We start from the raw sequence: 72,089 nt of genomic DNA on the forward strand, positions 1-72,089 counted from the left end.
CGTTAAAATGATTTCCCCCCTCTCTCCATCTCTCCCTCTCTTCCTCTCGCACAACCTTCCAATCTCATTATTTTTAATTCACTCATCTACAGCATAAAAAGACACCAAAAGAAGTAAATACTTTTACATACATCAGAATTCATAATGGATGCTTACCACAAAATCAAAATATATATGACGTGATTAAGACACATCACATATAACTTACCACAGGTTAAGGAGGAAGTACTGTACTGGAGGAATTCTAAAAGTGCATAATATTATATTTCAACTATACTTTGCCCCATCTGCAGCACCCCATCAAGGGCAATGCCTCATAATTCAGATCAGTTTCTGAATGCCCAGTTTATATACATTGGGAAATCATGCTTTCACATATTTGTGCATTCCCACCAGTAAATGCACATCATCCAAGTGACCAGTAGTCCAGCTTTGTGGTATTAACATGTACAAGCCATTAAATATTGTTATTTTCAATGTATAACATGTTTTACTTGTCAACAAGCATATTCTTCTTAACTGCATGTTAGGTGCCTGTATATAAATTGAAAGGCAAAAAATAAAGTGGCAAGACTCCACTTAGATAAGTGCAGTATTATGCATGTGGGCAGGGCAAATGCTCAATATTCATACACCCTTCAGGGAAAAGCATTAAAGAAGGTGGAGATAGAAAGAGATTTGGGCATTCTAGTGCGTACTTCTCTAAAGGTACATGAGCAATGCCGTGACGTGATAGCCAAAGCAAATAGGGTGTTGGGATGTATCCATAGGACAATCGAGTACAAGACGAGGCATACTATTTTGTCCTTGCACAAAACCTTAGTCAGGCCTCACTTGGAATACTGTGTCCCGTTTTGGTCTCCACACATGGTGGGTGATATTGAGGCCTTGGAAAGGGTGCAGAGGAGGTGCCACTAGACTAATTCCCAGTTTAAAGCATCTTAGTTATCAAGATAGGCTAAAAGAATTGGGACTCTACACTTTAGAGAAGCATAGACTTAGAGGTGATCTGATTGAGGTTTATAAGATAATGCAGGGAATAGATTGTGTTCCAGTTGACAGTTTGTTCCAATTAAATAGGTTAGGGAGGACCAGGGGGTCACAAATTTAAGTTGTATAAGGCCAGATCTAGGTTAGATGTCAGGAGGTGGTTCTTTTCCCAGAGAATATTGAACCTCTGGAATAGGCTGCCGTCTCGTGCAGTGGATGCTGTTTTGCGGAATTCCTTCAAGCGAGAGCTGGGCCTGTTTCTGGCTGGGATGGAGATCACCTCTTACAGAAGGTAGGTACTGCAGGGAATTCAGGGCCAGAGTGAGCTCCTGGACTAGTTTTGACCGCCTAGATGGGTCGGAGAGGAATTTCCCAGATTTATTTCCCCAAATTGGTCTGGGTTTTTAATCTTTTTTTGCCTCTCCCAGGAGACCACATGGTTTCAGGAGGGGTGGAGTGTATATATTGTGAGACACAAGGTATCGCAATTGTGTGGGACAGGTTCAATGGGCCACAGGGTCTTTACCTGTCCATCATTGTTCGTTTGTTGTGTGACAAGATGTCTTTTGTTTAATTATACTATACTGTTTTCCAAACTCATCTTGCTTACATGATCAGTAAAACAAGTGTCAAACTTATAATTGTATGGCAATGATTTAAAAGCAAAACTATCTTTCAGTATGTATAATGCACATGCATTCACATACATGTGCATATATATACACAGATATATATGAAGGCACATATACAACCACATATATACTTTTGAACTCCATATTACATTTTCAGGAACTCACCTTCTACTGTTGCCAAGGTAATTGTTATACTACAAGTACAAAATGAGACTGGCTGTAGCTGAGAAGCACTTGTGGCCAGCAGACCCGAGTTATACCACCATGTTGCTAAGGAAAACAGAGCTACATGCATGAGTGCTTATGAACATAAATGTAGAGATCTTCTTACTGTCATCCAAATGTCAGTTTAATTTTAGTGTTAGAGAACTGCCAGGCTTTGTTAATTGAAAAGATAAAAATAAAGTGAAAAAATGTAAATTTCTCTTTGCACTGATTGCAATTATACTGCGGTGTTCTGAAGTTGACATGATGTGGAACATCTATGGAATGGGCCTAACACCGCCTCCCTAAATGCGATTTGGGTGACTTCACATCCAAAGTACATTACATAGTTTGCATCAATGCAAAGCTAAAACCACTTTGCATCAACATAAACTGTGTAGTATAACTAGTCTATGTTGACTAAAAGCTGAATCTACAGTAGCAAATCTCTCTTAGTTCACTTTTAAAGAGTGTAATCTATAAATTGCCATACAGTAACTCCATATTATGATAGCTTATAGGAAGAAAATCCTAGGTTTAAAACTATGTGCCACAGAAGAAGATATACCATTTAACCATTATTATACGCCCAGTGCTATGATCTAGGCTCAGAATATTGAACCCAACAGAGCAGGTTGAAAAGAGGTGATTCATATAAACTGGTTGCTCTCATTAGTTTGCTCCATGGCTAAAATCTTTATCTTTCTTTGAGTGTGTGAGTGACTAAGTGAGTTCCCAATTATATTGTATTTTGGACCTGGAATTGTTCCAAACTCCTCTATAATATGGTTCCCAGAGTACAGAATAATCACTTAAATTTACTTACCAACTGACAAAGATAAACAAAATAAGAAAAAAAGCATGATTTACCTTGGTTTGATCAGGAATGACTAGGATCTTGCCATGTATAAATGCCAAATCAATGATGATGCACATGATGTCATTGTGCGGTATGATGAATTCTGGTAGATCCATACATAAAAAATCCACTTTTATAGATTTGAACCTAATGCGCCATGCATAGTGGAAGACTCTTACTGATGCAAGTGCTGCAGTTAGCACCAAAATTTTATTTAAAAAGTTGCAGTGTAGTACAAGTCAGAGGGGGTGGTTTCAAGTTATACATCTGAAGTGGTATTAATAGATTATTATGGCTGAGTAGTGTAAATGAGCTATAAATCTGACAGTGGTAGCACTCTCGCATTTGAATCAGACCCCCTCTCCAGAGACTTGAATACATAATCCAGGCTGACACTTCAGTGCTGCACTGTTGGAGGTGCCATCTTTGAGACCCTGAGGCCCCATCCGTCCTTTCAGGTGGACATAAAAGATGCCATAGCACTATTTGAAGGTGAGCAGGGGAGTCCTCCCCAGTGTCCATCACAAAAATAGATTATCTGCTCATTTATATCATTGCTGTTTATGGGACCACCCTGTGTGGAAATTGGTTGCTGCGTTTCTCTAGTGTAAAGAATGACTACACTTCTAAATTCCTTCATTGGTTGTAAAGCACTGTGGGACATCCTAAGGTTATGAAAGGCGTTATTTAAATGCAAGTTCATCCTTCTATTTTTTCCTTCCTTTCTTTTTTTCTTTTTCTTTCTGTCTTTCTTTCTGTCTTTCAACATTTTAATGGTATTTTTCCAATTTAAAAAGGAAATTCAAGATTGGCAACAAGTGTTGGCAGATGGGAAGAGAATAGAACCTATGGTGAACCCTGGTGAAATTTGAAAAGTGCAATACAGATAATTTAGCAACAAGTCTGCTCTATGTCAATTCTGTGACAGACCAGATAGTCTTCGACCAGAAGTAGGCATGCCTAAAATACCCCAAGGCACTGTGGATGATTGACTAGCCAGTTTGGCTCACTAAGGAGACATGGAGAGATAGACCTGTCACGGAGACCTGAGATTCGTCCACTTGGATCTAGATAACCCTGCACACCAATATCCTAAAGGATAGAGTGATCCTAGAGGACAAGAGTGGGAAGCTTACCACTACTCTGTAGGTACATTCCAGCAGTTCCCCACAGCACATTTAGGGAGGTTCTAAGCCTTGGCTCCAAGCTCTCTGGGCTTAATTTGTGGCATGTGTCCCTAAAGGGAAAGAGTGTACTTCATATTGGGCACCTGTCTTGATTTCTCAGTAGCTAAATTTGGATGGTGCTAAGTATTTTTTGCATGCCACCCTGACAGAAAACATGAGTTATACTTTTATGTATCTATATCTCTTGTCAATGTGAAACCAACCACTGAACTAAGTGGCACTGAGTACATAGGTCCCCCTGCAAAATATTATGCATTAGTGAGCAGATTTTGGTCAGTTCTACATCTAATGCAATTTCCAAAACAAAGTATAACCATGGCATTACACTCATCACATTGTGTGGCTTTTGCTCTGTGACTTTGGGTTATTAACCGGCGATTAATGATGCAGACTAACAGAAGGGTGAAAGGCCACTTCAGATCACTGAAGTGCACTGCAAATTAAAACAAATGTTTAGAAGCAAGCAGCTTGTTTTTTTTTGACTGGCATTTAATGACACAGAAATATATTGGAAAAGTCCTTCCATAGAAAATAATGTGATTAAGTAAAACTTTCTCTTTGCTGATCCAGGTATGGCTTAAATGTAATAGCCTCCATATGCCATTGGTCTGAATGGCCCAAAAGTTATTCATATTATAACTGGACTTGCGTGGACTAGATTACACCAGTACTAAAATAAGAATAAACTAAGATTTGCTAAATATTTGCTTATGTCAAGAATTTGTTCAAAGACGATTTGCACACAAATGAATTTAGACACTCTTGGTGTTCAGTATATGTATACTGACACAGTATATGTGTGTGTGAGTATATATCTATATATATATGTGTATGCATACTTGGAGCTACGAGTTAAGGAACTGAATCATTTTTGTAATCCTGAATGTTGTAACCTTGCTTTTGGCTTTGCATGAAAGCTGTCTTAGAACTATTTTTTTTTTAAACACACAAATATAATCATTTTAAAACAGAAAATTCATGTGCGCAATTGACTCATTTTCATGGTGAGCTAGCCATCTTTTTCGTTTCATTGTTCTTGTGAAGGCTCCATGTTGACGTGGTGCAATACATAAATCTTCCAGCATGTTAGTATTGCCTGGACCAAATTACTTTTTTATATAAAATGTGTATTGTTATTTTATTTTAACTGTAACTATGTCTGTAACATAGATATTTGAAAAAAATTAAATGCGGGTGTCATAAATCATAAATATTCTCATGTGTCAATGATTTTTAAAGCTTAATTGGTTGATTTTCAAATATCGTTTAAGACTGCCTTTTACAAATGAGAAGGTGTTGTGTCAGAGTCTATTACCTCGACTGGACATCTTTCTCTAAGTTAAAAAATAGAACCATCAGCAAGGGTTTGAGAGGTCGATAAAGCTTTTAGATTTTGAGATGTTTTCAGGGAGCCCATTTCCTGCGGCTAAGAGTTGTTAATGGAGCTTAAGGAATTATCTTATGACTCTCTGTTTGAGAGCAGTTATTTCCTCGCTTATGTTCCCTTGTCGAGGCTGAATATGCTGCTGTCAAACTCGGTTAATGAAAAGTAACGCGTCGGTGATTACAGTTTTATTTGGGCTCTATGTAAAAAGCGCTGTTAATTTAGCATCCCCTCCTCTGTGTGTTTGAATTTGCCACGGCTGAATGATTTAGAGTACCCAGCGAAAACTGATTCTTCTCTTTTTTTCACCCTCAGCACAATCTACCTTTCCATTCCAATTTCAGCACAATTGCATCTCCCCACCTCCACCGTCTAATGGCTACATTACCCAGACTTTGTCAGTTGCATTATTTTTGAAAATTATTTATTTGTCTAAGGTTTCGGTTAAAGGCTCTGGCTGGCCCAGGCTACATTAAAATTCATCATACTCCTGCCTCTAGCTGTACACTTTCCCCTGGAGAATAGACTTTCGCTATTACTGTCAAGTACCCTTGACTCTTTTTTTGCCCTTTTATCTATTACAACTAATTCAAGTTCTTTTGCCCTTTTCAGCGAAGACGTGGCTCATCGTAAAGCCTAGCCTGCCTTGGAGATCATAGGGTGCAGAGCCTCGAGAAATTGAGGGGTTAGTGTCAAAATGAAAATTTCACTTCAAATTATCTTGGCTGTTGCACATTTTGGCGACCAGGGTTCTTGTCAGAGTCTTTGACAAGTGGGTCTAGCAAATAGCAACATTTGTGATCTCGACAATATCATCAGAGAGCAGAGAAGTTTAATACAGTGACAACAAATGTGACTGCATAAATCCTTACTGTAGTAGATCTGGCTCATGATATATGTAGAAGACTGTATTCGCCCACCATAACTATAGGATGATAAATTGGATTTTCTTCTTTAGTGCATAATTTGTGCCAAAGATGATATAATAGATCGTGTTTACAGACACGGTTAAACAGATTTGCAATATGTTTCACATGGTTCCTCTCTTGTATTTTAATGAACAACAATTAAAAATACAGTCGTCAAATTCAATTTATTTTCTTATTAAGGCTGATATGCATAATGTCCGGATTCTTTTTATACCAGATGTACCACGTATACAATCGGCAGAAGTAGAATTTAGGAGAGAAAGTAAAAGACCGTTTCTTATATCGTGATTTCAAAACAAGCCATTTAGCAGTTTGATACATTACAGTTCGCAGCCGTAATTAAAATTGCAAGCTGCTTATAAAATGTTTACAGACACTATATCCAATTTTACTGAGAATTGCAGAGGGGTTGTGAAGGTGATTTAAGGATTGCTACTAAGCATTCAGACCAACACGTGTCGTAGGCTGGTACACAGAGGCTGCAAATATTTTATTTTGTTAATTTCTTCCGGAAGTTAAAAAAAGTTATAGAAAATGGGGACTGAGCTTTTTTTAAATAAAAAAAACCCAACCTTATATTGTGTGAAGCATACTGGTAATAAGTACCGATTGCGCAACTATTCTCTAGGATCAAAGAACTGGAAATGGAGACAAAAATAAATGGAGTATTATTCGCAAACTTTGCCTTTTAACCATTAACTGAATAATTAAACACTGCAGCTTTTGTTTTTGCTCAGTAAACGCGAAGTAGCTCTTGAAAGTGTATTGAATTATGTGTGATAAATTTGTGCATTGTTTAATGCTTTGAAGACAATAAAATATATATATTTTTAACCAATTCAGACTTCTTCCATTCTGTTAGATATTAGGCATAAAGCTGCATTATCTGTGTTAAATTCCTTTCCCAATTAGACATAAATGTGTAGACACGCACAGCCCAGCAATAAGAATGAACAAGTACCCTGGCACCATAATCCTTAGCCCATGTTTCCGAACACAGAGGCTCAAGCCTTCACATTTCCCGCAGATAGAACTATGACGAAAAGTACTGTTGGTTTTTAATTTTACAGAAATACCGACTTGAATTTTTGATTTAATTCAAGTTTGCAGAGACGATGAAGATAAACTTCATAGTTTTAGGAATAAAAATAATTGAACTACTTGTTCAATCTAATAATGGTAACATTGCACCAATGAGTTCAAGTGTCTAACGAAACAGCATTTAGGAAAAAAAAGTAAGGGAACGTTAAGTAGTGTTGGCTGGGGAAGTAACTGATATTAATATTTCTGAAATACACTTGTTAATGTGTTGTAAGTGCATGGCACTCTGTTATATCCTATACCGGGTATAAGTTACAGGTTATTTTCACAGTATCTAAAACAGGCAAAGCGAATAATATGGTTTGTCGAAAGGTTCATCTAATGTGATATAACTTTAAAATGGGAAATTGAAGCAATATCGCTTGAACTCAACCGTAAATCATTCTATCAATCCATAATGTAACCAGACAACACTCGTTAGTTACCTCTAAAAGAGCACATTTATTTCAGTGCACATATGTTTAACATATATCCTCGTATCTTTTAAAGCCAAAGAATTGTGCAATGGTGTAAACTTTTAACAAGTGTTGCTTGTGATCCATTGGCAGAGCTCGATGGTAGCATAAATATTTTTTTCAAAACTGGATTTTCGGGGAATTATATTTGCATGCTTTCAAGCAGACTGCGAATTCCAACCTAAGATACCCACTTCTGTAAACTCTGGGATTGTAAATGTTACCGTTATGTCTACACTATAGTTTAGACGTGCTTTCCAACATGGACTTGAATAAATTACACAGCACTACTCAGTTAAAGAGCTCTTGAAATAACTTCAGTTGTTTTGTGAAAAGCTTAAAACAGTGATGAAATATATAAAGTCTATTAAAAGATGGGCTGGGTTTGTGAATAGAACGTCCCAAGTTAAAGTTTGCCTCTTCGTAGTGCATCACAAGGCTCCAGAAAAAGAGTCCATACCATTTGGTTTGTTATGAACAAAACATTTTGTTTCCTGTTTTAGGAAATGCTGGGAGGTCCTTATTAGTTTCTTGTTGGGGTAAGCCTGGGATCTGTCCTTTAATCATATTTGTAGGAGTTCCCAAAGAGCGCCCCATTGCCTCTGTATCTAAGATAGCACCTTTGGTGTTAGCCCAGGAAACGGCAGTGTTGGTTAGTGCCTGGTTCAAAGTGCTGTGTCTGAATAGAGGGTCGTGGAAAACCCCATCCACCCAATTCCTTAGCGTGGTCACTGGGGAATCTTGCCTGTCCACCACGCTGGTAGGCATAGAGGTCAAGGGAGGCGAAGAGGAGATGGCCTGCTGATGCCGTTTCAACATGCAAGATGGATACTCAGTTTGGCTCAAAGAAGTAGCCGTCTGAGCTAGGGACCAGATCCGAGGCTTGTTGTCGAGCATTTGCTGACTATGTTGTTGCTGCTGGAAGCAAAGCTTGGACTCACATCCTCTCTGTCCTCCTGCCATTAGGTCTTGCTCGGAGTTAGTCATCACTCGCTTGAGACAGTCCTTGACCTTTTCCGAATGGCGATCTCCCGCTGTTGGCAGGGATATCTTTAAAGAGACCTTCTCGCACTGGTCAGCCGGGCATTCTGAGACCCTGATCTGATTGCTGTCCATCTGCTGAAATGGGCCTTTCAATTCACACTCATCACTTTCTGTCTCGATCGCATCAAAGTCATCGAGGTCACTCAGCTGCAGCTCTTTGTCTTCTTTGCATGTGGTATCTGTCAAAAATACAGTTTTAGAAATGAGAAGATAATGCAACCCTAGCGTTTAGAAGTGTGTGCTAATTAATTGAAATCCGTTTATCATATACTTGCATTAAACAACAATAACAGACTAAAAGTTGTGACGCTTTATATTCCTTATTTTGTCAATTTTATAATTCTTAAATTAATGTGTACTTTCTTGAATGGTGTTTTTCCAGCGATTTTTTTTAGTATGCGAAGCACATCATTTATCTATAAAGTATTCAGTACAGCAGTTTAGTGTTAGATCTACCGTTATGCAAGGTTTAGCATTTTGTCTACCGAAGAGAGTACAGTGAAAGCGAACCATCATTATGCTTATCTTCCGGGCTTTTATCGTTTGGACTTTCATCTTCTTCATCATCGTAAGGTTTCTTGTCATCGGTACATTTATTCCTGGGCGACCAGGTCATTTTATTCTCCTTCTTGAGTCTCCTCCTGGCGTTGGCGAACCAGGTGGAGACCTGGGTCAGGGTCATCTTGGTGATGATGGCCAGCATGATCTTCTCTCCTTTGGTCGGGTAAGGGTTCTTCCTGTGCTCCTGCAGCCAAGCTTTCAGTGTACTGGTCGTTTCCCGGGTTGCATTTTTACGCCTGGCTCCTGGATCCACCGCACCATATCTAAGTTTGTTGAAAATAATTTAAAATTAAAAAGGAAAGGTATCATTATGTAGACCATATTGAATTATCCATTTCTAATTTGTAACAAGGATTCTGAATGCCATAGTGCGTTTGCATTAGAGTATGTTATTTTATAAGCTCAGTATTTGGTCGGTAATTCGTTGTTAAACACAAATGGACTAAAATGTAGTCAAGATACTAAAAACAATAAAACATATCAACTTAATATATTTCTGGGAAGTGCAGTCTCTCTGAAAACATAAGCATTTCGCTTAACTGTCCTTCCTGTGGTGCAGTATTATCGCTGCCATGGCATTCTCCATACATTTTTTTCTGTATTAAAAAATAAGATGTTTCACTTGCTATAATCAATGGGTGGAATATAAAACATATGTAACCCACCCTTGTGTGCCATGTGTAAGGATCATGTGCAGTGCACATTTACTTTCACTTCACTGGGCCAATTTATTTAGCTTTGATGCCTGACAGTGGCGTGCAGGCTTTTGAAATATAATATTGATCCCCGATGTGATAAAATATACGATTGAACGGGCGCCAGCTAAATTAAATGGAAGGATAAAATGCTAAGGCTACTGAGAAATTGCTCGATGAACGGGTGTTATAGAGTGAGTGCAAAATGGCAAAAGGGAGTTGGGGAGGAAATGTGGTTGTAGTGAGCCCATCACATTGATTTCTAAACCTGTCCAATGGCTCTTGTTCATTCTACCCACTACTACAACAGTATATTCGCCCAAATACAGTTCACTGTACAATCATATCCCTTCCCGCTAGGATAAAACAGTAAAATGCGTTTAAATAAGACTCTCAGCTCCACTTCAATATTTAATGCAACTCAGCCGGGAAAGGTCACACACAACCAATGGGCTTGAAGCGTTACAGTGACTTAAGTGGTTTTTGACAGTCTTGAAACTAATAACTATATAGAGACACACACTATTAAAATTTTCTATATATAAGGTACATGCATCGCTCTGCACAAAACGCGCGCGTGTGTGAGAGAGTTTCGAAAGTGACCATAACGTTTCATCAAATGAATAAATAATAGTCACGAGCAAGTCAAGTTCACCTAATTTCATGGTAATTGGATTTCGTATTTTGATGTACTTTCCATCTAACTGCACTGAAAAGTCAATGTCTTCTTGGCATCTCCAAGAAAACTGGATGTTGTTTTTTAATGTTGCAAAGTTATAAGAGTTTAAAAGTTATACACATTTACACAGAAGTACATCTCTCAGAAATAACTCATTGGTGTATGTTTTCAGCAATGATTTTTAAATTACGATTACTATGAAACATCAGTGCAAATATTTCGACTGGACTAGGAAGCTCAATGACTATTTGCGTACCTGTCATACTGATACTGTCCCAAGCTGGGATCATATGGGTAATAGGCAGCTGCCTGGGCGATTCCCGCATGCGCAGATCCTGCTGCATCCTTGGTGTCAAAAGGACTCTGAAAGAGACATGTTGGTACATCTTGACTTCATTAGCAGCACTTTTATTTAATTGAAATCTCTGTACTGATCGTTTTGATCAGCAAAACGCAGCGTCTGAAGAACACTTAGCATCAAAACTACAAACAATGGCAGACTACAACCAGATAAGTAACAATAACACTGTGATCACCTGGCATTTATGCATAGGTCAAGTAGTTTTTTTTTAAATGTTTTACGTCGAGGTGTTTATTTTGTTCAAGCCTAAGATCAACCTGAGAAAAGGCGTAAACGGTGGAAAAAAAACAAAAGACTGTTTCAGGTTCTGATACTTCACTTTTGTGGGATTTCAATTTCTGTAATGCTTTTATTTGCATGTTCTTAAATTGCTAAACGTTACATGGAAACTCCCCTATTTGGGAATTGATCCATAACGCCACGTCCAGTTATAAATGAGCTTTTTCTAGCATCTGTATACATAACATAATTGAACTATGTTTTTCAGTACGTAAATAGGCTTGTGGGACCGCAGATGCCATTTGCCAAAATACATAATTAAACAAAATGCACTGACCACAAATGCTTCCAAATTGCATATCCGTGTTTTAGTTCTATATTATATATGTTCACTGCTATGATTATTTCACAGACACATACATGTGACAGTGAAGTATAGGCCCTTCAGTTGAGAACTGCGAAATCTAAATGAACATTTACACATATGAACACTTATGAGCTTAAGGCAGGTTTCACATTAACATTCAGTGTTAGGGGACAATAATAACAATAATGATAATACTACTACTAATAATAAAACATTTTGAGCGCTTTGCTCGCGGAGAATATATTGCATAACAGTGATGGAATGTTGCCTAACAATGAATAGTGCAAGTTGACTCTCAGGAATTCTCAATTTTATTTTAAGATCAACTTATTTGAGTATGTCACAGTGCAGCATACGGTTATCGCGATTTAATATGACGCTCTTACTTGCAATTTACTAATGTTGATTTAAATACTTGTTCTAAATCAAAGGAAAGACAATTATCAACCTAAATCCATGGGCTGACCTGATATTAAAGCCTTCAATGTTGAAACGTGGGCTGTTTGTTTTGTCCAGCCCTAATTGACAATGATAATCATATAGATCAGAGGATTACTTACCAGTGAATAGAAAGCAGAGGGATCTGTCCCATAGGTGACATAGTTGCCATATCCCTGGCTGGTGGCATACGGACTCCCATACATTCCGAGGGCAGCCGCTGAGTTGAGCTCATGCCTGGCTGTGGCCAGCAGCCGGCTCTCATAAACGGGACAATAGACAGGGGCTTGAGCGGAGGCGGCAGCCCCTGAATCCGCCAGCGTCCTGCCGCTTGACTCACAGCACGTAGTCAGGGGATTGGTGGTCATCAGAAACTATATATAACAAAGACAAATAATAAAAAAATGTATAAATTGGGCTCGTTGCTGCTGAACATCTGCACTGGGACTCCTTCATATCCCTCCTATGCGAATGTTCTCCCTTTTCCCAATACAGAAAGCACGTCTCTGTAGAGCAACTTCGCTCCTTACAATTACGCATGCATTTATTATTATAGACAGTAAAGTTAAGACACGTCATATTTTTCCGTATTGAAGTGGGTTAAAGATCTGCCTGTGAGCGAACCAGTGCTGAAAAGCCGAAACGGTCGCTAGCAATCAATTAGCCCCTTGAATGCGATCAAAGCAGTTGAAGGATCGATATGACATACCTGAGGTGCAGATGTGTAGGGATATCCGAACTGTGGGTACGACATTGTCCAGGGCTCCCAACATTCAGAAAAGAGAGAGAGAGAGACGCCTGATCTCCACGCTATTGCAGCCTTGCTCTGTTTCACTGTACCAATTGATTGGCAAGCGCACAGGCTCCTAGATGCTTGATAGGGCGAAGCAGAACGGCACATTTAATTTATTTACATAAAACTTAAAACTTTTTTCTTCCCTGCACTATCCTACGCAAGTTTATGTATCTCGTTTTGCAAGCCGACTGAACGTTACAATTCGTTTCGAAAAGTGAATCGGTTTGCAGCGGGGGAAAAACACGAAGATAGAGAGATGGATACAGAGAAAGTGTTCTGCGAGTGAACTTAGTTAATATCAAGGTATGACGTCAGATTAAACCAGCTTTAAAAAGTCTCCAGTCTATCTTCAAGATATCTTCACGGTGGGAAAATGAACACAGATGCTTCAAATATAAATGCATCAGAACAGCCCTGAGTTAAGTATAGCCGGAATATGAATCCCAATAATTATATAAGGCAATTAAGCACAATATGGTATTTATACTGTTTTAGCCACGACCATTGTTACAGTCGTGTTACACTGTGTGGAAATGGCAACTCAGAGTGCGGTCCATATTACTGGGTTAATGGTTGTTCTCTGACCGCTAGGGAAGGAGCCGAATTTAATTAGAAATATATTAATGAACAGCTGCAACTTGTGCCCCACCCTATTGTAATGCAGTAGTAGAGGACAGGAAAGTCGGCAGTCAAAGCAACAGTGAGCTCCACAATGTTTCAATGCGCCTATACTCGGTACTGTACCAGCAAACCAGCAGTTAGTCAGTTAAACTAATACTCTGGCCGCAAAGGGAAGAGATCAATTCTTGATATATTAGGTAACATATATGTGTTTATATGTAAAGTATTAGGTTTCACACATGTATCAAACCATTATAGGTAGGAGCTGTCTTGTCCACTAACAGAACGAATCGCCCAGAAAGTACACGATTTATGGGAAACAATAAATAGCCGGGCATATTTATACATTTTTACAAAACACTGTCGTGTCAGTGATTTATGAAACATTGAACGTCCCCGTTTCCTTTATCTGAATTGAAGGTAGAAGTTTTCCCCTGTGTGTGTGTGAATGGTGTGTCACAGAGACTTGACAGTGTCACTGAATAAACACGGGAACTTCAGGACATTATTCACTAGATTCCTGTTTATGTATGTTGACACACACACTATGAGCAAACTAATGTTTTAGTCCTGGTTTCATACTGTGACTCGTTTTTCTCTCTCTTTAGCTTCGGATTTTATCTATCCGAACCTATCTATAGACATAGATAGATAGACAGAGACATGTCTGACTTCCTGCAACAGATAAACGTGATGAAGGTCTCCTCCACCTTAAATCATGTCTTGCTTTGGAGGTACTGTAGTAGATTTCTGTACAAACCCATGGTGTGTAGACTTGCTCGAATGTTCATGGGTTCAGACATGTGAATAGCCGCGGGGTCACACTCTAATTAATGATGATGTTCTACTATTCTCCCCAGCTGGAAGACTGCCTCCAAGAAACGAATCTGCCCGCTTTGACAGCTCGATAGTGGGTGATTGATGACTATCCAGAGACCACAGTCTACATAATATAATATCTTCTGCATAATTGCTTCAATTTACAGATGAAAGTACGTGTTCTCAAATTGAGTTAGTCTTTGTAAAACAGTATTCTGACATATTAACGTTTTTTTAAATAATGAAAATTACCTGCATTTAAAATATCCAGACAGATCCGTGACCGTAGCGTTGTACAATATGAAGAAACATGTAGTTGAACGGTTGAACCAATATAGATCGCTATCTTCCAATTAGATTTATAGGTGATCTGAGAGAAACTGAAAAGGTCATTCAAAAGTTTTAAAATAACGCTCTCCTTTTCGCAAATTAACTAGCAAATGGCAGTTTCTCAAGGTATCCACTTACAGACGTAGCAAGTCTGAGTAGGAAAAGTTAAAAAAAAATCAATCTGGGAGCAATAAATCCAGCCTGACTTTAGTACACTAGCACAGTATCAGATCTTCATCAGATTGCATTTCTATAGGTGCACATTGTTTTACCATTTGCACGCCCATCGCTGCAGTAGTTTATTTACAAGCAAATTTACCTTCTCCACTGAGTGCTGATGTCACTGCAGCTACCTACCTACCTACCTACCAGCGACTTAGTTCACTCGAGAATTGTAAATATAGGCAAGTGTTGGAATATATATACTCTTTAATTCTTTAATGAATTTCGCTATTTAAAGTCTAGTCCGGATCTTGTTGCCCAAAGTTCAGGTCTTTTAAATATAACAGTGGACTTGGAACAATATTATCAATGACTATCAGTATTACACAAATATCAGTAAGACAGTAATGTGACTTTATTACATTAATGAGACACCCGAACGCAAAATAAATAATAATTGAAATGCAAAATCAGATTATTTGTAAAACTGGTGACGGGAATGGTTTCCTTCCAACTTAAAAAGAAAGCCAATCTTTAAGGCTCTGAAATTGGCAGAGAGAGAGAGGCGAGACAGCATGAGACCGCAGCGAGAGCTCAGCGTTTGTACATATCTCTTGATGCCTCTCAAATGTGATGGTCCAGGAGAAGATTCCAAGATACTATCGGCTACTAAACTTCGCACAAACCTATTAAAAATCTATTATCAATGCACGAATGAGCACACGAGATCCTGGTAATGGAACACGTACGCGTTTCAGAGCGCAGGTCACCCGTGTCAAGTGGTTTCATATCAAACTGTTTTAGTGAGGTGGCGAGATTTAATGACACCTCCAAACACAAAAAGAGATAATAATTGAAATACAACACCAGAATGTTTGTAAACTGTTGACTGAAATCGGGTTGGAAGATATTTTATGAGCTCGAATCGGTGTATTATCAGCAACATCCATCAAATACTATTTTTAACTTCTTGTTGACTTTAAAGTCTCATGTTTTGAAATTGCCAAAATAAAATTAAAACAATACTGAAAATTGCCTCCCCATTCTTGTAACATTAGTAACATGAATGTACGGGAAACTGTACAAGACAGCGTGTTTTTTTAAAAGAGCACACGCAGATTAAATTTTTGATCGTTTTAGGTATAACTGATACACCTACAACTTAATTTCAAGCAAATTAATCGTATTAGAAAGTTAAATTAAAAACAATAATTCTGTAAAAGTTTAGGTGCAACTCGATGGGAGTCCTAACACAGTGCCGTCCAAGACTCCTTTAAGAGGAGATCCTTTCTGTACACTTTCTGGATCTCCTTGCTTTGTGGTGTTCTTGGGGAGTTCTATGAAATATTTAGGCACTTCAGCATATGCTTTTACGCTAAAACAGCACCAAGGGCTCCCTGAAACCGAGTCAGGGTTGTTCATGTTAAAGATTTAAAGCAAACGTGACACTTGCTGACAAATAAAGTGAGCTGTACATGTTGTCCATTTAGGGCTGTGACACGGAGCTGAACACCAAAGCGAACCGTCAGCGTCCATTCCCTCACTCTCACTCTTCACTCCAGGATACCACATTCATCCTTCTGTACCTAACACCACCTCTCCTATTGCGCAAATCCATTCCAAAAGGGCAGGAAAAGGGAGCTTAAAGATAAAACATGTTAAAAGTAGACAACACTGGGCAAAGAAAAAGTGCCATTAGAGTAAACTTGCCACTTAAAATCAACCGCTGCAAGTTATCTGGATATTTAGACGGTGAGAAGTCTTTTTGAGACACGAACTTGCACCATTTAAGCGCAGACTTTGCCAGACCAGATTTTTTTCTCTCCAAAAAAACGGTTGGATGATGTAGTTAATGCACATTGTGGCGGGACAGCACAATAAATAACTATCGCTGAACATCATGTGGTGTAATCTCAGTTTTAATCCATGTCCCGCCAAGATGCGCCTCATTCACTCCAGATATGACTGTAGTGGACGCCTCTCACTGTACAGCTGATTTACCATCTGAACTCAAAACTTAAGCTCTTGTTACTCGTAACGCGATCCTTGTTTAAATAGATGATCTTCCTGAAACACAGAGATGGGGTTGATGGACACTGATTGTAACACAGAGTTTACCTGCTGCAATGGGACTGAGAGAAGGATATCCTACCTTGACAAAGAACAGCCCAGGTCAATTATTCAGTATTACTACATAGGAAAAACACTGAGAAATAAATGAAAAAATAAATAATACCACCACTCCGGAACTTGCATTGATTTTATTGCACTAAATCTCAAGTTCTAATTAATAGCGGCTCTAACCATTTTAAGCATTCTTTCCCAGTATTGTATTTGCACCATAGAGCGTCCTTGTTTTTTCCCTGAAATATGTACACTATTTTGTGACTGATCAATAAATATATTTTCCACGGCGAGTTCAAAAGTTTAAAAAGAATTTAATGGCAAACAATCCGTATTTACACAAGCAACAGTGAACATTTACACATGGCCACGAGATAAATGGATGCCTGTTTTTTTTGGTTACCTGGTCTGGGTTTAGCGATCGCACATTTCCATTGGCATTCCGGTACCATCAGGAGGCAAAGTTGAAATGTCGCTGCGGCCCATGCGAGAGGTCTGCAGATCTTATCGGTGATGTTTGCGGAGAGAGAAAGCTGATGCAGGCATTTCTCACTCTCTCTCTCTTTCCCAGTTGGGGGAATGTTTTCAGCCCCTGAGCTCCACAAACACTTCAGTTAAACAGTGACGTACTGGAGCGGCACAGCTCCTTGCCTCACTCTCCTTAAAGACACAGTATTCCCTTTGGAGGAGCTGCCGTGATCCGAATAAGGGGCACACTACCCCTTTTAACAAAGTTCATCCATCTCAAACATTTCCACATACTGGATTAAAAAAAATGTTCCCGATATGACCTGTTCATCAAATGAGATGTAGAATCATGAGGGAGGTTCTCTTTTTCTTGATGCAAGCATCAAAACTAGGTGAAAACTTCTGTCCTCCTTTTCAGACTCCCGTGCGCTCGAACACCAAGTGCATCTCGCACTTGTTAAACAGGAATGCGGCTATGGCTCCTTTCTTGATATTCATGACAGAAACTACGACATTAAGGCAAGGCAGATCAATACAATATAGTCAAGCTATTAATCCATGATTCAAACAGCGCTGAGGTTTACCTTCGCACCGATCCTGTCAATATTGTTTCTCATAATTGTCAGGACCGTCAACAGTCTGATCATTAAAACGAGTTTATGGTGTATGCATCTAAAAAAAACTCTTAAAAAAATGTCAACCCGAAGATAACTTTGCACTGAACTTTTGAATTATTTTTAGATAATTATCATTAATCAGTAAAATGATTGGACTCTCTTTGGCCGACGACTTTGTTTATTCTGATGGTTTTCCTTTATTATCAGTTCTTGCTAAACTTATTTCTCAAGATAATTAATAAGATGCTACTGTTAGATATACACGCCCACCTCTTGTGAATATGATGGGCAATACTTTTTAAAAATATAAATAAATCTATATGACTTATATTTAATGGTCACAATAATATTACACATGGTTGGTTTGCAATCACTGTTTTTGCTACCAGATTGTGACAGGTTGCATATGCTCACTGTAAGCAGCATAATGCAGCGAGTAGCAGTGTGGATATATGCAAAGGAGTCATATTGTGGCTGTGCTGCCACTCAGCAATGGTCAATGTCAATTCTTTTATTCCCATTTAAATTACGATTAGACTGCGTGAATCGCCCCCTCGTCCTGTTACACTCATTGTCGCTGGCACACTCTGCAACTAATGGCAGAAAAGTCATGTTCATGGAGCTCAGGGTCAATTTCTTTGCTGTAGTGGGACTCATTCATTTCTATTAAATATATTTCTCCACAATGCTTAAATACCCTGGAACCGAAATGCATTTAGCTCAGTTTAATACAGACTTGGGAAATCTTAAGTGATTTAAAAGAAAACTGCTCCCTACTCAATCTAATACATTTTTGACTCATGTCATCTGGAATAAATCTTCATGAAATGAGATTTCATTATTTTAAAATCAGAATACATAAATTACATCTTCGGACGTACAAATTGACACCTTTCTCTTTCGCACTTAACTTTGTTGAATATCTAGAAGAATATAGTTCTGCAAATATTTAACCAAAAATAGACCTTTAATAGCAGAATAACTCCTGTTGTTTTTACACCTTGCCCAGTATACAGTCACATATACGTTAATGTGTGTATATGTGTGTTTGTTTTAAATATCCTGTAGCTTAAGTCTCCATAGCCAGAAAAGTTTGAGTTTACTCAGAGCAGATTATACTGTATGGATATAAAATTCGGGTCACTCCAACTTCATGGCGAACGATTTCTGGGAACAGCTACGACTACAAAAAAACCCAAATCTCTCAAGTCTCTTTAGCAACTGTTCCGGATTATATGAATTGACTAGTATTATATGGGAAGTAATTTGGGAAAACAAGTTAGTAGTTTAGTTGATGGGTACAAATTTCGGATTACAAGATTAAACGGGCAAAGCAAAAAAAGTGTACTTTTAAAGGAAGCGTGTGCCGCCTAAGATATATGCACCAATCGCACATACAACAGAAGAACGCACGATTTATACAATGCTGAGATTTTGTCCAAAAAGTTACTCTAGTCTACAGCTGTTCAAATTGCATTGAATAGTTATAGTTAATGCAGAGAAACAAGTTCCCAAACTCACAATAACAATAGGGTATATACTGTAAAATATTCTGGCAGCGTCCCTTATATTAGGCCTGTCCAGGGTAAGTTACTCTGTGCACTAAAATAGCAACCTGTTCAAATAAATAAGAAGATATTTATTGGCTGCTGCTAAGAAAAAAATATACTGTACTACTCTAAATAGTAAATTGTATACTACACTGTACTGCCAGCACATGCACAACTTTCAAATATTTATTGTAATAAATCTTGCAAAAAAAGAAAGCTTTTGACAAAAGCTGTCAGTTCTCTGGAAAATTCTCACTAATTAAACAAATTATTAGATAATAATGATCATAAAAAACCCCAGAAACATCCTGGTTATACACGTGCAGTTTGGGACTGGCGAATCTTCCAGTGTTTAATTTGACATGTGTTTTACAGAGCATCAAAACCCCAGAGTGACACAAAACAACTCCGCACAATGTCACATATGGTCACTTGCAGACACACATGGTAATTGTCAAGGCGTATACAGTCACTTTCAATGCACATACATGAGAAGGGGTTGTGTTTCTCATTGCTAACATCCACACTGTGCTGAATGGTTGTGCAGGGAGTTGGGCTTGTATGTCAGGCTCCATATCAATTCAAATGATTGGGCCTAGTTTGACATGTTTCAATGTTTTTTTACCCTGATAGAGTGATCCCAAATGTAATTACAATCATAGCAAATGAACCAACTGTCACATGCATGCTGTGCAGCCAGCTCCTGGGTTCACTAACTCTGCAACATTTGCATGATGGTTAGTTTAATTACAAGCACATGCCCCATAAATTCTACGCAGGAGTTTATACTACGGATGTGGGTAGTGGAGCGTTGGTATAACATCCGTGGAGTAACATCTCAATCAGGATGTTCCCACCACGATACTCCTATGGGTACAGCACATGACAATCAGCCACACAGTGCACCCACTGCTTTACAGACTACTTTTACCCTATAGTCAGTTGACACTGTAGCCTTCAATACCCCTAGGCCAGTCCTCACAAACTAACCCCCCTTCATATCCCCCAGTCAGTTGACACCATAGGGCCTATTCATGCTCCCTCAGTGTCAAGCCTCACAAACCACTTTCCTTCCACACTGTCCAGTCAGTTGATGCTGTCCTCCCTTAGGGCCAGTCCTCACAAACTGATTTCCCTATCACCAGTGGCCCTGGGATTAATCATCATAAATCAAATGGCTGTTGGAGAGAAAAACACACTTCAAACAGTAAGCACGTACAGTGGCCGTTCAATCATGTCCGCAGTAGTGTGCAGCACCCCAAGATTAACTGCACTTGGAAACATGACTGAGGCTTCACAGTAAAATGCCCACCATCCTCAAAGCAAACAAAATACAAAGCGAAATGTTAATATTTTATTTTTTGCAAAATAAAACTGTGATAAAAATAAAGCAGATATTAAGTTCCAGTGGTATTTAATTTTTCTACAGGCTTTGATTCAGAACAATAACCAAATTACAACTAATTGATCACTTGTTATGCAGTTTTAGTCACTTATGACATAAAATGTCAAAGATCACTGGAGCCCTTTTTGTATCATCTTTTGTTACAGCTCCCATTCACTGTTGTCCCATTAACAGTAACAGTAACAGTAAATAAGACAATAAGGAAAACTGTTCAGGTATGTCTTATGTACAAAAAAATGGGATAAATCTAGCCTGGCATCAGTAAAGCGATGGATGGAGTCATCAATACTGCCATCACAACGGTAGCTACTCACCAAAAATCTGCTCACTGATGCTCAGCTTGGGTTGCTCAAGAACCACTTGGCTTTAGACCCCATCATAGCTATGACTCAGACATTGCTGCAAGAGCTAAATGGCAGAGGACAGGGGGTGGTGGCAGCCTTTGACATCAGGGCAGCATTTGACCAAATACAGCATCAAGAAGCCCAAGCAGAATTGAGTTCAATGGGGGTCCAGGGGATAACCCTTCACTACTGATCAGGGGTTTAACTGGATCAGCCATATCAACACCAGCAGGGCAGAGGCAGGGTACACTGTGACAAGTGGATCACCTCTTGACTCCTCAATACTTCTTCACCATGTACAGAGCTCAAGTCAGTAGTGTGATGGGATACTCACCATGTGCCTGCAAACACAACACTCCAGAAGTTCAACACCATCCAGGACAAAGTAATTTGTTCAATTGTCATTCCTGCCACTGGACTTAATATCCACCCCCTCCATTATCAGCATAATGTGGCTTCAGTATGTACGATCTACAGGATTTAAAAAAATTCATTCACAGAATGTGGGCGTCGCTGGAAAGGCCAGCATTTATTGCCCATCCTAGTTGCCCTTGAGAAGGTGGTGGTGAGCTGCAGTCTTGAATCGCTGTAGTCCGTGTGGTGAAGGTACACCTAAAGTGCTGTTAGGGAGGGAGTTCCAGGACCTTGACCCAGCAACGATGAAGGAACGGTGATATATTTCCAAGTCAGGATGGTGTGTGACTTGGAGGGGAACTTGCAAGAGGTGATGTTCCCATGCGCCTGCTGCCCTTGTCCTTCTAAGTGGTAGAGGTCGTGGGTTTGGGAGGTGCTGCCGAAGAAGCCTTGGCAAGTTGCTGCAGTACAGCTGGTACATACTGCAGCTACTCACCAAAAATCTGCTCACTGATGCTCAGCTTGGGTTGCTCAAGAACCACTTTGCTTTAGACCCTATAGCTATGATTCAGACATTGCTGCAAGAGCTAAATGGCAGAGGACAGGGGGGTGGTGGCAGCCTTTGACATCAGGGCAGCATTTGACCAAATACAGCATCAAGAAGCCCAAGCAGAATTGAGCTCAATGGGGGTCCAGGGGATAAACCTTCACTACTGACCAGGGGTTTAACTGGATCAGTCATATCAACACCAGCCGTGGTGCGCCGGTGGTGGAGGGAGTGAATGTTTAAGGTGGTGGATGGGGTGCCAATCAAGCGGGCTGCTTTGTCCTGGATGGTGTCGTGCTTCTTGAGTGTTATTGGAGCTGCACTCATCCAAGCAAGTGGAGAGTTTTCCATCACACTCCTGACTTGTGCTTTGTAGATGGTGGAAAGGCTTTGGGGAGTCAGGAGGTGAGACACTCGCTGCAGAACACCCAGCCCCTGACCTGCTCTTGTAGCTGCAGTATTTATGTGGATGGTCCAGTTAAGTTTCTGGTTAATGGTGACACCCAGGATGTTGATGGTCGGTGATTCAGCGATGGTAATGCTGTTGAATATCAAAAGGATGTGGTTAGACTCTCTCTTGTTGGAGATGGTCATTGCCTGGCACTTCTGTGGCATGAATGTTACTTGCCACATATCAGCCAAAGCCTGAATGTCGTCCAGGTCTTGCTGCATGCGGGCATGGACTGCTTCATTATCTGAGGAGTTGGGAATGGAACTGAACACTGTGCAATCATCAGCAAACATCTCCACTTCTAACCCTATGATAGAGGGAAGGTCATTGATGAAGCAGCTGAAGATGGTTAGGCCTAGGATACTACCATGAGGAACTCCTGCAGCAATGTCCTGGGGCTGAGATGATTGGCCTCCAACAATCACAACCATCTTCCTTTGAGCTAGGTATGACTCCAGCCAGTAGAGAGTTTTCCCCCTGATTCCCATTAACTTCAGTTTTACTAGGACTGCTTGATGCCACGCTCGGTCAAATGCTGCCATGATGTCAAGGGCAGTCACTCTCACCTCATCAAGCAACTCACCAAGCTTGCTTCAATAGCACCTTCCAGTTCATGACTTTTACCACCAAGAAGGACAAAAGCAGAAATTTCATGGGAACAGCATTACCTCCAAATTTCTCTCCAAGTCACACATCATCCTGACTTGGATGTATATTGTTTCTTCATCATTGCTACATTAAAATTCTGAAATTCACCTTCTGAATGTCATTGTGGGGCACCATCTGTACAAAGACTACAGCAGCTCATGAAGGCCCAGCATCACTTTATCAGGGCAGCCAAGGACAGGCAATAAATGCAGCCTTACAGCATTACCCACATCCCAAGAAGAAATTAAAAAAAACATTTAGGGTTTCTGGGTCTGATTTGGAATCAGATTTTCTCATAATGTCCAATTGGTTTATACAGGTATATACAAAAGTTTCATAGAAGAGTGGTAGTGCCAGAGGACTGGTGGCAGCTAATTATGTTCTTATAAAGAAAACATGAGATAGAACAAAACCTGGGAATGATAGACCAGTTAGCTTAACGTCAATGATAGTAAAGATACTGGAATCTATACTAAAATAGGTGATAGAAGAGCAGCTAGAGACAGAAAATATAATAAAAAATAGTCAGCATGGATTCTGGAAAGGCTAAGTCATGCTTAACTAACCTGATAACCTGTGTACAGTTTTGGTCTCCTTAACTAAGGAAGGATATACCTGCCATAGATGGAGTGCAATGAAGGTTCACCAGACTGGCTCCTGGGATGGGGGGATTGTCCTATGAGGAGAGATTGAGTAGACTAGGCCTATATTCTCTAGAGTTTAGAAGAATGAGAGGTGATCTCATTGAAACATATAAAATTCTTACAGGGCTTGACAGGGTAGATGCAGGGAGGATGTTTCCCCTGGCGGGGGAGTCCAGAACCAAAGGTCACAGTCTCAGAATAAGGGGTTGATGAGGAGAAATTTCTTCACTCAGAGGGTGGTGGATCTTTGGAATTCTCTACCCCAGAGGGCTGTGGAGGCTCAGTCATTGAGTATATTCAAGACAGAGAATGATAGATTTTTGAATATTAAGGGAATCAAGGGATATGGGGGAAGTGGACATGAGGTAGAACTTACTGAATGGCGGAGCAGGCTTGAAGGGCCAAATGGCCCACTACTGCTCCTATTTCTTATGTTCTTATAGAATTCTTTGAACAGGTAACGAAAGAGTAGACATAGGTAATGCAGTAGCGTAATGCAGTAGATGTCATATACATGGATTTCTAAAAGGCCTTTGATAAGGTACCACATGGTAGGCTGACGACAAAGGGTAGGGCATGTGGAGTCAGGGGACAAATAGCTCAATGGATAGCAAATTAGCTAAAAAATAGAAAGCAGAGAGTAAAGGGTAGTTATTCAGATTGGAGGAAGGTAGAAAGCAGTGTTCCACAAGGATCATTGCTGGGACCACTGTTATTCATAATTTACATTAAAGATTTGGACTTAGGAACAAGTAACTCACTATCAAAATTTGCAGATGATACCAAACTGGGGGGTATAGCTAACTCTAAGGAAGAATGCAACATAATACAAGAAGACATTAGTAAATTTGCAGGCTGGGCTGTTAAGTGGCAGATGAATTTTAACATATATAAATGTGAGGTGATACACTTTGGTAGGAAAAATAGAAACGTCACCTACACCTTACAAAATAAGAAAGTGAATGGGGTAGAAGAGCAAAGGAATCTAGGAATACAGGTGAACAAATCATTAAAAGCAGCATCGCAGGTCAGCAAAACAATTAAAAATGCTAACAAAGCACTGGGATTTATTTCTAGGGGTATAGAATTCAAAAGTAGTGAAGTTATGTTAAACTTGTGTAGAACCCTGGTCAGGCGACACTTAGAGAACTGTGCAGTGTCCTGGTCTCCATATAGAGAACATAGAGGCACTGGAGAAAGTGCAAAAATGATTTACAAAGATGGTAGCAGAACTGAGAGATTAGAGATTACAGTTATCAGGAAAGATTGAACAGGTTGGGGCTTTTTACTTTAGAAAAAGGAAGATTTAGAGGTGACCTGAAATAAGTTTTTAAGATGATGAATGGGTTGGACAGGGTAGATGTGGAGAGAATGTTTTCACTTGTAGGAGAATCCAAAATTCAGGGCCATAAATACAAGATAGTTACTAATAAATTCAATAGGGAAATAAGGAGGAGTTTCTTTACTCAAAGAATGGTTAGAATATGGAACTTACTACCACAGGAAATGATTGAGGTAAATAGCTTAGATGTTTTCAAAAGGAAACCAGATGAGTGTAATGATATCAGCAAATAGTGATGATATTTGTCTGTGTTTGATTACTTATGCCTTACAGCATATTTGTCTGTGTTTTTGATTGCTTGTGCCTGAGCAGCAGAGGTCATGTGACACAGACAAACAGGCTGACAAACTTTTACTTTCAGTTTGATTCTAGATGCATCACAGCATAGTGTGTTCTGTAAAGGCTGTTAAAAAGAGTTGAATAGACTTTAGATTAAAACAACTTTCTCTTTCATAAATGAGTCATTATTGAACCCACAAAGAAATCAATACATGATGTCAGAAGTGGCTGAAAGAGAAAACATCTGAAGTTAGCAACTCGATGGGACAGTGAAAGGAGTTGTGGCAAGTAAGCGAAATCAGCTCTCCACAGATTAGCAAGCCAGAAGAGAACATCGTTGCTTACCATTAGAGAATAGCTAACGAAGTGAAAAATGGAAGGTTTACTCCCACCGGCGATGCTTCAATTGACAGGTAATGTGGCTCAAAATTGGAGGAGATTCAAACAACGTGTAGGGTTGTATTTATCAGCAATCGGAGCTGACGATAAAAGTAATAAACAGAAATCGTCACTGTTCTTACATGTCGTGGGTGATGCAGCGCTAGAGGTATATAATAATTTCATATTTGCTGCTGATGGAGACAAAATGAAGCTAGATAAAATAATGGAACAGTTTGAGGCCTACTGCATACCTAAATGCAACGTGACCTTTGAGAGGCACAAATTTTTCACATGTGTACAGAAAATCGGCGAGACTATTGATCAGTATGTGACTGAACTGAGAAACCAAAGCAAATCGTGTGAATTTGGGGGAGTCACAGACTCGCTGATAAAAGACAGACTGGTGTGTGGTATTCCAGATAATGGTCTAAGGGAAAGACTGCTAAGAGAGCAAGATCTAGACCTGGGAAAAGCCATAGCACTGTGTAGGGCTACAGAGACTGTGAAGTTGCAGGCAAAGGAGCTGTTCAGTGACAGTAGCTGCAACGTGGATGCAGTGAGAAAGAACGGATACAAACCGTTTAACAAAGAGAGCGCCAATGTGAAAAAAGAGACGTGGCCAGCAAACGAAAATGAAAGGGACAATCGATGCGGTACACAGCATCCACCAAGAAAGTGTCCAGTATATGGTAAAACATGCAATAGATGCAACAAAAACAACCATTATGCCCGTTGCTGTAAGAACCAAGCGCAACAAAGCAAGGTCCATACAGTAGATGAAAGCGAGATAGAGGAATTCAATGTAAATGTTGTGTCTGAAAACAAAAAAGAAGAAAGAGACTGGATGTTGACACTAAAAGTGAACGACATACACATTCCATTTAAATTGGATACTGGAGCACAAGTTAATGTGATATCAGAGACCGCTTTTAAGAGAATTAGACCCAGACCAAAGTTACATGGAATACAAGTGAAAGTGACCGGATACTCAGGTACTGATATACCAGTGAAAGGAAAATGCATTGTCAAAGTAACACACAAGGACAGAGAGCACATGCTAGCATTAATCGTGGTGCCAAAGGATGTGCAAGCCATACTAGGTTTAAAAGCCTGTGAGAGACTGAACCTGGTAAAGAGAGTCCTCGTTGTGGAAAGCGAAGGAGAGACAGTCTATGATGAACTCATGAAAGAGTACAAAGACCTATTTAAGGGTCTAGGCTGCATTCTAGTAGAACACACGATCAGAGTAGATAAAAGCATGACACCGGTCATACATCCATGCAGAAAAGTTCTGTTTGCTCTTCAAAAGCAACTGAAGGCAGAGTTGGACAGGATGGAAAGCCTGAACGTGATTCAGAAGATAGATGAGCCAACTGAGTGGGTGAGTTCCCTCGTCGTAGGGGACAAAAAGAATGGAAAGCTCAGAATTTGCCTGGATCCAAGAGATCTAAACAGAGCAATAAAGAGAGAGCACTTCAAGCTTCCTACACGTGAGGAAATCATGGCACAGTTTGCAAATGCAAAATATTTCAGCAAGTTAGATGCGTCCTCAGGATTTTGGCAGATGAAGCTGGACGAAGCAAGTTCAAGACTGTGCACGTTCAACACTCTATTTGGCAGATACAGATTCCTAAGGTTACCATTTGGCATTGCCTCAGCTCCTGAAGTGTATCACAAGACTATCCATATGATCTATGAGCACCTGGAGGGAGTTGATACATCAATGGATGACATCATAGTATGGGGAACCACGAGAACTGAGCATGACGAGAGACTGAAAAAAGTGCTGGAAGCAACAAGGAAAACAAACCTGAAGCTGAATAGAGAGAAATGCCAGCTCGGGGTGACAGAACTGACATTCGTGGGAGATATCCTTAGCAGTGAGGGCATCAAACCAGATCCCAGAAAGGTGTCCGCCATTGAGAATATGCCAAGGCCACAATGCAAAAAGGATGTGCAGAGGTTTAATGGAATGATCAACGACATGGGTAAATTCATATCCAACCTCTCAGAAAAAATAGCGCCACTGAGAAGACTAACTGAAAAGAACATAGAATGGGAATGGAATCATGAGCATGAGAAGTCATGGAGCGATCTAAAGAAACTGCTCACAGAGGAACCAGTTCTGAGGTTTTATGACCCAGCGAGACCCATCAAGATATCATCAGATGCATCACAGAGTGGGCTCGGTGCCGTTCTTCTGCAACAATATGACTACTGGCAACCTATTGCATATGCATCACGCTCAATGACAGACGCGGAGACGCGATATGCTCAAATAGAAAAGGAGCTGCTCAGCATCACATACGCCTGTGAAAGATTTCACCAGTTTGTGGCAGGACAAGCAATCAGTGTAGAGACTGACCATAAGCCCTTGATTGCATTGTTCCAAAAGCCATTAAATAGCTGTCCGCTTAGAATACAAAGAATGATGATCAGGCTGCAACGCTATACACTGAATGTTGCGTACACACCGGGTAAGCTGATGTATACAGCAGACACGTTGTCCAGAGCTGTTGACCCAAGTGAGCCCGCAAACACCACAATGGATGAAAAAGTGAACGCCTACGTGGACATGATCACAAGTGCACTGCCCATAGCAGATGCAAAAATGGAGCTCATAAAGACTGAGACAAACAAAGATGAAACAATGAGACGACTGAGAAAAAGCATCTTGGATGGATGGCCCAACATGAAGCAAGACTGCTCACCTGATATAGCAGAGTACTGGAACTGCAGGGCGGAACTATCAGTGGTCGAAGACATCATCTACAAAGGAAGTAAAATAGTTATCCCAAAGAGTCTGAGAAGAGAGATGCTAAAAAAGATCCATGGAGGACATCTGGGAATCGAAAAGTGTAAGAAAAGAGCACGAGAGGTGATGTACTGGCCACGAATCAACCAAGATGTGACAAATGAGGTGTCAAACTGCACAATATGCCTGAAATATCGAGCAAGCAATCCGATAGAACCACTAAAGCCACACCCAGCACCAGACAGACCTTACCAGAAGGTAGGCGCTGACCTATTCGTATGTCAAGGGAAGGACTATCTTGTCATCACAGACTATTACTCCCTGTATCCAGAGGTTGGTAGACTGTACACCACCACTGCAGAAGCTGTGATAAGAAGTATGAAAGCCATATTCTCCAGACATGGCGTGGCAAGCGAGGTCTTCACAGACAACGGACCCCAGTTTAACAATGCAAATTTCCGACACTTTGCCAAAGAGTGGGACTTTGTCCACACAACGTCAAGTCCTCACTATCCACAGTCCAATGGACTAGTGGAAAAATCGGTCCAGACAGTGAAAAGACTGATGTACAAGGCAAAAGACAGTGGAACCGACTTCTACCAAAGCATGCTTGTATACCGCACAACGCCGCTCGAGTGTGGTATGTCACCAGCCCAACTCCTGATGGGACGTCGGCTAAGGTCAAACCTACCCATCCCGGAGAACCTCCTGAAAACAAAAGAGGGGGAGAAAGTGAGGAAGTTCAAAGAACAACAGAAAGAAAAGCAAAAGTACTATTATGACAGAGGAACATAAAACCTACCTGAACTCCACACTGGTGACCAAGTAAGGTTCAAAGACAAAACAAACACATGGACTCAGAAGGGAACTGTCCTGAGTGAAGTTCAACCAAGATCATACACCATTCAGACAGATGAGGGTGCTGTTCTGAGAAGAAATCATCGAGATCTTCTCATGGGACCAGCCACAGCAGGTCAAGAGACTGATACTGTTGAACAACCTGATCACATAGCTGAGAACCAATCATCTGAGGCAACAACTCAGATTCAAGGACAATCAATCAGAAAATCCTCAACACACATGAAGCCTCCTGAGAGACTCATTGAGCAAATTTAAGGACTATTGTTATAGAAGGAAGTAATGTTATCTTATTCTTTCTTCAAGTTCTAGTGTATTGACATATTTCATGTGAACACACAAAGCAAGGGTAAAAAACCTTGATCATGATAATGATAATGTAAGTTCATTAAATGTTGTTAGTTAAAAGTAAAATACTTTTGTTTTAAGAAAGGGAGATTTAATGATATCAGCAAATAGTGATGATATTTGTCTGTGTTTGATTACTTATGCCTTACAGCATATTTGTCTGTGTCTTTGATTGCTTGTGCCTGAGCAGCAGAGGTCATGTGACACAGACAAACAGGCTGACAAGCTTTTACTTTCAGTTTGATTCTAGATGCATCACAGCATAGTGTGTTCTGTAAAGGCTGTTAAAAAGAGTTGAATAGACTTTAGATTAAAACAACTTTCTCTTTCATAAATGAGTCATTATTGAACCCACAAAGAAATCAATACAATGAGTACATGAGATAAAAGGGAATAGAAAGATATGTTGAAAGGCTGAGATGAAGTAGATGGAATGGGAGAAGGCTTGTGTGGAGTATAAGCTCCATCATGGCTAGCTGGGCCGAATGGCCTGTTTCTGTTCTGTATATTCTTTATAATTTTATGTAAAATATATCTAATTTAAAATTATGGCCTAGAAATTCAGTTGCCTTAGTGCCGCTTTTGAGGCGCTAGAGGGACTAGCGCCAGAGTTATGGCCAGTTTAAAAATTCCCTGGGGCCCTAAATCGGCGCTGCACCGGTAGCGCTGCGCCGGCACCGATGACGTCATCGGTGTGCGCAGCGTCCCGGTTGCCGTGGTAACCCGCCCGAACTCCGAAATTGAGTTGCGGCCGCCTCGCCCGTGGCAGCCGCAAGCAACGTTCTGTCAGAGGTGCCTTACTCCAGTTTGCGCCGGCGCATTAAAGGCCCCGTGGCGGCCGGCCACTTTCCCGCCGACCGCCTGCCCGCAGCTCCCTCCCCGGACTTCTCCCCACTCCCCCCCGGAACAGATGCAAGCCCGGCACTTGTCCGAGGTGCCGGGCTCATTTTTAAGCTGATTTGCGCGGGCCGCGGCCGGGTGCAGGCAGCTCCTCCTTAACGGGAGGAGGAGGCCTGCACGTCCCCAGCCTGCCGCACCGCATCGGGTGCCGCAGCGCCGGAAATGCGGCGCGAAACGGCAGTTAGCGCCGATGTACCGCCGCAAAGACCCTTCAGTAGCGCCGGCAGCCGTTTGGGCGCGGCACTACTGAATTTTTGGCACGCGCAGGGGGACTTAGCGCCGGCACTAACTTCCGGCGCTAAAGCCCTGCCTACGCCAGAACCCAATTTCTAGGCCTATATGTATAAATATATAACATTGCACACTTAAATGTATCCATTTCCTCCCTTCTCACTTCCAGTGTACAAGTGTAGCATTTTATTGATGCTGTAACAGCATTAGTGAGCTTGCAGAGTGGTGCAGGTGGTGCAAAGTAACCACCTAAACACACAATGTTATATTATAAGAGTTAAAATAGTTCACAAGTGTGGAGTAAGCAGCTAATATTCCCTTAATTTTGTCCCTCAGTCAGTTGTCCATTAAAAAACATCACACAAGCAAAGTTAATTTGAGTAGGTGATCACTAACGTAGTGACTGCTAGGGCCACCAGGAAGCACTAACAAAGGAGTCAGCATCCAAGATTTTGATTCCAATATGATTTGAACCTTAGAGCTGGGAAAAGAGGAGGATGAAAGAATGTGTAAGTGTACAGGCGATATGCACCTTCTCAAAAACTAACTATGAAAAGCGAGCACAATCAATTAATTTCTTTAGACTGTTTCCCTTTCTTGCTCCTAAAAAGCTCTTCATTTTAAGGAATTTGTTTTTCAGCTTTCTATGATTAAACCAGACAGAACTTGACTAATCCCACCATTCTGGAACTGTACTGTATAAACCAGCAATGTTGTAAAACAAGTTTGTTAGTAGGCCCCAATTGAAATCCAATCTCGCCTGTAAAATTAGATTGAGTAAGTCTACCTAAGTTGATATCCTGTTAAGAGTATAACCAGTTTAAATGTAGTTAACTAATGAGATCCACAAAGGGTAGACATGTTCAAATGACAGCCAAAGCTGAATTTAAAAAAAATTCCTTTATGGGATGTGTGCATCACTGGCGAGGCCAGCATTTATTGCCCATCCCTAATTGCCCTTGAGAAGGTGGTGGTGAGCTGCCTTCTTGAACAGCTGCAGTCCGTGTGGTGAAGGTACTCCCACAGTGCTGTTAGGTAGGGAGTTCCAGGGTTTTGACCCAGCGACGATGAAGGAACGGCGATATATTTCTAAGTCAGGATGGTGTGTGATTTGGAGGGGAACTTGGAGGTGGTGGTGTTCCCCTGCGCCTGCTGCCCTTGTCCTTCTAGGTGGAAGAGATTGCGGGTTTCGGAGGTGCTGCCGAAGAAGCCTTGGTGAGTTGCTGCAGTGCATTTTGTAGATGGTACACACTGCAGGCACGGTACGCCGGTGGTGGAGAGAGTGAATGTTTAAGGTGGTGGACGGGGTGCCAATCAAGAGGGCTGCTGTGTCCTGGATGGTGTTGAGCTTCTTGAGTGTTGTTGGAGCTGCACTCATCCAGGCAAGTGGAGAGTATTCCATCACACTCCTTACTTGTGCCTTGTAGATGGTGGAAATGCTTTGGGGAGTCAGGAGGTGAGACACTCATTGCAGAATACCCAACCTCTGACCTGCTGTTGTTGCCACAGTATTTATGTTGTGAAGGAATAAACAATATAACCTATTCAGGAAAATACACCATTCTATGAAAGAATTCTGGCCTTATTAAAGCACGGCAAACTGGAAATCTAGAAACCCAACGATGAAAAAGCTGTAATGGCATTTTGGCTATTAAGATAAGATAAGTTGTTGACACTGAATCAATAACCTTATTGAAACAGAAGGTTAAAGGCTCCTAAAGTCTGAATCTTTTGGAACAAGATAATAGTACACCCTGTATAAGGTGTTCTAATTACCACCTCGTAAAGGAGCACATAAAAGTAACAAACATCTGTCTTCGTAAAGATGATACCGGGTGGAGCGCACCTGCTGTTACGCCATTTTTTATGATAAATTTAGAACACCTAGAGAGGAGACATGGTTCTGTAGTGCTACCAGCTGAGGTGACTAGGAACTGCAGGGGTCAGCAGAAAAATGATGAGAGATAATTAGCTTACATCAGCAGAAAACCTTAAAGGAAATACCACTGGAAAAAGGGTATAACTATTGAACTCTCAAATGGGATATTAGACTCGCTTAAAGGGGAAAAGCAATTCTCGGCTTCAGAACTAGTTCTGTAAGTCTCCAACTCTTTGTACCTCGGGGATCAAGGTACTGTATTTGATTTTGGTGGATATCCTGAATAAATTTTAAGAACTGTAAAACTGTAGCGAAGTTAAGATTTGAGAGTAAGGATCTCTGATAGAATTGTAAAGCTTTCTCTTTTTGGAACTGTTAATGTTGCGATTGACTCACCAACTGTATGTCGGTTCTTTAATAAATCTATATATTTTTAGAATTGTCTCACATAATACTTCTGTATCAAACTCGCAAACTCAATCTGTACACTCTTTGGTGAGGGGTTGCAGAATTCTGCGGGAGTTTTCCGAACCCTCATAATATCCAGAACGTTACAGTCTAGCTAAACTTATTAAAAATACTATCTGGAGGACGGTAACATTTTCAAGTTGTTCCTTTCCTTTAGGGAGAGATAGTCTGAACCTTTAGACCCAATTAAGCATCTTTAGGATTCGGCTACCTCAAACTTCAGTTGAAAGTGAACGTCTGAGTAATACGCCTGATCCGGGGTAGCCCTAAAGGGGCTAGGACTAGTAATTATCCTTTCAATGTGGCTGGTCCAGTTAAGTTTCTGGTCAATGCTGACCCCCAGGATGTTGATGGTGGGGGATTCGGCGATGGTAATGCCATTGAATGTCAAGGGGAGACAGTTAGACTCTTGCTTGTTGGAGATAGTCATTGCCTGGCACTTCTGTGGCATGAATGTTACCTGCCACTTACCAGCCCAAGCCTGAACATCGTCCAGGTTTTGTTGCATGCGGGCATGGACTGCTTCATTATCTGAGGAGTTGTGAATGGTGCTGAACACTGTGTAGTCATCAGCGAACATCCCCATTTCTGAGCTTATGTTGGAGGGAAGGTCATTGATGAAGCAGCTGAAGATGGTTGGGCCTAGGACACTGCCCAGAGGAACTCCTGCAGTGATGTTCTGGGATTGTGAGGATTGACCTTCAGCCACCACAACCATCTTCCTTTGTGCTAGGTATGACTCCAGCCAGTGGAGCGCTTTCCCCCCGATTCCCATTGACTTCAGTTTCACTAGGGCTCCTTGATGCCACATTTGGTCAAATGCTGCCTTGATGTCAAGGGCAGTCTCTCTCACCTCACGTCTGGAATTCAGCTCCTTTGTCCATGTTTGGACCAAGGCTATAATGAGGTCTGGAGCTGAATAATTTTTGCGGAACCCAAACTGGGCCTCAGTGCGCAGGTTATTGATGAGTAAGTGCTGCTTAATAGCACTGTCGATGACACCTTCCATCACTTTTGTTGATGATTGAGAGTAGACTGATAGGGTGGTAATTGGTCGGGTTGGGTTTGTCCTGCTTTTTGTGGACGTGAGTGCAAAAGACAAGGCTGAAGCATTTACAACCATCTTTAGCCAGAAGTGCCGAGTGGATGATCCATATCGGCCTACTTCTGAGATCCCCACCATCACAGACGCCAGTCTTCAGCCAATTCGATTCACTGCACATGATGTCAAGAAATGGCTGAGCGCACTGGATACAGCAAAGGCTATGGGCTCCGACAACATCCCGGCTGTTGTGCTGAAGACTTGTGCTCCAGAACTAGCAGCACCTCTAAGCCAAGCTATTCCATTACACCTACAACACTGGCATCTATCCAACAATGTGGAATACTGCCCAGGTATGTCCTGGGATTCTGGAACTCCCTACCTAACAGCACTGTGGGAGTACCATCACCACACGGACTGCAGCGGTTCAAGAAGGCAGCTCACCACCACCTTCTCAAGGGCAATTCAGGATGGGCAATAAATGCTGGCCTTGCCAGTGATGCCCACATCCCATATGCGAATTAAAAAAGAACGTGCTGGGCTCCACCATCATTGAGGATGGGGATATGTTTGGAGCCTTCTCCTCCCGTTAGTTGTTTAATGGTCCACCACCAGTCATGACTGGATGTGGCAGGACCGCAGAGCTTTGATCTGATCCGTTGATTGTGGGATCGCTTAGCCCTGTCTATAACATGCTGCTTCCGCTTTTTAGCATGCATGTAATCCTGTGTTGCAGCTTCCCCAGGTTGGCACCTCCTTTCTAGGTACGCCTGGTGCTGCTCCTGGCATGCTCTTCTACACTCCTTATTGAACCAGGGTTGGTCCCCTGGCTTGATGGTAATGGTAGAGTGAGGGATATGCCGGGCCATGAGGTTACAGATTGTGGTGGAATACAATTCTGCTGCTGCTGATGGCCCAGAGCGCCTCTTTGATGCCCAGTTTTGAGCTGCTAGATCTGTTCTGAATCTATCCCATTTAGCATGGTGGTAGTGTCACACAACACGATGGAGGTTGTCCTCAGTGTGAAGATGGGACTTTGCCTCCACAATGACTGTGCGGTGGTCACTGCTACCAATATTGTCATGGACAGATGCATCTGCGATAGGTAGTTTGGTGAGGATGAGGTCAAGTAGGTTTTTCCCTCGTGTTGGTTCTCTCACCACCTGTCGCAGGCCCAGACTGGCAGTTATGTCCTTCAGGACTCGGCCAGCTCGGTCAATAGTGGTGCTACCGAGCCACTCTTGGTGATGGACATTGAAGTCCCCCACCCAGAGTACATTCTGCACCCTTGCTACTCTCAGTGCTTCTTCCAAGTCATGTTCAACATGGAGGACTATTAATTCGTCAGCTGAGGGAGGACGATAGATGGTAATCAGCAGGAGGTTTTCTTGCCCATGCTTGACCTGAAGCCATGAGACTTCATGGGGTCCGGAGTCAATGTTGAGGAATCCCAGGACCACTCCTTCCCAGCTGTATACCACTGTGCCAGTGGGACAGGATGATTGTGATGGAGGAGTTTGGGACATTTGCTGAAAGATATAATTCTGTGAGTATGACTATGTCAGCTGTTGGGACAGCTCTCCCAAGTTTGGCACAAGTCCCCAGATGTTGGTGAGGAGGACTTTGCAGGGTCGACTGGGTATGCCGTTACTGTGTTCGTAGCCGGTGCTGAGGTTGATGCTGGGTTGTCCATCCGGTTTCATTCTTTTTTGTAGCGGTTAGTTACAACTGAGTGGCTTGCTAGGCCATTTCAGAGGGCAGTTAAGAGTCAACCACATTGCTGTGGGTCTGGCATCACATATAGGCCAGACGTTACCACTACTCTACTGTTCCTCATTGATATTTGGTCTTTCTGCATGGGTCAGATACACTACCACTACAGCAACTGGGACAGCTCACCAGCATCTTTAAAAGTGAATGCATTATTGTACTTTGATGTGTTTTAAAAATATTGCTCCTTCTATGTATATATTATTATGTTAAATGTTTAATATAAATTTAAATACATACTCAACAGGTGCAGATGTTAATGAGCATATAGTAGCAAGGAATGATTTATGCAGAACATGCAGGGGGTGAAATTGGATAGTGGTAGCATGCTGGCGCAAACTGGCGCAGGGAATGATCCCTGTTCCGAATGGGTAGGCCTGAGGCACACTTGATACTGGGCATTGGGCCTCATTTAAATTAAGCTGGTGAGCAGTGGATGCCTGGTGCATGTCCCCAGGCAGCTCACTGGCGAAGGGGATTTAAACTTTGGGCTGCTGTGTTGCTGGCAGCAGCCCTCAGGGTGGGGAGAGGGGGAGGTGATTGGGTGGGGGTCAAGTGAAGAAGTGAAGGCAGGCAACAATCTTCGAGACTGCTGTGGAGCCAGGAAGAGCACTCATGTTCCCTGGCTCCAAGTTCAGGTATTATTTAAAAAAAGGTTCCTATTTTGCGTACACCTTCAGCGGTCCCTTTAAGGACCTCTGGTTAGGCCACATGTAGACTTAGTTAAAAGTAATAGTAGCAGTTGATGGCTACAATCAGGGCAGCTTAATTTAAAGAAGGGGTCCTGAAACAAAGATTAGGCCTCCTATTTGCATATGGAAAGGGCCTAGACCTGTTTCGGGCGTGGGGCCTGGTTGTCTATACTTTAGCCTTTAACAATATGGCGGCAGCGCATTTCCAGCGTGGAATGTGCGTGTGCATGGTGCTTGCCATATTGGACGCATAGGTTTAAAACTGACACGGCATCAACTAACTTCTGGGCCATAATCTATTGTGCTAACACCAACAGAGGTGTGTTTTGAATGTATGCTGTGCTAACCAACCACAGCTAAATGCACCTTATACAAATAAGCAGGCACTGATGCACAACTAATCAAGTTGGACAACCCAAACACAAGAGTAGTTATTCATAGGAAAAGTAATTAGAAGGTTGAACTGCAGAATATTCTCAAAACAAAAAGACAAGAAAAGATCAAATTATAAAAGGAGAAATTATCTGTTTTATCCTATCCTTTCCTATCAGGTTTAGGAAAATAAACTTGCAGTATCACCGACTTTTCTGAGATAGTAAATGAAAGCTCACTCAAACTGGCAAATAGAATTACTACTTTAATTTAGTACCACCTATGGTGCTGAGTCAGAGCATGGATTCACCTCATAAAAAATATAGCTCTGGCAGTGTATTTCAGGTAAAACAAAAAAAAATCTTAAAAATTACTAAAATTATAGCTCTGGCAGTGTATTTCAGGTAAAACAAAAAAAAATCTTAAAAATTACTAAAAGTAAACTGAAACAAAAGTTCATTCATTAAAATATCTGCGCATTTCTATCTGACAACACAAAATTCATGCAGTTTATAAAGTTAAAGACTGCCACTAAGCATTCATTCTAGTTTCGGAGGAGTTAAGTAGTATATTTTGAAATTCCAGTTAAAACATAAATAGAACAGCCCCTGCAGGGGAAGTGTGGTGTATGTGCCTTTAAGGGCCCCTGTGTACTGTAATGCCGGTAGTGGCCACTTGGGCTATATAAGCCTGCATAGTGTCTTGTATCTGTTAGTTCACCTCCAGACTTTGTTCAGTAAACACCTGTAAACCAACTTCTGTATTCCGTGTCTCCATTAACACACGGATACAACAGTGGCGACGAATTGGAAACGGACTTACCTGCAATTCGGCAGCACCTCAAGGAGATCGATTCCTCAGACGAAGGTCGAAGAAAAAAAAAAAGAAAAAACTGTGGTTTCACCAGCTAGCCGGGCTGGTGGCAGGTACTGCAATAATCCTTCCTGGGCGGCGGGCTGGGGCTCGATCGGCTGGCTCTGCAGTGGGGCCGAGCAGCGAAGGCGGAGGCAAACAGAGACGGAGGGTGGAGCACTCGGGAGACGCCAGCGCTGCAAAGCAGGTCGGCGTTCGGACCAAGCAGAGGGAGGGAAAAGTCCCAGAGAGTCCGGTGGGAACAAGTCTCCAACTATTAAAAAAAAATATCTGTATGGATAAAAACCGTGGAGAACAGCGTTGTCAGCAGCAGCAGTGGTGGGAAAGCGCGGGAGGCGCCATTTTTTCTCGGCAGGGAAGAAAGCAAAGCGCGGGAGGCGCCATTTTTTTTTCAGGATGCCTAAGACTGGCAATATTACTGCTTTCGATAGTGATGTAGAGGATTGGACCACATATGTGGAAAGAGTGGAGGTATATTGCACAGCGAATGAAATAGAGGATGATAAAAAGGCATCGGTACTTCTAAATCTAATGGGCGCAAGGACATACGGGCTGTTCCGAAACTTAATCACTCCAGACAAACCGATGGACAAGAATTTTAAGGAGATTGTTGATACCCTACAGGAGCACTTAAACCCAACACTGCTGCTGATAGCGGAACGATTCAAATTCTTCAGGAGGAATCAGCACAAGAATGAAAGTAACGCTGATTACCTCACCGAATTAAGGAAGCTGTCAAAGCACTGCCAATTCGGGGCAGGACTGGCAGATTCTCTTCGAGACAAATTCGTCTGCGGTCTCCTAAGTGAAGGAACACAGAAAAGGCTACTTTCTGAGAAAGATTTAACACTGGACAAGGCTTTCAGTGTGGCTGTATCATACGAAGCAGCAGCAAGAGGAGCTGCAGAGATACAGCAAAAGCCACAGGACCTCGGCACCCATGAAATGACACAGGGTTTCGAGAGATGTTATCGCTGCAGCAGATCCACCCATGACCAGAGGGACTGCTGGTTCAAGGACAAAGCATGTAGGCAATGCGGAAAGATGGGACACATTGCACGTGTATGCCGATCTGGAAACAAAAAATCCACTGACAGAAAAAAAATCAATAAGGAAAAGTACAGAAAGGTACAAATGATGACGGACAGTAGCCCCGAAGACCAGAAGAGCGATAGCGACTCCGGAAACAAGAGACTAAGCTGTCTCAAATTACATAATGTAATTACCAAAGAAGATTACCAGACCATTTGGGTTACCCTCACGATAGCGGGGTCCCCAGTTAAAATGGAGCTAGATACAGGATCAGCTCTGACCGTCATAAGTCGACGGGATTACGAGCGGCTATTTCCGCATATACCTTTGAAAGACACATCCATTATCTTGAAAACATATACGGGGCAGAAAGTATACCCCAGAGGGAAAATAAGGGTGCCTGTTGTATACAACGGCAAGGAAATACAGAAGTTGTATTTATACGTTCTGCAAGATGGTGGTCCACCGCTGTTGGGACGTGAATGGATCAGGAAGATATGTTTAGACTGGCACTCCATTCAGGCACTGACGGTGACCAGTAAGAAAAAAAATGATGATGACGTCATACCTGAACGATTAAAAGACATCTTGGCCAACGCCAAAGAAGTGTTTCAACAGGAACTAGGAACCTTGAAAGGCGTCACCGCCTCGATAAAAGTGGAAGATGCGGCAATTCCCAAGTTTTTTAAGGCAAGGCCGGTGCCATACGCAATTCGTCCAGCAGTCGAAGCAGAGCTGGAGAATTTGGAAAAGGCAGGCGTGTTATCCAAGATAGATTGGAGCGAGTGGGCAACACCCATCGTCCCGGTCATGAAGAAAACATTGAATAATGATAAATCTGAAGAACAGAGAAAAATTCGCATCTGTGGGGACTTCAAGGTGACCGTAAACCCGGTCCTTCACATGGTACAGTATCCTCTTCCGAGGATAGAAGATATTTTCACCTCACTATCCGGAGGGAAACGTTTCACCAAAATTGACTTGGCACAGGCATATCTACAGATGGAGGTTGAGGAGGCCTCTAAAAAGTATCTCACAATAAACACACACAAAGGCCTGTACCAGTACAATCGACTGGTTTTCGGAGTAGCATCAGCTCCAGCTATCTGGCAAAGAGCTATGGAGCAAGTCCTGCAAGGGATTCTGGGGACTCAATGCTACCTAGACGACATCCTTGTAACAGGAGAAAACGACAACGAGCACCTTGCCAATTTGGAGCAGGTGCTCACTAGGCTGAGAGAACGGGGCCTACGAGCAAATCGCCCCAAGTGCGAATTTTTCCAGAAACAAATATCATATTGTGGCCACATAATTAACGAAGAAGGGTTGCATAAGTCACCTGAAAAAATTGAAGCGGTCATAAAAGCCCCAGCACCTGAAAATGTCTCACAATTAAGGTCGTTCCTGGGATTGATAAATTACTATCATAAATTTTTACCGAACTTGTCAACTGTTCTGCACCCTCTTAACGAACTGCTACAAACGGGAGTAATTTGGAAATGGAGCGAAGACTGTAAACGTGCCTTCCATAAATGCAAAGGCTTGATCACGTCCAAGGAAGTTTTGGCTCATTACAACCCATCACTGCCAATCAGACTGGCATGCGATTCATCCCCTTACGGTGTAGGAGCGGTATTATCGCATAGATTCCCTGATGGCTCGGAGCGGCCTATAGCTTTTGCGTCACGCTCATTGAACTCAGCTGAGCGTGACTATGCCCAAATCGACAGGGAAGCACTCAGCCTGGTATGGGGAGTGAAGAAATTCAACCATTACCTACACGGACAAAAATTTACCTTGTTGACTGACCATCAACCCCTCGTCTCCATATTCAACCCTAAAAAGGGCGTTCCCATTATCATAGAGTCATAGAGTCATAGAGTTTTACAGCACAGAAAGAGGCCCTTCGGCCCATCGTGTCTGCGCCGCCCATCCCTCCCTGTCCAGTCTAATCCCATTTTCCAGCATTTGGTCCATAGCCTTGTATGCAATGGCATTTCAAGTGCTCATCCAAATGCTTCTTGAATGTTGTGAGGGTTCCTGCCTCTACCACCCTTTCAGGCAGTGAGTTCCAGCTTCCAACCACCCTCTGGGTGAAAAAGTTCCTCCTCAAATCCCCCCTAAATCTCCTGCCCCTTACCCTGAATCTGTGCCCCCTTGTTATTGACCCCCCTACTAAGGGGAAAAGTTCCTCTTTATCTACCCTATCTATGCCCCTCATCATTTTGTATACCTCAATCAGGTCCCCCCTCAGCCTCCTTTGCTCCAAGGAAAACAACCCCAGCCTGTTGAGTCTTTCTTCATAGCTGAGGCGCTCCATCCCAGGTAACATCCTGGTGAATCTTCTCTGCACCCTCTCCAAAGCAATCACATCCTTCCTATAGTGAGGCGACCAGAACTGCACACAGTACTCCAGCTGTGGCCTCACCAGCGTTTTGTACAGCTCCATCATAACCTCCCTGCTCTTATATTCTATGCCTCTGCTAATGAAGGCAAGTATCCCATAAGCCTTTTTAACCACCTTATCTACCTGTTCCGCTGCCTTCAGGGATCTATGTACATGTACACCAAGATCCCTCTGACCCTCTGTACTTCCTAGGGTCCTACCACTCATTGTGTATTCCCTTGCCTTATTTGTCTGTCCAAAATGCATCACCTCGCACTTTTCCGGGTTAAATTCCATTTGCCACTTTTCCGCCCATCTGACCAACCCGTTAATATCGTCCTGTAGCCTGAGGCTTTCCTCCTCGCAATTTACCACCCCACCAATTTTCGTGTCATCCGCAAAGGCTGCAGAGGTGGTCCCTTTTCCTAGGGGCACACCAATATGACATAGAATACAAAGGATCAAAACAGCATGGAAATGCTGACGGTTTATCGCGTCTACCATTGCCAACGGTAGAAGAGGCACCTACAGTGGACCCAGTGGAGATGTTCCACTGAACCATAGTGGAATGTCTACCAGTAACAAATTCTACCATTGAAAAGGAAACGAGGAATGACCCGACTCTCTCACGAGTCTACGATTTAACGGTGAAGGGATGGCCAGCACATGGCGAACCACTGTTGCCAGCATTCTCGCAAAGAAGAGAACAGCTGTCAATGTGGCGAGGAACCTTGATGTATGGATCCAGAGTGGTGATTCCACCCAAACTCCAGGATAAAGTGCTAAAGGAGCTTCACGAGGGGCATCTGGGTGGAGTGAAAATGAAGAACCTAGCCAGAGCGTTTGTGTGGTGGCCAAGTATCGATGGAGACATCGAAGAAATGACCAAGGGCTGTCTAGAATGCCAGAAGGTCCAAAATGCCCCACCACAAGCCCCTCTACATCCATGGGAGTGGCCCTCATCTCCATGGCAAAGGGTACACATCGATTTTGCTGGTCCATTTATGGACTCAATGTTCTTAATCGCAGTTGATGCACACTCCAAGTGGCCGGAGGTAATAAAGATGTCCTCCACCACCACGGAAAAAACCATCATAGTATTAAGGACCATGTTTGCCAGGAATGGGCTGCCTGAACAGATCTGTTCTGATAATGGACCGCAATTTGTGTCCGAAGAATTCAGGAAGTTCTTAACAAACAATGGGGTTAAGCACTACACGTCCGCCCCATACCATCCCGCCACCAATGGATTGGCTGAAAGGTTTGTCCAGACCTTCAAGAAGGCCATAAAGGCCATGGGTAATGAAGACATAAATCTACAGCAAAAGGTAGATAACTTCTTGTTTGCATACAGGAATGCAGCACATGTGGTTACAAACCAAACTCCCGCCATGATGTTTTTCAATAGAATACTAAGATGCTGGCTGGATTTGATCAAGCCAAACATCAGAAGGGACGTAGAGAACCGGCAATTTCAAGGCATGAATGAAAGGCCAACTAGAACCTTCCAGATAGGTCAACAAGTTTTGGCCCGGGACTACCGTGCTGAGAAATGGCAGCCTGGAACTATTTGCACACGACTAGGACCGCTGATGTATACCGTGGACATTGGAGAAAGCATAATAAGGCGCCATGCTGACCAGATCATAGAGTCATCCGAAAAGGGACAACCTACACCACAACTCTATACACCTAATGATGAAGCAGAGATAACCATAGTATCTACCTCCGATCCGGTGATACTGGAACCAGATGAACCCGACACTGGCATTCAAGCCGAATCGACCTTGCCAAAAGAACCTACTACACCACCGAGACGTTATCCGGACCGAGTCAGGAAGCCTCCAGAGAGACTGACTTATAATTGATTAACTGCAGCAAATGTGCAGATTAATGATTACTTAAAATGTTATGTACTGGTTGTCTATAAGGGGAGTGTGGTAAACCACGTTCACTATCGTATCACTGTTAGTAGTTAGCACTGTTCACCACTGTTCGTTATAACTGTATCACTGACCACTATTGTATCACGGTACGAGGTCGCCTCTTGCCACACTGCTATACCTGGGATGACCACTGCCGACTCCGCCTTGGCTCCACCCACCAGGCCAGGTATAAAGGTGAGCGACTGGCTGGTATTCCTCCTGCTTGGATCGGATCACCCACGAGAGTGGGCTGTTATTTAGTCAATAAAAACCTTTAGTCACCTTCGTAACTCTTCGCCTTTTATTGGAGGAATTGATAGGTATATCAATTTTATTGACTAAATTTAATGATGTCCGACAACGAGTCACAACCGGCGGAGGAGCCACCAGCGCAGCTCCCAGGAGCACAGCCACACCAGCCAGCTTGGCTGCGAGCCCTCAGACCGCCGTACCTGGACCTGAACCCACGAGCAGCAAACTCAGCCGCAGACTTTAAACACTGGCTGGTCTGCTTCGAATCATACCTGAGAGAATCCAGCGTCCCTCAGGCATCCAAACTAAGTGTCCTGCAGGCACAACTGAGCCCGAGAGTATACACTCTCATCGAGGACATGACTACCTACGAGACCGCCATCAACCTGCTGAAACAGAAGTACCGGACCCCGGTAAACTACATGTACGCTAGGCACCTCCTAAGATCACGGCCGCAACAGCCAGGAGAATCAGTAGCCGAATTCTCACAGGCGCTATATGCACTCGCCAGGAACTGTGACTTTAAATCGGTGTCGGCAGCCGAAAATACTGAAGATAATATCCGCGACGCATTCCTGAAAGGCCTACGGTCCGAGTACTCACGGCAAAGACTGCTGGAAGCTAAAGACCTCAGCATGGAAAAAGCTGAAGCCCTCGCTATCTCCCTGGAAGTGGCCCACCAAGATCAGGAAGCATTCACCAGGTACTGCTCGCGACCCTGGGACTCGGGCCCGACCCCTACCACAGCACCCTTCCCAGCGCCGCCCCCGGGACCTACCTCTGCGTCGGCGTCCCGGACCCGACCGGCCCCGCCACCCCCGGCACCGGCCCCGACATCGGGCATCCGCGATCGGGCCGCCGGCTGTTTTTTTTGTGGCCAGGAGAAGCACCCGAGGTCGCGCTGCCCAGCCAAGAACTCCATATGTAAAACCTGCCTGAAGAAAGGCCACTTCTCCAAGGCCTGCAGGAGCGGATCCTCAGAGGCCAGCAGTGCCGCATGCGAACTATGGGGGCGGCCATCTTCGTTTAGGGCAACTGAGGCCAGCATCCCCACACATGAGTCATGGGGGCGGCCATCTTTGTTTAGGGCAACTGAGGCCAGCATCCCCACACATGAGTCATGGGGGCGGCCATCTTTGATTAAGGCAACCGACCCCAATAGTGCCTCATGGGGCCCTACCTCGTGGGAGACGCCATTTTACTCACCACGCCCGACCGCCTCGCCCGCAGATGACAACGACTCGCTCAGCTACACACTAGCTTCCGTCACCCTGGACCAAGCCCGCCCGCACCATCTGTCCAAGTCAATGATGGACATCAAAGTGAACGGCCACGCCACGACCTGCCTGTTCGACAGCGGAAGCACGGAGAGCTTCATCCACCCAGACACGGTGAGCCACTACTCCCTCTCTGTCCTACCAACGCGCAGCCGAATCTCGATGGCATCGAGGTCCCACGCCACGGACATCAGCGGCTACTGTGTCGTGACCCTGTCGGTTAAGGGCACGGAGTATAAAAACTTTAAACTCCTCGTCCTCCCCCATCTCTGCGCTGCCGTCCTACTAGGGCTGGACTTCCAATCCCACCTCCAAAGCGTAACCCTAGCATACGGTGGACCCCTCCCCCCACTCACAGTCAACAACCAGCAAACGTTAAACCGCCCACCGCGTAACACCTGCAGCCTCTCCACCCTCAAGGTCCCGCCACCCTCTCTGTTTGCTAACCTTACCCCTGACTGCAAACCCGTCGCTACCAAAAGCTGGCGGTATAGCGCCGGGGACAGAGCCTTCATTAGCTCTGAGGTGCGGCGCCTCCTGAAAGAGGGCATTATCGAGGGGAGCAGCAGCCCCTGGCGTGCCCAGGTCGTAGTCGTAAAGACCGGCGATAAAAACCGCCTGGTCATCGACTACAGCCAGACCATAAACAGATATACCCAGCTGGACGCATACCCCCTCCCCCGCATATCTGACATGGTCAATCAGATTGCACAGTATAAAGTATTCTCGACCATCGACCTGAAGTCGGCCTACCACCAACTCCCTATCCACCCTGAGGACCGCCAGTATACCGCCTTCGAGGCGAATGGGCGCCTATACCACTTCCTTAGGGTCCCCTTCGGTGTCACTAATGGGGTCTCGGTCTTCCAAAGGGAGATGGACCAGATGGTTGACCAGAACGAACTGCAGGCTACATTCCCCTACCTAGATAACGTCACTATCTGCGGCCGCGACCAGCAGGAACATGACGTGAATCTGGAGAAATTCCTCCGTACGGCCCAACGGCTGAACCTCACCTACAATAAGGAGAAATGCGTGTTTAACACCACGCGCCTTGCCATCCTCGGCTGCGTAGTGGAGAACGGAATCATCGGCCCCGACCCAGAAAGAATGCGCCCCCTCATGGAGCTACCCCTCCCCCACTGCCCTAAAGCACTTAGGAGAACCCTGGGGCTTTTCGCCTACTATGCCCAATGGGTACCCAATTACGCGGACAAAGCCAGACCCCTCCTGAAAGCCACTTCCTTCCCCCTCACGGAGGAGGCGTGCGCGGCCTTCTCCCTCATTAAGGGAGACATAGCCAAGGCCACGATGCACGCAGTGGACGAGTCCATCCCTTTTCAGGTGGAGAGCGACGCCTCCGACTTCGCCTTAGCCGCCACCCTAAACCAGGAGGGGAGGCCAGTGGCCTTCTTCTCAAGGACCCTACAGGGCCCCGAGATCCGACATTCGTCGGTCGAGAAAGAGGCCCAGGCGATCGTGGAGGCAGTACGGCGCTGGAGGCACTACCTGGCAGGCAAACGATTTACCCTCCTCACCGACCAGCGTTCGGTGGCTTTCATGTTTAATAACAAGCTGAAGGGCAAAATCAAGAATGACAAGATTTTGAGATGGAGAATCGAGCTCTCCACCTACGATTATGAGATCTTGTACCGGCCAGGCAAGCTGAACGAATCCCCTGATGCCCTTTCACGAATGACATGCGCCAGCGCGCATATCGATAGGCTTCAGACCCTCCACGACCAGCTCTGCCACCCCGGAGTCACCAGACTCTACCATTTCATTAAGGCCCGCAACCTGACCTACTCCATCGAGGAGGTCAGGACCATGACCAGGAACTGCCAGACCTGTGCGGAGTGCAAACCGCACTTCTATAGGCCGGACCGAGCAAGCCTGATCAAGGCCACCCGCCCCTTCGAGCGCCTGAGCATCGACTTTAAGGGGCCCCTCCCGTCCTCTGACCGTAATGTGTACTTCCTCAACATCGTTGATGAGTACTCCCGTTTCCCCTTTGCCTTCCCCTGCCCCGACATGACCAGTAGCACGGTCATTAAGTGCCTGAATGCCCTCTTCGCCTTGTTCGGGTTCCCGAACTATATACACAGCGACCGGGGCTCCTCCTTCATGAGCGAGGAGCTCCGGCAATTCCTCCTAGAGAGAGGTATTGCAGCAAGCAGGACCACCAGCTACAACCCCAGAGGTAACGGTCAGGTGGAAAGAGAGAACGCGACGGTATGGAAGGCCGTCCTCTTAGCCTTAAAGTCTAAGGGCCTCCCAACCTCCCGCTGGCAAGAAGTCCTCCCGACAGCACTGCACTCCATCCGGTCATTACTTTGCACGGCCACTAACACCACCCCCCATGAACGAATGTTCGTTTTCCCCAGGAAGTCGACTACGGGAACCACTCTACCAACCTGGCTGACCGCCCCGGGGCCGGTCTGGCTGCGGAAACACGTGAGGACCCATAAAACGGACCCCCTGGTCGAGAGGGTGAACCTCCTGCACGCCAACCCCCAGTACGCCTACGTGGCGTACCCAGACGGGCGGGAGGACACTGTCTCCCTACGAGACCTCGCACCCTCAGCCGATCCGGAAACACCGCCACCACCCCCCCCAACCTCAGTCCAGGTAGACGGCATGCCGGAACCCCACGAGCCCTCGCCGACCACGCAAACACCAGCATCAACACCAGATAAGGCACCAGCACCGGATAAGGCAACACCACCGCTGCGGCGATCGGAGAGGCTTACGAAGCCTCCGGACAGACTGACCTACCAGAATTGGTAGTACACTTCACCCCGCCGGACTTAATTCTAAACAAGGGGTGAATGTGGTAAACCACGTTCACTATCGTATCACTGTTAGTAGTTAGCACTGTTCACCACTGTTCGTTATAACTGTATCACTGACCACTATTGTATCACGGTACGAGGTCGCCTCTTGCCACACTGCTATACCTGGGATGACCACTGCCGACTCCGCCTTGGCTCCACCCACCAGGCCAGGTATAAAGGTGAGCGACTGGCTGGTATTCCTCCTGCTTGGATCGGATCACCCACGAGAGTGGGCTGTTATTTAGTCAATAAAAACCTTTAGTCACCTTCGTAACTCTTCGCCTTTTATTGGAGGAATTGATAGGTATATCAGGGAGGAATTGTGGTGTATTTGCCTTTAAGAGCCCCTGTGTACTGTAATGCCGGTAGTGGCCACTTGGGCTATATAAGCCTGCATAGTGTCTTGTATCTGTTAGTTCACCTCCAGACTTTGTTCAGTAAACAGCTGTAAACCAACTCCTGCATTCCGTGTCTCCATTAACACACGGATACAACAGGAAGCAAAATGCCATTTTGTATCTGACATGCAGGTGTTAACTCAATGTCCTAACTTGAGAACAATAGTCACAAGTGAATTATAAAAGTGGATAAAAATTGCTTCACAGTATGGCCTGTGTAATGCATACCCTTAATTAGATTCAGTCCCTAATCTACATACTGTTCTGCATCAATTGCTGTTGGGATGTCACAAGAAACACAGACAATAACTGGGACTAACTAACAAAGACTTATTAAAAATGTATGTCATCATAATCTAGGGTTAATTTGTCCATTGGGCTCTTGGCCCAGTGCTTATTGTCATAGGTGCTAAAGCTGGCAAACTGAGGTGGCAGTGGCAATAGCCTTTGCAGATGGATGTTAATTTTCTTCATTCCACATGTACGCTGATGACACTCAGCTCTATCTCACCACCAACTCTCTTGACCCCGCCACTGTCTCTAATTTGTCATACTGCTTGTCCGACATCCAGTATTGGACGAGCACAAATTTCGTCCAACAAGAAGTTTGCAGATGATGCTAAAATCGGCTGTGTGGTTGATACTGAAGAAGGAAGCTGTAGACTGCAGAAAGATATCAATAAATTGGTCAGGTGGGCAGAACAGCAGCAAATGGAATTCAATCTGGAGAAGTGTGAGGTAATGCATTTGGGGAGGGCTAATGAGGAAAGGGAATACACATTAAATGGTAGGACACTGAGTAGTGTAGAGGAACAAAGGGACCTTGGAGTGCATGTCCACAGATCCCTGAAGGTAGCAGGCCAAGGTGGTTAAGAAGGCATACGGAATGCTTGCCTTTTTTAGCTGTGGCATAGAATACAAGAGCAGGGGGTTAAGCTTCAACTGTATAAAACACTAGTTAGGCCTCAGCTAGAGTACTGCGTGCAGTTCTGGTCGCCACATTACAGGAAAGATGTGATTGCACTAGAGAGGGTACAGAGGAGATTTACAAGGATGTTGCCGGGAGTAGAGAATCTTAGTTATGAGGAAAGACTGGATAGGGTGGGTCTGTTTTCCTTGGAACAGAGGAGGCTGAGGGGAGACCTTATTGAGGTGTATAAAATTATGAGGGGCATAGATAAAGTGGATAGAAATGATCTATTTCCCTTAGTAGAGGGCTCAAAAACCAGGGGCCACAGATTTAAAGTAATTGGTGGAAGGTTTAGAGGGGATTTGAGGGGAAATTTCTTCACCCAGAGGGTTGTGGGGGTCTGGAACTCACTGCCTGAAAGGGTGGTAGAGGCAGAATCCCTAACCAAATTTAAAAAGTACTTGGATGTGCACTTGGGATGCTCTAACCTGCAGGGCTATGGACCAAGAGCTGGGAAGTGGGATTAGGCTGGATAGCTCTTTGTTGGCCAGTGCAGACACGATGGGCCGAAATGGCCTCCTTCCGTGCTGTGAGTTTCTATGGTAATGATGATTCTAAATATTGGGAATACTGAAGCCATTGTCTTTGGTACCTGCCACAAACTCCGTTCCCTGACCACTGTTTCCACCCCTCTCCCTGGCTACTGTCTGAAGATTAGCCAGACCATTCGCAAACATGATGTTGTAGGAACCTCTGTTCCTTACCAAAAGATGGAGTTCAACTCACGAAGTCAAAACAATAAACTTTAATGAACAAACAAAGCAAATTAACAACTACAGGATGAACTGGAAACGTGTCTGGTCTGCTTGGAAACCTTTCTCCAACTGCCTGGAACTGCTAGAAGTTTCCGAGCTATGACCCTCTCCCCAACTGTCTGGAACTGCTAGAGGGTTCCGAGCTCTGACGTCATCACGCAGAGTACAGGAATGAAGCCTGAGTGCAGTAACAGATACATTTAAAGGTACATCGTCAGACTATATAACAGAGCTGTAAAAAGGAATTATATACAATGTCCATAGCCCAATGGTGGCTCCGCCACATGCGCCCCCCCAGAATTGCTTTTAACAGCGAAGGTAAGGCGAGAAGGAGGTCTGACGAGCCTGTCCGAATGACTATGGTACTCTGGCGGCTGGAACGAAGAGGTAGAAGACGAAACAGCCGTAGTTTGAGGCTGGAATGACGTTGCCGAAGCAGAAGAAGAAGAAGACGATCACAGGCGACTCGGTGCGATGGACCCTGTTGTCTTGATGGTCGACTGTGGCTGTGGGACACCGGCAGTCAAAGGAGGACGACCGCGACGAGGCAGCTGGGCAGTGACAACTGGTGCGCTGAGGTCAAGATGAGCAGGTTTCAGCCGGTCTACAGAGATGTGGTAATTTTTACCGCTGATGTCGACTATGAAGGTCTTATCGCCCGAGGAGATGACACGAAAAGGACCTGTGTACGGTGGCTTGAGAGGGTCTTTGTGTGCATCCTGCCGGATGAACACGCACCCCGCATTCTTGAGGTTCCCTGGAACGTGGGAAAGTTGCCGGTCATGATGTGAAGTAGGAACCGGGATGAAGTTCTTGGCCGCTTCCTGATGGCTGATGAGTTGCTGAGCTGGAGACCAAGGTTCAGTGTGAGGAGAAAGAAAATCACCTGGAACCCTGAGCGGTTGCCCAAAGACTAGCTCTGCCGAGGAAGATTGCAGGTCGTCCTTTGGCGCCGTGCGAAGACCTAGTAGCACCCAAGGAAGCTTGTCTATCCACCCCAGCCCAGTAAGACTGGCACGTACTGCTGCTTTAAGAGACCTGTGAAACCTTTCACAGAGGCCGTTCACCTGTGGATGGTAGGCGGTGGTCCGATGAAGTTTGGCACCGAAACTTTGAGCAACGGCGTTCCAAAGCTCAGAGGTGAACTGAGGTCCTCGGTCCGAAGAGATGTCAGCCGGTACCCCAAAACGTGCCACCCATGACGAGATGAAAGCCCTGGAGATGTCCGCTGCCGTGGTTGCAACCAAAGGAATCGCCTCTGGCCATCTAGTAGTGCGGTCAATTATGGTGAGAAGATGAGTGTGCCCGCGAGAAGGAGGAAGAGGGCCAACGAGGTCCACGTGTACATGGTCGAAGCGACGCTCCGGGACCGGAAAAGTGGAGAGTGGGGCTTGAACGTGGTGTTGTATTTTGGCTTTCTGGCAGGTCACGCAGGAATTTGTCCAGTCACGGACGTCGAGATGCATGCCCTTTCAAATGAATTTCTTTGCCATTAACCGCTGAGACGCTTTCATGCTGGGATGTGACAACCCGTGGATAGTGTCGAAGATTCTTTTGCGCCATTCGGCCGGGACGATTGGGCGTGGAACACCCATGGAAACGTCACACAGGAGTGTGGTCCCTGCGGACTGGAAAGGCACGTCAGCCACTTGCAAACTGGAAGGTGTGGTGCGGTACGCCTGCACGTCGGGATCCGCCCTCTGGTCTTCCGCCAATCTGACATAGTCGACACCAAGATGTACTGCGTGGAGCTGAGCGCGGGAGAGGCAATCCGCCACCATGTTTTCCTTCCCGGAGACATGCTGGATGTCGGTGGTGAACTCCGAGATATATGTGAGATGGCGTTGCTGGCGCGCCGACCATGGTTCTGTTGTCTTAGCAATCGCGAAGGTCAGCGGCTTGTGATCAACAAAAGCCGTAAATGGCCGTCCTTCCAGGAGGAAACGGAAATGCGGATGGCCAGGAAGAGTGCCAACAGTTCTCTGTCAAAGGTGCTATACTTCTGTTCATTCTTCCTCAGCTGTCGGCTGAAGAAAGCCAGCGATTGCCAAACCCCATTGACCCACTGTTCCTGAACCGCCCCGATGGCGTAGTCGGAGGCATCTGTAGTGAGGGCGATGGTTGCGCCTGGGAGGGGGTAAGCCAACATGGTTGCTGCAGCCAGGGCATTTTTGGTATCAACAAAGGCTTGGTTCATGTGAGGTGTGCACTCTATCTGATCTTTGCCTGCTTTGCCTCTGATGGCCTCGTAAAATGGTTGCATCAACAAGGCTGCCTTGGGAACGAATCTGTGATAAAAGTTGACCATTCCCAAGAATTCCTGGAGGGACTTCACAGTCTTCGGCAGGGGAAAAGATGTGACGGCCTCCACCTTGGAGGCTAGAGGGACTGCACCATCTGCGGTGATTCTGTGGCCCAGGAAGTCGATAGTGCGCAGACCAAACTGGCATTTGGCCGGGTTGATGATTAGGCCATGCTGACTAAGGCGAGAGAACAGGGCACGCAGGTGCGTGATGTGCTCAGTGTGGCTGCTACTGGCAATGAGGATGTCGTCTAAGTAGACGAAGACGAATGTTAGGTCTCGAAAGACGGAATCCATAAGCCGTTGGAAAGCCTGTGCTGCATTTTTTAGACCAAACGGCATACGGAGAAACTCAAAAAGCCCGAAGGGTGTGATGATGGCGGTTTTGGGGACGTCTTGAGGATTAACCGGCACTTGATGATAGCCGCGTATGAGGTCTACTTTAGAGAAAATGCAATTCCCCGCCAGGTGGGCCGAAAAGTCCTGTATATGAGGGATTGATAACTGTCCGGGGTAGTAGCCTTGTTCAGGCGCCTGTAGTCGCCACATGGTCGCCATCCACCGCCTGGCTTAGGGACTACGTGCAGGGGCGAGGACCAAGGACTATTGGACCGTCGGATGATGCCTAGGCATTCCATTGTGTGAAACTCTGCCTTGGCCGCCGCAAGTTTGATGGGTTCCAACCTACGTGCTCTTGCGTAAATGGGGGGCCTTGTTGTAGTAATATGGTGCATCACACCGTGTCTTGCTACTGATGCAGAGAAGGTAGGCCTGGTGAGCTCGGGGAAATCTTTGAGGAGAAGAGAGAAATCATTGGCGGCGGTGACTGCAAAAACCACAGAGCAATGCGCTGCAGTGCTTCGGTGGCAGGGTACCAAATGAAAAGTCGAGGCGTTGATGAGCCGGCAGTGTCGAACGTCGACTAAGAAACCATTAGCACAGAGGAAATCCGCCCCCAGGTTGGCCTGCGAAACCCTTGCAGTGATGAACTCCCATCTAAAACGCTGGCCGCCGAAACTTAATTGGACCCAACGCTTTCCGAACGTGCGGATAGCTGCGCCGTTAGCTACCTCGAGGGAGGGACCCTGGCCGCCGGACTGCAGGTCGAACTTCGACGCCGGCAGGATACTGCACTGGGAGCCAGTGTCGCAGAGGAAGCGGCGTCCTGAAAGGGAGTGATGTGCCTCAATTATTCCGAGACTCGAAGTTAGCAGAACAAAAGTAAGGCTTTTATTAACTCAGAACATAACACGTAAAATAGAGAGATGTCTACCTTCAGGAGGCTGATGCCCGACTGAAGTTAGATTACAAAGGAGCCAGGTATGGGCGGAGCCCTGCACACAACCAGTTCCAGCACATTCCAATACATAATACATGAGGACTGGGGGAAGGGAAAAGACACAGAAAGCAGGCAGTTACAAGACACAGAAAACAGGCAGTGATGAATGGAATATATTTCATCACATTCACCCCTTCTATAGATTTAGTCTGTTCGGGGGTTTGATAGTCCTCTGCGACCGACGTGGCTGTTGTGGTGCCGCGGGTGTCGGCTGGGTGTCCCCGGTAGCCTCCTGGGTCTCTGCCGGGGGTGCCGCCGGGGTTGTTGAAGGGGTAGTTGGTGGGGGTGCCGTTGGTCGATGTTCTTCCGGGGGTGATGAAAGAATAGTGGGTGGGTAAGGGTTGCTGTGATCGTCGTCGCTGCTATTGCCGTGGTTGTTGTCGATGCCGGCTGGGGCGACGTCTTTTATGGACACGGTGTCCTCCCTTCCGTCGGCGTGCCGGACATGTGCGTATTGGGGGTTGGCGTGGAGTAGGTGTACTGGCTCCACGAGAGGGTCCGTCTTGTGGCCCCTCACATGCCTTCGCATGAGTACCGGACCTGGGGTGGAGAGCCATGACGGCATGGATACGCCTGAGGTGGATTTCCGAGGAAAGACAAACATTCGTTCATGAGGCGTGGCATTAGTGGCCGTACACAATAGCGACCGTATCGAATGGAGCACATCCGAGAGGACTTCCTGCCAGCGGGAGATAGGGAGGCCCTTGGTCCTTAGAGCTAGAGTGACTGCTTTCCACACTGTCCCGTTCTCTCGCTCCACCTGGCCGTTACCCCGGGGGTTGTAGCTGGTGGTACGGCTCGTGGCGATCCCCTTGGACAGCATGTACTGGCGTAGCTCTTCACTCATGAAGGACGCCCCCCTATCCGTGTGGATATAGCTCGGCATACCGAACAGGCAGAACAGGCTGTTGAGGCATTTAATGACCGTGGCGCTGGTCATGTCTGGGCAGGGGAAGGCGAATGGGAAACGGGAGTATTCGTCCACAATGTTCAGGAAGTAAACATTGCGGTCGACGGACGGGAGGGGGCCCTTGAAATCTAAGCTGAGCCGCTCGAAGGGCCGTGTAGCTTTGATTAAGTGGGCTCTATCTGGGCGGTAGAACCGAGGCTTGCACTCAGCGCAAGTGCGGCAGTTCCTGGTCAGAGACCGAACTTCCTCAATCGAGTAGGGTAAGTTACGGGACTTTATGAAGTGGAACAGCCGCGTGACCCCTGGGTGGCAGAGGTCGTTGTGGAGGGTCTGTAGCCGATCCTCGGTGGCGCTGGCACACATCCCTCGTGAGAGGGCGTCAGGGGATTCGTTAAGGGCCCCTGGCCGGTAAATGATGTCGTACTCGAAAGTGGAGAGCTCGATCCGCCACCTAAGAATCTTATCATTTTTAATCTTCCCCCTCTGTTTATTGTTGAACATAAACGCTACCGATCGCTGGTCGGTAAGTAGGGTGAAGCGTTTGCCGGCTAGGTAGTGGCGCCAGTGGCGCACTGCCTCCACGATGGCTTGGGCCTCCTTTTCCACGGAGGAGTGTCTGATCTCGGGGCCTTGGAGGGTCCTCGAGAAGAAAGCTACGGGCCGCCCCGCCTGGTTGAGGGTGGCCGCCAAGGCGAAGTCGGACGCATCACTTTCCACTTGAAATGGAGTGTTCTCGTCCACTGCCTGTAGCGTGGCCCGCTCAATATCCTGCTTAATGCTTTTGAAGGCGGCGTGGGCCTCAGCAGAGAGCGGAAAAGAGGATGCTTTCAAGAGGGGGCGGGCTTTGTCGGAGTAGTTGGGGACCCATTGGGAATAGTAAGAAAATAACCCCAGGCACCTTTTCAGGGCTTTGGGAGTGTTGGGCAGGGGCAGCTCCCGTAGGGGGCGCAATCGGTCGGGGTCTGGTCCGATTTCCCCATTCTCCACCACGCTGCCCAGTATGCAGAGGCGCGTGGTGTTGAAAACGCACTTGTCCTCGTTATAGGTGAGGTTGAGTTTTTGTGCGGTTTTCAGGAACCTCTCGAGGTTCGAGTCGTGATCCTGCTGGTTGTGACCGCAGATGGTGACGTTTTCGAGGTAGGGGAAGGTTGCCTGCAAGTGGTGGTCATCGACCATGCGATCCATCTCCCTCTGAAAGACCGAGACCCCGTTCGTCACCCCAAAGGGGACTCTGAGGAATTGGTAGAGGCGTCCGTTCGCCTCGAAGGCGGTGTACGGGCGGTCCTCTGGTCTGATAGGGAGCTGGTGGTACACTGACTTGAGGTCGATGGTGGAGAACACCCGGTATTGGGCGATTTGGTTCACCATTTCTGATATGCGGGGTAGCGGGTAGGCGTCTAGTAGGGTGTACCTGTTGATCGTTTGACTATAGTCGATCACCATCCGTTTCTTCTCGCTACCCCTTACCACTACCACTTGGGCGCGCCACGGGCTGTTGCTGTGTTCAATAATGCGCTCTTTCAGGAGCCTGTCTACCTCGGTCGCGATAAACCGCCTGTCCTCCCAGCTGTACCTCCTGCTTTTGGTCGCTATTGGCCGGCAGTTAGGGGTAAGGTTCGCGAATAGCGAAGGCGGCTTTACCTTCAGGGTAGCCAGACCGCACACTGTGAGGGGCGGCTGGGACCCACCGTACTTGAGTGTGATGCTTTGGTGGTTGCACTGGAAATCCAAACCCAAGATCACGCTCGCACATAGATTCTTCATGATTAATACTTTAAAATTATCATACACAGTTCCGTTAACGCACAATTGTACCGTGCAGTAACCCAGAATGGTCGATGTCTGGGTTTTATCGGCCATAGAGATGGTACCCTGAGCAGGGACCACCTTTAGGGAGAGTTGTTGTGCCAGTTCAGGGTGGATAAAACTCTCCGTGCTTCCACTGTCAATTAAGCATTTAACCCGGCACCCGTTTACCTCGATGTCCACCATTGATTTGGATAGCGGATGCGGCCTGGTCTGGTCCACTGTGACCGATGCCACTGTAGGGCCCTGATCGAGACAAGATGGCGTCCACGCTGTCTGCTCATAAGATGGCGGACCCCACGAGGTCGGGCAAGATGGCGTCCAAGATGGCCGCTCCCACGGCGCACACGCGGCGGTGGCGGGTTTTCCGGCGGTTGGTTTTCCGGCAGGGTTCCCTCTGCACACCTTCCCGAAGTGCCCCTTCTTATCGCACTTAAAGCAGGTGGTGCCTTTCGCCGGGCACAGGTTTCTGGTGTGCTTTGGCTGCCCGCAGAAGTAGCAGTTGGGTCCTTGACGCGTCGCGGCTGTCGTAGGGCTTCTGGGGGGAGAGCTGGGCCCCGCCGGTGTCGGGCTGCCGGGCGGGGAAGATGCCTTCCAAGATGGCGGCGCCCTCGGCGCACACGTGGCGGCATGGGCGGCGCGGGCTGAAGAGTAGGCGTCCGAGTTTCTCTGGGCCATCTCCAGGGACCGCGCGGTGTCCGCAGCCTGTTTCAGGTCCAACTCCGTTTTTTCCAGCAGTCTTTGCCGGATGTGAGTGGAGCTGAGGCCTGTGATAAAGGCATCGCGAACAAGCTCGTCGGTGTACACTGCGGCTTTTACATCTCGGCACTTACAGTCCTTGCCAAGCTTTTTCAGGATGCTTAGGAACTCCTCCACCGATTCCCCAGGTCGCTGTGCGCGAGTAGCGAGTAGATGCCTAGCATACACCTCATTCGTAGGCTGCTGGTAATGCGCCTTTAAGGTGTTGCAGGCGGCCAGGTACGTATCGGCGTCTTGGATGAGGGGGTAAACCCGGTGGCTTACCCAATTCCGTAGCATTCCGAGTCTCATCTTCGCAGTGTCCGTAGCGTCTTTGACGGCTGCGGAATTGTCCAGGAAGAATTCCATACAGTCAAACCAGTGTCCGAAGCGTGCTGATGCGTCCGGAGCATGTTGATCCAAATCCAAACGTTCGGGTTTCAGGAGTTGATCCATAGTGTTGAAAATTGAGTTAATAAAATTGATGTGCCTCAATTATTCCGAGACTCGAAGTTAGCAGAACAAAAGTAAGGCTTTTATTAACTCAGAACATAACACGTAAAATAGAGAGATGTCTACCTTCAGGAGGCTGATGCCCGACTGAAGTTAGATTACAAAGGAGCCAGGTATGGGCGGAGCCCTGCACACAACCAGTTCCAGCACATTCCAATACATAATACATGAGGACTGGGGGAAGGGAAAAGACACAGAAAGCAGGCAGTTACAAGACACAGAAAACAGGCAGTGATGAATGGAATATATTTCATCACAGGGAGTCAGTGATGTACAAGAGTTTTCCTGCAGATCCACAGCCATCGTGATCCCCGCGTGTGCAGCAGGATTAGAATGGTGTCTCGAACCCTGACGACTTGAAAAAGGATTTTTTCTTTCTTGGAAGAAACTGCAGGGTGGACGGCATTTCCTGGCTTTCGCGCCAAAACGAGAATGGTAAATGCACCGACCCGTAGGAAGAGGAGACTGGTTCGCCCTCATGGGGGATGGGCGACTCGTGTTGGCGCAACATGGCTGCAGCTCAGGGTAAATTGAATCAGTGTCGGCGGGGGGCTCCGGACTGCCTCGGTGTTTTGTGGCTGCGCAGGACTGTTGGGTGACTGAAAAGATGTTATCCGCCTCCACGGCGAGTTTGGCACAATCCGTGATTGCGGAGTTGGCCAAGGCGGTCTGCATGGGCTCTGGTAACTGGCAGAGGAAGAGCTCACGGAATAAAAAACACTGGGATTCCGAGCCGAGCAATGTGAGCATCTGGCTCATGAGCTCTGAGGGTTTCGAGTCCCCGAGACCGGGCATGGCGATTAGGCGTCGGGCACGTTCAGATTTGGACAGACCGAAAATTTGGAGAAGGCGTGTTTTTAATGCTTCATACTTGCCGTCGGTAGGCGGACTTTTGAGGAGGCTGACGACTTGCGAGGCCGTGGCACTGTCGAGGGCGGAGACCACGTAGTAGTAACGGGTCGAATCCGCTGTAATTCCCCGGATCTGGAATTGAGCTTCTGCCTGGCAAAACCACGCGGCTGGCTGTTGCTCCCATAAGTGTGGTAGCTTGATCGTGACAGCGTTCGTGTCCATGTTGTTTTTTCAACGAATTCGTTCGAAGAAAAACGGGGTCACCAATGTAGGAACCTCTGTTCCTTACCAAAAGATGGAGTTCGACTCACAAAGTCAAAACAATAAACTTTAATGAACAAACAAAGCAAATTAACAACTACAGGATGAACTGGAAACGTGTCTGGTCTGCTTGGAAACCTTTCTCCAACTGCCTGGAACTGTTAGAAGGTTCCGAGCTATGACCCTCTCCCCAACTGTCTGGAACTGCTAGAGGGTTCCGAGCTCTGACATCATGACGTCATCACGCAGAGTACAGGAATGAAGCCTGAGTGCAGTAACAGATACATTTAAAGGTACATCGTCAGACTATATAACAGAGCTGTAAAAAGGAATTATATACAATGTCCATAGCCCAATGGTGGCTCCGCCACAATGTTGTGTTTGACCCCGAGATGAGCTTCCAACCACGTATCCACTCCAGCACCAAGACTGCCTACTTCCACCTCCGTAACATCACCCGAGTCTGGTCCTGCCTCTGCTCATCTGCTGCTGAAACCCTCATCCATGCCTTTGTTACCTCTAGACTTGACTATTCCAATGCTCTCCTGGCCGGCCTCACATCTTCCACCCTACACAAACTTGTGCTCATCCAAAACTCTGCTGCCCGTATCTTAACTCGCACCAAGTCTCGTTTCACTCATCACCCCTGTGCTTGCTGATCTACATTGGTCCCTGGACCGACATCGCCTTAATTTTGAAATTCTCATCTTTGTTTTCAAATCCCTCCATGGCCTTGTCCCTCCCTATCTCCGTAACCTCCTCCAGCCCTACAAGCCTTCGAGATGTCTGCACTCCTCCAATTCTGGCATCTTGTGCATCCCTGATTTTAATCGCTCCACCATTGGTGGCCGTGCTTTGGCCCTACATTCTGGAATTCCCTCCCTAAACCTCTCAGCTTCTCTATCTCTCCTCCTTTAAGATGCTCCTTAAAACCTACCTCTTTGATCAAGCTTTTGGTCATCAGTCCTGCTATCTCCTTCTGTGGCTCGGTGTCAAAATTATTTATTGATAACACTCGTTAAGCGCCTTGGGATGGTTTGCTGCATTAAAGGCATGATATAAATGCTTGTTGTGAGGTTATTTAAGTCCTGTTTGTCGCAATTCTGATTCCACTGGCACTGTCCTCTTGATTTTGATTCCAGTAATTCTCTGCCTTTACTTAGAACCAGAGCTAAAACAACAGGAGTGGAGTAAAAAGAAAGACTTGCATTTATATAGCGCCTTTCACTGTTGTAATGTAAGAAACGCAGTAGCCAAATTGTGCACAGTAAGTTCCCACAAACATCGACCCCCTCACAAACCCTGATGTCAGACACCCAAGGGAACAAACCTACTGCTTCAGGACTAACTACCTCAACCTGACTGTGGAGCAGTGCATGCAGAGCCTACATCCCAGGGAGGTGATTACTGAGTTGTGCCATTTAGTGCCACACCAGCTGGAGGCACAAGCCGCTGTGATTACAGTGCTCCTTGTGGAGCTTAAATTGACCACATCTATAAATTATTATGCTTCAGGGACCTTTCAAGCTGCTACTGGAGATTTGACCTTCCTTAGTGCACCAGTGCTAAGAGACGCACCCCACTACGTGCACTTTGGCAATAGTGCAGGCAGCTTAGCTTCTTTGATGCTGACAGTTAGGAGCAGGGCATCATCAATTGAACATGTCAATGCTTCAACAGGCCGAGCTGTATCATGCACAAAATAGAAGAAGATATTATTCAATCAACGTACATTTAATAGGTGTATTTTTACGAGTCTATAGTCCTAGTGTGGCCAGATTTGTGGGCAGGAACTGGTCATGGCCTTTACCATGAGAAAGCCCTGTAGCCCTGGGAAGAGTGTATACTTGACTTCATTGAATCTGCAACACTCATTGGAGTTGGTCTCTAGAGGTTGGGGATCTGCAACCACAGACGTATGTGCCTGTGTCAAAAAGGTATTCAAGAAGAGAATGGTTGGCCTACTCCATCTTCAGAAGCATGCACCTCTTTCTTCTAAATCAATGGTATTGCCATGACAAGAGGAATATTGCACTAGGAAGGCCACAGCTTTTTTCTCACCTTGTGCTCTTTCAGCTGATGAAGTAGGAAGGTGGGAGTGACTAGGAAGGACCATCCACACACCCACAGTCATTCACACTGTCATTTTCAGAGCACTTCACATAGTCCTAGAAGTATTAGCACTTATTTTCTCAGCAATAACACACTTTACCCAGAGATGCTAATGCAGCACAAGGTCAGGAGTGGACCTAGGCAGTCTTCAGAGAGGGCAGGAGGCTCTTTGCAGAGGTTCATGTCATCTGGTGCCATTCCTGTGCAGTCTACAGATGGAGACATCTATACAGATCCCTTGGAACCATGGGAGCAAATTTAAAATTGCCGATAGTCCTTCCAAATGGTGCCTTTCCCCAGCAAGTACTAACATGGATATTTCTGGGCATGGGGTCCAGGATCACAATTCCCTGGCAATTTTTTGAATTTTATATTAAGTGAACAATTTATTCTGCTTAATTTTAGAACACTTTTTTACTTCATAGACTGTTTTCTAATGTGGACATAAAATCTGATTTATGAGGTTGGTCACTATCTTATGTGAAATATCTTATATTACAATAGTGACTACACTTCAAAATTACTTCATTGGCTGTAAAGCGCTTTGAGATGTCCGGTGGTCGTGAAAGGCGCTATATAAATGCAAGTCTTTCTTTTTATATTTAGAGTTCTAAGGACAGAGTTCATCGCATTTTGTTGTGAAAGTCCATCATTTCTTACTGTGAGAGACCATGGAGGAAAAATTGGTATCGCCCCATATGGGGCGCCATTATTGGCGGTGCGCAAAGTTTAGCGCCTGGCGCTAATTATCGCCTCCGACAGCAAACTTGGCTTTTATCGCCCCTGGAAGTGATTGGAGCGCTAAATCAGGCACTACACACCTCTCTTAAGGCGTTAAGGCCGAGGAGCGAGGAGCTACCTCAGAGGGTGGGCGCAGCGCAGGTGCTGTCAGTTAGCGATTGAACACAGACACACTGGCACCGGTCAGTTCTTAAAGGGGAGGGTCGATCTTGCTCTGCAGCCACACCCTGCTCATTGGAGCCTTGAATCTTGGCCTGGGCAGACCTGTGGCTAAATCTAGCAGCCAAACACTATGGAGAGGGCCAGGGAGTGGGCACAGCACTTCTGTGAGCGGGCCTTGGAGGCTCTGGTTGGCGCGGTGGAGCGCAGAAGATCCATTCTGTACCCAGAGAGTGGCAGGAGGCCTTTGCCACGCGAGTTCAGAAGAGTGTGGAGGGAGGTGGCTCAGAGAGTGTCCTCAAGCAGCATGGTGCCTAGGACTCATCTCTAATGTAGGAAAAAGTTCAACGACCTCACTCGTGTCGTCAGGGTGAGTGCCTTTTTTTCAAAACCTCTCCATCCCTCCATCTCAACCTCACTTTATGGCCAGAGGGTCTTAAAAGCCCCAATGCCCAACACTCATCCAACACCTATGGCCCTTTCATCAAACACACATGCACATTCCACACTTTGCATACAGTAAGGGCTATTCAACTATGGGAGGCATTTCAGGCAAGACCATGGCTGCATACAGTAAGGGCTATTCAACCATGGGAGGCATTTCAGACAAGACCATGGCTGCATATAGTAAGGGCTATTCAACCATGGGAGGCATTTCAGGCAAGACCATGGCTGCATATTTACTCAGACGCCGTCCTTTTTCTTGCAGGCCAAGCTGTCTCATAATAGGAGACAGCAGCAATGGACCGGTGGAGGGCAGCCTCAGCTGCAACCCCTCAGCGATCTTAAGGAGCGCGTCCACAGGATTGTGGCAAGCCGGGTGATTGGTCCCGTCGCCACTGGAGACGCCGACCCTGTTCTGGACAGCAATGGTAAGGTCATCACCTTTTTGTCCTCTCTCCTTCCACTTGTTCCTCACAATAGCAGCCTTTGACACTTTCAATCCAAATCACTAAATCGCTGCACTCATGCCTCCCTTGCTGCCACCCTGTCCTCACGCTAAAGCCACTCTTGTACCTCCCTGCTTTCAGATGGTGATTCACCAGGTGAGGAGATGGGCCCTCAAGCTGCCAGTGGGAGTGAAGCTGAAAGTGAGGAGGAAGAGGAAGTCAGAGCATCAGCGCCACCCTCTACCGAGGCAGCCCATGTCCACACTGGGAACACGCCTTCCCTGGAGGGGAGCAGGGGGGAATGGTCTGATGAGGGTGAAGCTCCAGGACCCAGCGGGCTGCAGCAACGCGATGGGGGTAGGGAAGCACGGGGGCCTTCTCCCCGGAGGGAGAGCATGGCTTCAAGTCCTGCTGCACTGGACACAGAGGAGGAGCGGGTCCTCGCTGAAATGAGCACCCAGGCAGAGCACAGGCACACTGAGCTCATGGCTGCAGTGGCAAGGGTGCCCGATTCCATTGAATCACTGGCAAGGAGTGTGGAGCACTTCGCTGTAGCACAGGCGGCTGCCACGCAAATGCTTAGTGCTGCAATGCAGTCAGTGGCTGGTCTCATGCAGACGCAGATTGCGGCCACGCGAGCCCTGACTGCTGCCATCCTCGCTAGATCGGGCACATTTCCCTGGGGCTCTCACTGCGCTGCAGCAGGCCAGCAATCTGTGCTCCATCAGATTGCTTTGGATGCTGAAGTGCTGCCCCGTGGGAGTGCCAGTGTGTCGGTCGAGCAGGGAGTTGCTGTCCTCTCTCAAGATGACAGCATTCCTGCTGCCACCACTGGCACTTCTCCACTGCAGTTGCCACCACCTGTAGGACAGACTGCTGCCGCCCATGCAGAGTTGGTGCAGTCAGCAGCCGGGCCCTTCAGGCCCAGAGCTGGTCCAGGCCATCCCTCAAGGGCATCTGCAGTCTCAGTTTGTGACAATCAGCAGCCTTCCCCCAGCCTTGCTCCAGCCACTGGGGTCCCATTACGGAGGAGCTGCAGGGTGGGAAGGGGGGAATTTCACAAGGGAAGGAGATCACCCTCGAAGGGAAAAAAGTAGGAGGTGTGACAAAATGTTTTTCATTGTTTTATTGAAGGCCAAGGTTCATGGTCAAATTTTGATACTGTTTTGGACATTGTCTCCAGGTTGTGAGAGCCACTTATGTGAATGACTGCTTTTTTTTGTGTTTTTTTCGATTACTTTGGCATGCGGAAATGAGACACACAGGCCTAGAAATTCAGTGGCCTGCGCCACCAGTTTGCGCCCAAAGAGGGCTTTTGCGCCTCTGGCCACAACCACCGCGATATTTAGCGGGGCGCTAATGGCGGCGTTAGCCTGTAGCGCTGCGCCGCCACCGATGACGTAATCGGTGTGCGAAGCGCCCCGCTACCACCCCGAGCGCCATATTAGGTCGCAGCCGCCTCTTCCGCGCCGGCCGCAAATAGCGACCGGTACACAGGGGCCTACCTGTGGCGGTAGTGGGGCGAGTTAAGGTGGAGGTGTGGCCGGCCGGTTTTTCGGCGGCCGCCTGCCCGCACCTCCGTCCCCAGCCTCCTACACCCCCCCCCCCCCGCGGCATTGCCGGCTGTTTCCCGAGAGCCCGGCACTTCTCCTTGGTGCCGGGCTCATTTGCCGGCACTCGCGAGCAGGGATCGCGCTGTTGCAGGCACCTCCTCCTTAACAGTGGGAGGAAAGCCTGCAGTACCGCAGCCTGCCGTGCTGCAGCGGGTGGCGCTGCGGCACTTTGCGCGCCGAAATTCAGTTTCAGCACCCCAAGCGGGGCGCCTAAAGCCTTGTTTAGCGGCCGGATTCCATTTGGGGCGCTGAAACTGAATATCCCGATGGCGCAAGTGGCTCCGTGCGCAGCGGTAATTCCGGCGCCCAGGTGAGCTGGGCGCCCCAAACTGAATTTTTAGCCCACAGAGTTTGTGAAATAAAGAAGTGTCTGTATTCAAAATGTACATGTTTGGTCTTTGCAATCATTGTTGCCTTGACCGGCTTAGGGGTTGTGGGATGGTTTTATTCAGGTTGTTTGAATGGCAGAAGCCATTTCCTCAGAGAGGGCTTAGAAACTACTTGCTATGAGCCTTTGACGGACGGCCCTTCCACTTTGTACATTGTGTGCCTCCCTCCCGCCTTGGTGCTGCTGATGTTCATCCTCCTCATCTTCCTCCTCCTCTTCCTCCTCCTCCTCTGCTGGTGCTCCAATGCCTGGTGGCATTGGCTGGGTTCTGAGGGTTGCAAGGTTATGCAGCATGCAGCAAACAACAACGAAGTGGGAGACTCGCTCAGGCGAGTACTGAAGGGCTCCTCCAGAATGGTCCAGACAGCATTTTGTCACACCTCCTACTTTTTGCCCTTCGAGGGTGATCTCCCTCCCATGCGAAATTCCCCCCTTCCCACCCTGCATCTCCTCTGTAATGGGACCCCAGCGGCTGGAGAAAGGCTGGGGAAAGGCTGCTGATTGTCACAAACTGCTTGAGCACGCCAATTGTGTGCTCAACGATGTTCCTGGTAGCTTGATGGCTCTCATTGTATCGTAGCTCAGCAGGGGTGCTGGGCGTATGGAGCGGTGTCATCAGCCAAGTGCACAGAGGATATCCCTTGTCCCCAAGAAGCCAACCTCCTGGGTGATGCGGTGCCTGGAAAAGGTCTGCCACAGAAGTCTGGTGCAGGATGAAGGCATCGTGGCTGCTGCCAGGAAAGCGGGCATTGACAGCGAGTATCAGCTGTCTGTGGTCACAGACCAACTGGACGTTCAAGGAATGGAAGCCCTTTCGGTTGCAGAAATCCTCGGCATTCTCTTGCGGCGCACGCAAAGCCACATGTGTGCAGTCAATGGCGCCCTGCACCATGGGGAAGCCCGCTATCATTGCAAAGCCCATTGCGCGTTCTTGCTGCTTGCCCGGGGTCATGGGGAATGAGATGTACTCTTGTCTCCTTTTAAAGAGTGCATTTGTTACCTGATGGATGCAGAAATGCACCGCGAACTGGGAGATATTGGCAATGTCCCCAGTAGCTGATTGAAATGAGCCGGTGGCATAAAAGTTGAGAGCCACTGTTATCTTCACTGCCACTGACAGAGACGTCCTGCTCCTCAGTTGAGGCTGCAGATCTGGCTGAAACAGGTGGCAGAGCTCAGTGACCACCTCCTTGCTGAAGCGTAGCCTTTGCAAACACTGCTCCTCAGTCATTTTAATGTAGGAGAACTGTTGGCGAAAAACTCTGGGAGGGTAAGGTCTCCTGTACAGAGGCCTGTTGACCCTCCTCCATCTGGCCATGATTGCCACTCTCTCTCTGCGTCTCTGTGCCCTCCGAATGTGATGGAGAAGGACAACGTTCCCATCCATTGCAGCCCCTATAGTATCTAGGCAATCAACGTTATGAAGGTCAAAAAGCAAAGTACCTGCAAAGTTATGGTCAGAAGCCAAAACTACCTCAGACAGTGTTGACTCAATGCAGAAGTCTGTCTTTCTCTCTTTGTCTCTCTCAAAATCTCTCTCTCTCAGAACGAGTGGTGCAAAAATGGCTACCACACAAAAGCCAGGAAGAGGCCCCCTTTAAATAGCGCCCCCCCAGCCCCACAGCAACTGGGAAGCGTTCCAGTCAACCTGTCGTTGGTTGCGCCAGGCGGAAAGGAGGGGGGCGCCACTCAATTTCCGGTCCGGGGCGTAACAAGGGAGTTGCACTCTCGAATGACGTCAAGATCTGCGTGCGCAGGAGATCGGGCGGTATTGTTTAGCGCCGCCGCAAAATGTCCGGTCAATTTCGCGAGAGGCGCAGATATCGCTGCGCCCGGGCGCTAGTTGCTTTGCGCCCCACTTAGCGCCCTCTTAAGGCGCTAACGGGAGGCACTGCCAACTGAATTTTTCCCCCCATCACTTTTGAATTCAATCAATTTTGACAATTGTCTTTAATAAACAAATCCATCAAAATTTTACTGAGAATTCCTCCATATTGCGGCTCAACTTGTAGATTTGTGACCAGTTGCAGCCATCATTGCACATATAGGCTTAGGCTTTCCGAATGAGGGATGCATCCGGGTGATGCCACCTAATCCTGGTTATATATCTGGTCCAGAGGTAATTTACCTGTAAGGGGCAGGCTCCTTAGCTGCTGCTGGGCAATCATGTGAGACTGGGATCAGAGACTTGCTGTGGCAGACCTTGGGAGTGCAATGTAGCAGAAGAGGCAGCCACTAACTGGCTGAAGAGAAAAAAAAATTTTGGCTGACAAATGTTATTTTTGCTGATTACAGCCGTGCACAGCTTTTCTGAGTCTTGCATAAGACCCTCCTCTATTGAAGTCCCCTCCCCTGGCCTTTGGACATTAACAAGTGGCCTGGGGATCCAGCATTTGAGCCGAGCAGTCACAGGAAACACCCATGGGTAGCTGTCATATCATTCCACTCTCCAGTGTTTCAATGGACATAGCCACTTTTATATAATTTTTATTCATTAAAAGCTAAAATTAATTAATTTAAAACTAATTTTTGGGATAACAATCTCTCTTGGGAGATCTTAAACTCTGTTTTTTGGAAGTTGGGGATCAGAGAAAATATTTTTCTGATTCTCAGTTTCTTTATAAAATGAAGTCACTGAAAAGAGAAACGTTGGCAAAAATGTTTACTGTGGGATTAAATATTTGGACAGTATACAAAAGGATGCAGGCATTACTAGTAAATTGACACAAAAAACAGTTCTTCAAAGCATTTCAAGGTTCCCCATCCCTTGTGCTGTGAAAGAGATGACTACTCGTAACATTCTCAAGCACTTTCACTCACCACAGCATTGCAAGAGTCAAAACTGAGCAACAAACTGCATCCAGCCTGTCACTGCCAACATGTAATCATGACGCACGTTAAAAGCAAACACTAATTTAGACCAATTAAGTTCTAATAACTCAACAGGTTGCCAATTAACCTCAAGTCACAAACCTCCTTGTAATTTAACAAAATGGTGATAAAGATTTTAATACCAATGGCTGAGCAATTTGGCGGATTACTGGAACATAGTGGCGTGATATTAGCTGTTGTAATGTTTACAGAATAGTAGCCATCCAGCACCCATACCAATTAGACTGACAGCCTGAATGTCTTACAGTTGAGCCTGTTGCTGGTAATGAGTTCCTGGGATATATCTTTGCATCGCCCATTGCTGGAAGCAAGGCCGTCAGCTACCTTTTACTGGTGCAGGGGACCATCTTGTTGCTTCAGAGAGCTTACTTTAACACTTTGTTGAATCTTTGAAATTCTGTTTGTTTGTTTTTACTTTAAATAATACATCAATAATCTTAATTTTGTCAAAAGATGAAACCACCCTTATAGGCCAATCTTGCTGGTGACATATGCAATAGGAAACCCAAATCATGTATAGGTCACCTGTAAGATTAATATACAGGAAGCATGGGCTATGAGTGTATAACCTATAAGATCTTGGCTACAAGGACAGGTTGGAGAAGCTGGATTTGTTTTCATTAGAGCAAAGGGTGATTTGATAGAGGTGTACAAGATTATGACGGGTTTGGATAGGCTAGACGGAGAAAGGCTGTTTCCAATAGTTGATGGTACAAGGACTAGGGGACACAGATTTAAGGTTTTGGGCAAGAGATACGGGGGGATATGAGGAAAAACCTTTTTATGCAGTGAGTGGTGAGGATCTGGAAGTCGCTGCCGACGGAAGTGGTGGAAGTGGAGACACTCAATGTTTTCAAGGAGAGAATGAATAGGCACTTGAGGGAAATAAACTTGCAGGGCTACAGGGATAGAGCGGGGGAATGGGACTGACTGGATTACTCTGCAGAGAGCCGGCACGGACTCGATGGGCCGAATGGCCTCCTTCTGTGCCGTTATGACTCAATGGGCTGGATTTTGTCAGTGTGGGCGGGCTGGGACGTGTCAGGTGGAAATCGTGTCAGGACCCCGCCTCCTAAGTGAAGTGTTGAAAAAGTGGGATTTTCCCCTAATTGGGCAACTGATTTCCTGTGTGTGGAACCCTTGGCCCAATTAGTCTTTTCATACAGAAAGTCGCCTCCGATGATGTCATCAATGGGGCTGGATTTAAGACCTGCAAGCAGCCTTGCTTGTTCTGGAGACTGCAAAGGCTTTGCAAATTATATGAAGGGGGAGTTGATTCCCCGACCATGTCCACGATCAAGCAAAAGTGTTCTCCTCGATTTGATGAGCCATCCCTCCAAGTTCTGGTGCACGGAGCCAGATGCAATAAGGAGGTGCTGTTCCCTTCCTCAGGGAGAAAAGAGCCACCCCAGCAGACAATAGCTGTCTGGCTACAAGTGGCCCAGGTGGTCAGCTCCATTTCGCTGAGCTGCAGAACCTGGCTGCAATGCAGGACGAGGTTTCATGACCTTCTCCGCACAGGAAAAGTGAGTATGACTTTCCCATCACCCTCAATCTGATCCCCATCGCCTCTCCTCACCAGCACTCTGCTTTGCCAACCTCTTCCTCCACATCCCACTTGACGCTTACATGCCTGCACCCTTACCCATTCCCTCTCTCTCTTCGACCATGAAGCTCTCACACTCCCTATCACTGTGATGCCATGACAACAACAACTTTCAACACATAGGGAGGGTCCTTTGTCTCCTTCTAAGCACCTATACTATGGATTCTCTACACTCACTCCTTCATTCTCACTCAAACTCCACTTGTGTCCCTCATTGCAGGAAAAGAGAGCCCACAATAAGAGGGAAAGAGCCATGACAGGAGGAGGGCCACCCTCAGTAGTCCAGCTCACCCCCTGGGAGGAGGCGGCCCTGGAAATCACCGGGATCGAGGAGGATTCCCAAGTGGGGGACAGACAGGCAGGCGCATCGCAGCAAGCTGGTGACAGAATAGTTTTGCATCTCTCTCATTGACATTGCATGAGTCACTGATAATGAATCTGATGCTCTAACAGATTGACTTATGATGATCTGCACTATTCAATGTTCATGTAACCTTGACCTCACATCTCTAACTCTTTCCTTTACTCCCCCACAGGACCATTGAAAGCCCCCATCCCCACTATCCAGGAGGAAGAGCCTGAGCTTCCAGACTCCTCAGAGGAAGCTGCAACCTCTGAGGGCACAGCATCAGCAGAATTCAGAGTGCCCAGCACCAGTGCAGACGCTCACACCTCAGTGGGACCTTCGCGAGATAGGGTAGTGTTGGCACCTGGTGTATCACAGCTCGCAAGTGAGCATCAGCAGATGGTGGAGACAGGGACAGCAGTGGAGAGTCCTCGTCGGAGGGTGCAGGACTCTGCCAGCTCGGCTCAGCTGCATGTCGACCCTGTGCCTCCGGGTCCATCCAGAAGGAGAGCGGTGCTGGAACTCCAGGAACAGGTGCAGGAGTCTCTGTCAGGTTTTGTCTCCAGGGTCGCGGCGAGTGTCGAGCGAATGGAGGAGTCCATCGCGAACATGAGCAGAGCATTTGTGGAGGCGTTGGTGCATGAATGCATCACCATGGAAAGGATGGCAACCTCCGTGGAAAGGATGGCTACAGTAGAGGAGAGGATGGCTATGGCCATGGAGGAGCTAAGTCGCCAGAGTGTAGAAAACATGGTTATTGTTCAGAATAGATTGACATCTCTTGAGGAGCGATGGTCAGCTATTGAGCATAGAAACCAGGCCTTCATGGAAGTCCTCTGGAGTAGGACATCAGTGCAGAAACAGGTCCTCATGGCCCCCCTGAAGTGCAGCAAGGTGCTGTCAAGCCACTTGCTAGCTCTGAAGTGGGGCTGACCCATGAGAGGGATGTTGGGGGCAGACAATAAGGAAGTGGGGGCTCCTCTCCAAGCGCTCACACGACCATGCCACTGCAAAGCCCTCGGTCAGAGCCCCACCAGAGTCCTCACCCAACTGAGATGGGCGTCTCATCCCTTGCACAGCCGCAGGAGCAGCAGACTTTAGCCGAGCCCCCACAGGTTCGCAACCCCAGAGGACGGCCGCCAAAGGTGTCGAGACAGGAGCATCAAGAAAGTGAGCAAAGGGCCTCCACATCTGCTGAAGCCACAGGGGAAGCACCACGTAGGAGTACGCGTAAGAGAACATAAGAACATAAGAAATAGGAGCAGGAGTAGGCCAATCGGCCCCTCGAGCCTGCTCCACCATTCAATAAGATCATGGCTGATCTGATCCTAACCTCAAATCTTCTATCACTCTGCATCCACCCGAACCCATGTGATCTCCTGGGAGAGGCGAAAAACCAGATAAAGACCCAATGGCCAATTTGGGAGAAAAAAATCTGGGAAATTCCTCTCCGACCCATCTAGGCGATCGAAATTCTTCCAGGAGATCACTCTGTCCCTATATTTTCTACAGTACTTACCTTCTGTAAAGGCGATCTCCACCCCAGCCAGGAACAGGAATAAAACCATCTCCTGAAATCTAACACAGAATTAGAACACAGTAGGTGCAGAACAAGGCTACACGGCCCCTGGGCCCACTCCACTACCCACAGGGCCATGACCATTCCGAACCTAGACTCATGTCCAATTTCCTGCCCGCTCCCCGTAACCCTTAATTCCCTTTACTTCTAGGAAACTATCTATTTCTGTTTTAAATTTATTTAATGATGTAGCTTCCACAGCTTTCTGGGGCAGCAAATTCCACAAACCTACCACCCTCTGAGTGAAGAAGTTTCTCCTCATCTCAGCTTTGAATGAGCAGCCCCTTATTTTAAGATTATGCCCCCTAGTTCTAGTTTCACCCATCATTGGGAACATCCTCACCGCATCCACCCGATCAAGCCCCTTCACAATCTTATATGTTTCAATAAGATCGCCTCTCATTCTTCTGAACTCCAATGAGTAGAGTCCCAATCTACTCAACTTCTCCTCATATGACCACCCCCTCATCCCCGGGATTAACCGAGTGAACCTTCTTTGTACTGACTCGAGAGCAAGTATGTCTTTTCTTAAGTATGGACACCAAAAATGTATGCAGTATTCCAGGTGCGGTCTCACCAATACCTTGTACAACTGCAGCAATACCTCCCTGTTTTTATATTCCATCCCCCTAGCAATAAAAGCCAACATTCCATTGGCCTTCTTAATCACTTGCTGCACCTGCATACTAACTTTTTGAGTTTCGTGCACCAGGACCCCCAGATCCCTTTGTACTACAGTACTTTCCAGTTCCTTGCCATTAAGATAATAAGTTGCTCTATGATTTTTCCTGCCAAAGTGCATAACCTCACACTTTCCAGTATTGTATTCCATCTGCCAAATCTCTGCCCACTTACTTAGCCTGTCTATGTCCCTTTGCAGGTTTTTAATGTCCTCCTCACTCACTACTTTCTGTCCCATCTTTGTATCATCTGCAAACTTTGATATGTTACACTCGGTCCCCTCCTCCAAATCGTTAATATAGATTGTAAAGAGTTGGGGACCCAGCATTGACCCCTGCGGAACACCACTAGTTACTG

General features: G+C 45.9%; 1 protein-coding gene across 1 annotated transcript; it reads right to left on the reverse strand.

Moving 5' to 3' along the window:
* Positions 1-7,707: 7,707 nt before the first annotated feature.
* On the reverse strand, positions 7,708-15,867 carry LOC147117606 (iroquois-class homeodomain protein irx-4-like). The gene is made up of 6 exons (XM_085988724.1): positions 14,594-15,867; positions 12,815-12,978; positions 12,228-12,479; positions 10,977-11,083; positions 9,296-9,609; positions 7,708-8,964 (listed from the first exon to the last, which is right to left on the reverse strand). The coding sequence occupies exons 2-6, from the start codon at positions 12,857-12,859 to the stop codon at positions 8,213-8,215; spliced, it is 1,470 nt and encodes a 489-aa protein (XP_085844850.1). The 5' UTR covers positions 12,860-12,978; positions 14,594-15,867; the 3' UTR covers positions 7,708-8,212.
* Between the last annotated feature and the right edge of the window lie 56,222 nt (positions 15,868-72,089).

The sequence above is a fragment of the Somniosus microcephalus genome, chromosome 5 (assembly GCF_052327205.1).
Source record: "Somniosus microcephalus isolate GS21.2 chromosome 5, FLI_Smic_1.0, whole genome shotgun sequence".
Lineage (NCBI taxonomy): Eukaryota > Metazoa > Chordata > Chondrichthyes > Squaliformes > Somniosidae > Somniosus > Somniosus microcephalus.

Excerpts from the sequence above, each read along its gene's own strand:
- LOC147117606 (XM_085988724.1), bottom strand. The coding sequence starts at position 12,859 with ATGTCGTACCCACAGTTCGGATATCCCTACACATCTGCACCTCAG. Across the intron at positions 11,084-12,227 it reads CCTCTGCTTTCTATTCACTG|AGTCCTTTTGACACCAAGGA; the intron begins GTAAGTAATCCT and ends TGTCTCTTTCAG. Across the intron at positions 8,965-9,295 it reads GGAAGATAAGCATAATGATG|ATACCACATGCAAAGAAGAC; the intron begins GTTCGCTTTCAC and ends TATTTTTGACAG.